Source organism: Lactuca saligna, chromosome 2 (genome assembly GCF_052625555.1).
Source record: "Lactuca saligna cultivar CGN05327 chromosome 2, ASM5262555v1, whole genome shotgun sequence".
NCBI lineage: Eukaryota > Viridiplantae > Streptophyta > Magnoliopsida > Asterales > Asteraceae > Lactuca > Lactuca saligna.
In genome coordinates, this window is record NC_136418.1 from 76726104 (window position 1) to 76798192 (window position 72089).

Below are 72089 nucleotides of genomic sequence, written 5' to 3' on the forward strand. Positions count from 1 at the left end.
AGTATTGGTATGCCTCCCTTTGATTTTTTATATGGGTGGAGGTGTCTGACTCCCATCTTCTGGGGAGAGGTAGGGCAGCGAGTAATGGGAAGCACTGAGATAGTGCTTCAGACGACTGAGCAGATACAGCAGGTCAGGCAGAGTCTGCTGGTAGCTCAGAGTCGCCAGAAGAGTTATACGGATAGGCGACGATCCGAGCTTGATTTTCAGGTTGGAGACTTTGTACTCCTAAAGGTATCTCTTTGGAAAGGAGTCATCCGATTCAGGAAGAGGGGAAAATTGGGTCCCTGGTACATCGGTCCTCTCAAAGTGACCGCGGGGGTGGGCAGGGTAGCATATCATTTAGAGCTACCTGCAGAGTTAAGCCAGATACATGATACCTTCCACGTGTCTCAGTTGAAGAAGTGTATAGCCGACAAGTTGGCAGTAGTGCCACTAGAGGATATTCAGGTGGATGCGACCCTGAATTATTTTGAGAAGCCGATCACAATCCTAGATCAGAGGATCAAGGTTCTAAAGAACAAGGAGGTGTCCCTGGATCAGGTCCAGTGGCAACATCGGAGAGGGTCCAAGTTGACTTGGGAGCCGGAGTTAGAGATATGGGCAGCATCCAGAGTTGTTTGCAGAGCGAGACTTCGAGGACGAAGTCTGATTCTAGTGGGGGAGAATTGTAACATCCGGAATTCCAGGTATCCCATTTTAATTAATTATTTTACGTCAAGAAGAGGAACTCGATGAGTTGGCGCTTAAACTCGTCGAGTAGGATCGCGATTGCTAACTAGATTTAATGAATGGACTCGACGAGTCAACTAGTAGACTCGACGAGTCCGCGCTGTGGATAGAAACCCTAAATCTGCGGGGTTGTGCCCAATTTAAAGGACCTTATGGCCCTCATTTGCAGCCACCTTCACCCTTGAGAGCACCAGAGCATTTGAGAGCGTTGTGTGTGTGTGTGTGAGAGAGAGAGAGAGAGAATAAGCCATTTTCATCATTTTATGTGTGATTTTGCAAGAAAGAAGGAAGGAGGGCAAGCTAGGAGGGTTAAGGGGCTCAGATCGACTACCACTTGATCAGAAGAGGTTGTTAGAGGTATAAATTTGTGCTCAATCTCATGTATTTGGTGATCTACTTGAATCTAGGGTTTTCCTATGCCTTCTTTAGCTTGGATTTGAAGTTTATGAGGTCCTAAGGTGGAGTTCTTCTTAGATCTGGACCTTAAGAGGTCCATAGAGTCCTATCTACCCTGCTTAATGCTATTCCATTAGAGATATGAACCTAGGTTGCCATTTTAGAGGCTATTTCACCAAAAGAAGCATTATGGACGTTGCATGAGTGTAAAGGTCGAACCTTTACATGATTTTTGAGGATTGGGAAGTCAAATCTATAGATTAGAGAAACAGATCTGACCTCAGAAGGTCATTTGAGTGTTTCCATGGAAGGAACTCGCCGATTCTATAAGGGGACTCGAGTCGGGGTTGCCCCGCGATTCATGACTAGTGGTAACTTGTCGAGTGGAAGGTTCACTCGACGAGTTGAGTGAGGCTTTAGGAGGATCCAGAGGACACGCTTGGACTCGCCGAGTCACCCATGTGCACTCGACGAGTCTGGTCAAAGTTTGACCGTTGACTAGAGTTGACTTCCATTGACCTTGGGGTTTTGGTCAAGCAGATTCAAGAGAGGTCGGAAAGGGGTAGAATAGTCTTCGACCCATTATTATAGATGAGAACATGAGAGGATTTTTATTAGAAATGTTATCCTATTGATAGGAGGAGGCTAGGTCGGGATATTCGAGCACGAGAGTTTATCCGACTTCATACGAGGTGAGTCTTCTCAATATACCTTACCTAAAATGGTAATTACGTGTGGCCAGAAGGTCTTATGTGCTATGTGTAGAATGCGATGTATATTGTTATATGATATCTATGTGCTATGTTATGTTATGAGTAGTATGGTATGGACCGGAAGGTCAACAGTGTATGGACCGAAAGGTCAAGACGATGAGGACTGGAAGGTCATTATGGGTAGGACTGGAAGGTCTACCAGGGTTGGGACAGAAGACCCCTGAGACACATGGATCGGAAGGTCCCATAGAGCTATGGCCTTGAGTGGCGTATGTGTTGTATGTGGTATTTTAGGGAACTCACTAAGCATTTATGCTTACCGTGTTGTGTGATATGTGTTTTAGGTACCAGTGATGATCATGGGAAGGCGCCGGCATGATTCGTCCACACTGATAGAGAATTGTATTTTTGATATTAGGATATGTTTTTATTATGATGATATTTGACGAACATGAGATTTGAAAATATTGTATAAGTTTTATGTTGTTTGAAAAATGAAAAATTGTTTTGAAAATTTACCTTGTTACACGGTAGGTCACACGAGGGAGTATGCCGCACTGGGTCGGGATCAAGCTGTTATAAGTGCGGCAAGACTGGGCACTTTGGCAAGGATTGTACTGCCCCTGCCCCCACTATTCAGATGTCAGACTTGATTTGCTTCCATTGTAATCAGAGGGGCCATAAAAAGGCAAACTGCCCCAGGTTGACAGCAGGAGTAGCGCCAGTGGTGGCGCCAACTCCAGTGGTGACACGGGTTACGTATGGCCGGAAGGTCAAGCCAGAGGCTCCAGTGGTGAGTGGTGACGAGTATGATTTCTTCTCTTTAACCTTTTACGTTATGTCGCTATGATTTTGATATGCTATATATATATATATATATATATATATATATATATATATATATATATATATATATATATATATGCTATGTTTAGGATCGTTCCATGTGAACGGTATCCTAGTACAGGTGTTGTTTGACTCGGGTGCTACCCGATCGTTTGTCTCCCTTGCGCTTAGCAAGAAGTTTCCTAAGTCCTCGGGCATGTTGGATTGCCCTCTAGAGGTCGAGATTGCAGACAAACGGTCGGTACGAGCATCACAGGTCTACCGAGATTGTGTTTTGAGGTTGTTCGAGGAGCGTTACCTGATAGACTTGGTTCCCATAACCTTGCGGGGAAACAAGGTTATTATTGGTATGGATTGGCTAAGCCCCAATAGGGTGGTGATTGACTACGCGCAGCAGTTGGTGCCGATAAGGACTCCGAGTGGGGGAGAACTGGTGGTTCAGGGCGAGAGGCCACAGCGAGGGCTAGCTTTATGTTCAGCAGTGTTGCGTGGGATATGTCGCCTATGTTGTGGATACCCGGGAGGCGGGTAAGGCGACGGTAGGTGATGTGCCAGTAGTACGAGAGTTTGCAGATGTATTCCCCGAGGAGTTGCCTGAGTACCTCCGAAGAGGCAGGTGGAGTTCAGGATCGACCTAGTCCCGAGTGCGGATCCGATAGCAAAGGCACTGTATCGGTTGGCTCCTCCTGAATGCAGGAGTTGTCTATACAGCTGCAGGAGCTATTAGACAAAGGGTTCATTAGACCGAGTAGTTCACCCTGGGGAGCCCCAATTTTATTTGTGAAGAAGAATGATGGGTCGCACCGAATGAGTATAGATTACTGAGAGCTGAATAAGGTAACGGTGAAGAACCGTTACCCACTCCCGAGGATTGATGACCTCTTTGACCAGCTACATAGAGCATCTTGGTTCTCCAAGATAGACTTGCATTTAGGATATCATCAGATGAGGGTTAGAGAGGAGGATGTGCAGAAGACTGCTTTTCGAATGCATTATGGTCACTATGAGTTTGTGGTGATGCCTTTCGGGCTAACCAACGCTCCTTCCATGTTCATGGATCTCACGAATTGCGTGTGCAGGCCGATGTTGGATCGGTCTGTGATAGTTTTCATTGACGACATCTTGGCTTATTCCAAGACGCGAGAGAAGCATAAGGAGCACTTGCGGGAGGTTCTGGATACTTTGAGGGAGGAGAGCTCGTATGCTAAGTTCTCTAAGTGAGAATTCTGGTTGCGCGAGGTGCAGTTTCTTGGGCACCTTGTCAACCAGAATGGGATTTCGGTTGACCCGGCCAAGGTGCAAGCCGTGATGAGATGGGAGGTTCCGAGGTCTCCATCCGAGATTCAGAGCTTCCTGGGACTGGTTGGTTACTATTGTAGATTCATTCAGGACTTCTCCAAGATAGTCGTGCCCCTGACCAGGTTGACGAAGAAAGTTGTGGTCTTTCATTGGGGGCATGAGCAGCAGACCACATTCGAGACATTGAGGTAGAGATTGTACGAGGCACCAATCTTAGCCCTGCCGAAGAGCATGGAGGATTTTGTAGTATATTACGATGTGCCCATCTCGGGTTTGGGCATTGTATTGATGCAGAGAGGGCATGTTATTGATTATTCCTTGAGGTAGTTGAAGCCTCACGAGGCGAATTATCCGACACACGACTTGGAGCTGGGGGCTGTTGTTTTCGCCCTCAAGGTTTGGCGTCATTACCTCTATGGGGTTCGTGGTACTATTTACACAGACCACAAGAGCCTGAGGTATCTCATAGACCAGCCAAATCTGAATATGAGGCAGCATCGATGGCTTGATATGGTAAAGCATTATGATTGTGAGATCCTCTACCACCCCGGGAAGGCCAATGTTGTGGTCGACACGCTTAGCCACAAGGTAGTGTCGATCTAGGACGTCTATATGAGGATGACAGTTGTGACTCCATTGTTGGAGCAGATTCAAGAGTCCCAGCAGGAGGCCATAAAGGAGGAACATCGGAAGAGCGAGCGTATTGTGGGTCAAGTTTCCTCCTTTGACTATGACAGTCGTGGATTGTTGACTCTTCACCGTAGGGTGTGGGTCCCATATCATGCGGGTGTACGCCAAATATTGATGGAGGAAGCGCACAAATCTAGGTTTTCTATCCATCCTGGGGCGACGAAGATGTACAAGGATCTTCGTCTTGATTATTGGTGGCCCTGTATGAAGAGGGATGTAGCTTGGTTTGTGGAGAGATGCCTGGCCTGCAGGAAGGTCAAGGCTGAGCACCAGAGACCTCACGGCAAGGTCCAACCATTGGATATCCTACTGTGGAAATGGGAGGATATTACTATGGATTTCATCACAATTCTTCCTAGGATCGTGCTGGGAGTGGATTCGATTTAGGACCAGTCAAACCCCAAAACCAACTCTCCCTGTATCTACTTTAAAACCGCATAATTTATAGCTATTTTTACGAATTTAACTTGTAATTGTAAACCGCATATTTAAGATGTTTTGCAAGAATATTTAAGGTGTTGGCTGATGTGACAACCCAAAAATTTCTAGCTTACATTCTTCATTTCTTATCAAAGTTAAACTCGATTTTACTATTTTCTAGCACTATTTGGAGTCAAATAGAATATTTAAAGCCTAGTATAAACAGGGTAGGAGTCGTGGGATAGGTATTATGGCTGTATCGCCTTGTATTTGAGCCAATCACACCAACACAAGGTGTGTGCGGCCACACACCCATCCCAACCGCACACTCTCCCTATATATAGAACACTTAGCCATTTGGAACACTTTCTACACTTCTTCAAAGCTAGGACCCGAAATCCTCTCAAGTATCATCGAAATCTCCTTAAGGATCTTCATAAAAGGTAGCATCTTTAGTCAAGAACATCAAGAACACTATGTGTACGGCCGCACACACACACTAGCCGCACACACTATCCGCACACACCTCCTGGATGCACACCCTGGCCGCACACACACTTATAGTGTGTGTATTGACCATACACTCCCTTGTGTAGCCAAATACCCCTTATATACAATCACATATGGTTGTAACACTTCAGTATAAGTGTTTACTAGTCTCTAAGGTGGTCCCAATTCAATAATTAGTTGTTTTAAACACTAATTATATTCATATATGTATCATTATATGTTAAATAGGATTCGTGTGTATGTTCAAGTCTTCCCTTGACACTTAGCATTCTATACAATCCGTTCATCCAAACCACTCACTACAGGTGAGTTCATACCCCTTAATTTACCTTTTAAATGTTTTTAAATGCTTTTATGGGGGAATACAAGTAAAGTTACTATAGTTATTATCTCAATCACATGTGATTAATAACTATCAACAATTGAATCTCTTACTTTCAAACTGTTTTACTTCAAACTGTCTTAAAAACTCTTTTACATCTCAAATGCTTTTACGAAACTTATTTTATACTTTAAATATTGTCAAATGCGTGCCTATGTATGTATAGTTATATAAGTAGTGTTTAAATGACCAAGGAAGGCTAGCTCGCTTTATCTCCTTTTCCTCGTTGGGATGAGGCTTTAGGGAATAAGTTATCCGTCCGAAGGTCGTCTAAATATTAGTTATATATTATGTATACATATATAGACATAAAAGTTCTATCAGTCAAATCAATACCCTTGGGTAGCAAGGGCATACGTTCATATTCATAAGTACAAGTCATATTACTAGTAAGTTACAGTAGGCGTAGTTTAGGAAGTTACTAATACTATTACTAGAACAATAAATCATACAATGAGTCAGTTCATACATGAGTCAGTACATTACTATACACGTTAGACAGAGAAAGAACACACAATACAGTTAGCACATACATTACATATACATTAATACAGTTATGCGAGCCACTAAGCGGGGCATGGCACTACCTGCCATGACCGTTTTTGTATCCAGAATCTCCTTAATTGGGGAGCGTATGAGTTTGCATATAGATCCATACTGGATTGACTATCCTATACTTTGTTGCTCGCTACAGTGGGACTTGCAAATCTATGGGTGCCAAATGTCATTTCTTATAACGTCTTACATCGTCGTTTTACTATTGAGTCGGTAGTTGTAACAACCCGAAATTTCCGCATCATTTCTTGTAACTCTTTCGTAGTACAATTCACGCAACCAATCGTCGTTTCCAAATTCGATTTCCGATCTTCCGTTTAATTAAGTCATTAACTGGTACGTATTTAAAATGACTTAATGGGTGTCTTAATACATTTAGAAATCATTTTAACACCCAACTTTAGTGATCGGAATAATTCTAAAAATTACCATATCGGGTTACGGCAACTCAATCGGGAACGACCAAAAGCCTCGTCTAACGCCGGTATCGGGTAGAATTCCACCGTGTCCAAAACTTAAACACTATATAAACGTGTTTAATCCTCCATTTGAAGCCTTTGGTCAATTTCTCATTTAACTCTCACAACCTCTCTCCTCATCCCAAAATCAAGGTCCAAAACAAAGATTTAAGGCTTGAAATCTAAGAGGTAACACCCCTAACTTGTTATTCAACCTCTTTAGCCTTCAAATTTATGTTTAATTTGTGTTTTGGGACCAAGAACATGAGTTTACAGCCAAGCAACAAGCTTGGGCCGTAAACTCCTAAAGATGGGGTTTTTAAGCCCTAAAACCCTTCCTAAGCAATGCTGGACATTAGATATGGCTTAATGACTTAATGGAAAGGACTTATAACATTTAAAACATTGATTTTGAGGGAAAAAAGTGAGTTTACGGCCAAGACACATTCTTGGGCAGTAAACTCATGTTCATGGGGGTTTTGAGCCAAATAACCCTTCCAAATCATAGTTGGGACTTAGATATGACCTTAAGGCTTGCTAATCTAGACTTGGAACACTTTAAACATGATTTTTGGGAGACAAAAGTGAGTTTACGGCCAAGACATATTCTTGGGCTGTAAACTCCTCTTAAATGGGGATTTAGAGCCTTAAAACATGTCCAAATGCCTTGAAACTCAACCAATGGCCTTGTGGTAAAATCTAGATGCATCAAAAAATAGTTTAAGGGTTTGAAACATATCAAAAATGTCATTTATAGGAGTTTACGGCCTAGGAACATACCCTTGGCCGTAAACTCATAAAACCATGTTAATGATGCATCAAATACACTCAAATGGCTTGCATAAATTTCTAGAATCACATGTGATTGTTTTAAGCATCAAAAACTATCTTTTTCATGGGTATAAGAGAGTTTACGGCCTTAGAACATACCTCTAGGCCGTAAACTCCAAAAAGTGTGTTAAATGATGTTCTAAATTCATAACAAGGCTTGGAAAATTAACTAGAATCACATGTGATTGTCCTTTGAAGCTCAAATCAATTTTCCTTGGCCATAGGTGAGTTTACGGCCGTAAACTCTTATGGGGTGGCCGTAAACTCCCATTTAAGTGTTAAAATTTCATTCAAAGAATTCCAGGGCATTTTAGAAATCCATTCCAACAATCCCCATGTCCATTTAAGCCATTAAACACCCAAAATCACACCCACATGAGTTTACGGTCGTAAACTCATGTATGTGTGTGTTCTATGGATGTAAACTCTTTAAAATGTTTACTCTTGGGGAGTAAACTCAAGTCCCAAGTCCCTAGTGCCATTACACGTCCGAAGATGTCACCCGGGTCACTCCAAACGCTCGTTTTGAGGTGTTTAACCTCGTTGGAGTGTAATGTTCTATATGATTAGTGAGTGTATCCCTAATTGCATATATATGGACATTATTTCATTTTAAATAGGGACATCACGAGTAATCAAACCCCGAACCAACATCTAGTATCCAAAACCGACGTATTTCCGAGTCCGGTGAGTTCATACCCCTACCCTTTTTCACTGTTTTCACGGTTTTCAGGGGGAACACAAGCAAAGTACAAGGGAATTCTTGTACTCAAAACATGTTTTAAAATGTGTGTTTCATATTTCATATGCTTTTATAACTGATTACCACAACTGATAATCATTTGAACATGCAGATCACATAACATATATTTGTGAAATAGGTCTTTAAACTGTTATGTTTTACATATATTTCACAAATGGTTTTCCATAATTTATCAGTAAAAGCATGACATTAGACATTTGAACATAATACCTGAACACTGTTTTGTCCTCAGTAACACTCCACACATATATGCGAGTGGAGGACTATCATATTATTACTAGTAAATTTGTTAATCATGTATGATTGGAGACACGTCCTTGGAGAACACTCCACCGAGATACGCGAGTGGAGGACTACACCCATAACCAGAATCTCTGGTATTTAGAGAGCATGACTTGAGTGTATAGATCAATACGGGGCTGACTACCCCACACCTGGCTGCTAGCTACAGCCGAACCGAAATGGTTCAAGGGTGACGAAAGTCATAAGTATGTGGACGACTTATTGCCACATGTGGACTACTTATTGCCACAGGTTTTAGTCTATTGTATGGTTATGGAACTCGCAATTAGGATAACAGAGATTTACTTATAGTAATAATGAACCACTTTATACATCTTTTACATCTTTTACATCTTTCACATACTGTAACTAACATTCAGGAAAGTACGGGACTTTCCTGGGGAAAACATGGAACCTAATCACGATTACACCTTTTACATATTTAACATCATTTACATTAGAAACCAACATGCAGGAAAGCATGGGGCTTTTCTGGGTAACACTTACATAACTAGAAAGAGTGACAAACTGAATAACATTACATCCTTTACAATTGGTAACATACTATAAGGAAAGTATGGGACTTTCCTGGTAACACATGATAAGTAAACAGAACAGTTTAACAAGTCAGATAGCCAACTATACATTTTCACATGAGTAGACATGTTTTCAGTGTACAAACTTACTATACTTTACATTTGTGAGACAATAACCAACTTTTAAGAAAATACGGGATTTTTCTTGGTGTACATAACATTTCAAAAACAGAAAGGAAACTCGAAACATTTTTTTACAAACAAAAACCGCTTATGAACTCACCAGCTTTATGCTGATTTTCAAACCGCTTGTGTTCTCAGGTCAGCGTTAGAACAGGTACCCGAAGATCCTTTTTGCTAGAAGACGGTGTACATGAAGATCCGTTTCATTTTGTTTATATATACTATGTATCAAAACTGTACAAACTTTACCTTTGAAACAACTGTAAAACTTTTATTATGTAATGTAATGGTTGTTTTACTTTACTTACTATGTGCATTGGATTTGATACTCAACTTGGAGTCAACCCCGGAAATGTTTCCGCCTTCGGTTTTCGGGGTGTGACAGATTGGTATCAGAGCCCTTGTTTATAGTGAATGAAGTATACCAAACCTTACATGGTATAAAACTATAAACACTAAAGGGCCTAAGTGCTCTGAATTAAAAGTATCTTCAAACTACAAGTATTTTCAAAAGTATACAAGTATACCGAACCGTCGTCATCCGTAACCACAAGTAGAACAGAACATAAATAATTGGGTGTTGTGTGCTATGGTTAAACCTGGGCAGTTATGTAGTCGTGTCTAGGGTCAATATAGCCTGGCCAACTATATTCATTCGAGACACGGCCAACATGTGCTTGGGAGTGACTGTGATATACGGCATGCCTAAAACTTACCCTAATATCCCAAACATCGAACAATTGTCATAATCAATTAATGAAATAGTATGGGAGTATTTCTCGATCCCAATCCACTGTAGTAATCCTTATTCGAGTGGCTTTCTGTGATTATTCTTAGCGATAAATTATCTGTTCGATAACTCTTTCCTGCTTTATCGCTTATTCGAATCATATAACTGCCATCTCTATCGATTCAATATAGAGGACTTACCATCCTCTCTTTCTTTATCTTATCAGATCAAGATGCCTCCCCGAAAGAGACCTAGCTCAAAGAACAACAACAATCCTTCTTTGCCGCCACCTCCTCCCCAGTTTGACCTAGCATCGCTCCAGACGATGATGACAGCTGCAATGGTAGCAGCTATGTCACAAATGAACCCTAGTGGTTCAGGAGGTGGTCCTCAATCTCAAAACCCTGAGGTTAACCAGGGACACCAAAGAGGGGGTTCCTACAAGGATTTCATGAACGCAAAACCAACATCCTTTAATGGCGCTGGAGGTGTTATCTCCTTATCTAGATGGTTCGAGAAAATAGAGTCCATCTTTGAAATCTGTGCTTGTGCGGAGTCCGATAAAGTCAAGTTCGCAGCTTGTACTTTCGTTGATAAAGCCTTGACTTGGTGGAATGGCCGAGTCAAATCTCTAACCTTACCCGTAGCCAATGCCATGGGCTGGGAGGCCATGAAAGAACTTCTTATTGCTGAATACTGCCCCCATGGTGAAATGCAGAAATTAGAGCACGAGCTCTGGAACCTGAAGATGAAAGGTTCCGACATCGCTGCATACACTTCCCAATTTGATGATCTCGCACTTCTCTTCCCGGGATTAGTCACTCCTGAAAACAAGAAGATTGAAAGGTTCGTTTGGGGGTTATCCCAACCAACAAAGAGTCATGTTTTGGCTGCTCGTCCGGATACCTATGATAGTGCTAAGACGTTAGCTCAAATTTTGATTGATCACAGCGACGATGTTAAGGAAATCACTACCACTTCTGAGCCAACTCAAAGGAGTGGCGAAAAGAGAAAATTCTGGAAGAAGAAGAAGGGTCAATCTTCTCAAGGATCTTCCAAGAAACAGCAGACGGTAGCAGTCCATGCTGCTACTACTACCCCTGTTGCTGCTGCTTCTGTCATGGGATCCACAGCTCCAACTCCTACCAGTAAATATGCTGGTAATCTTCCTCTCTGTGACAAGTGCAAATACCATCGTCATCTTGGTCCCTGCCAAGAACTATCCTGCACCAACTGTGGTAAGAAAGGGCACACAGTTCGATTCTGTAAAACTCCTACCCAATCAGCCAACCAATCATCGGGAGCAGGTGTTAGTCAAGCCTGCTACAACTGTGGAGAAGTTGGGCACTTTAAAAGGAACTGTCCCAAGAAGTCAACTGCTGATAACACTGGAAGGATTCTAACCATGGGACAGGAGGAAGCAGTTGTTGATCCCACTGTTGTTTCGGGTACGTTCCTTCTCGACAACTCATATGCTAGTATTCTTTTTTATTCGGGTGCTGAAAGGACTTTTGTTAGTCATGCATTCAAACATAATCTAAAACCAAATCCTCAACCACTAACTGAAACGTTTACCGTCGAGATGGCTAACGGTCAGAAAGAAAGCTCTAACGATGTATTCATAGGTTGTACGCTTACCCTAAATGATCACTCATTTCCTATAGATCTCATGCCCGTTTCGATTAAGAGTTTTGATGTTATTATTGGCATGGATTGGTTGAGTCCCAATCATGCTGATATTCTTTGTTACGAAAAATCCATTCGTCTCAATCTTCCTTCGGATCAAACTCTCGTAATCTATGGCGATAAACCCAGTTCCAACCTTCATATCATTTCCTACATCAAAGCTCGAAAGCTCCTACGAAAGGAGTGCATTGCATTCTTAGCCCATGTGATCAACGAGAAACAAGAAGTTAGAGACCTCGCGAGCATCCCCGAAGTCTATAACTTTCCAGATGTGTTTCCCGAAGAACTTCCAGGAATTCCTCCCGAACGTCAGGTCGAGTTCCGTATTGACCTAATTCCTGGAGCTACCCCTGTAGCAAAGTCTCCGTATCGCTTAGCTCCGGCAGAAATGCAGGAGTTATCCAGTCAACTCAATGAGTTGCTCAATAAAGGATTCATTAGACCGAGTTCCTCACCCTGGGGAGCTCCGGTTCTGTTTGTCAAGAAGAAAGATGGATCCTTTCGGATGTGTATCGACTATCGTGAACTGAACAAGTTAACCGTTAAGAACCGATATCCCCTTCCACGAATAGACGACCTCTTCGATCAACTCCAGGGAGCCAGCTACTTTTCAAAAATAGACCTTCGGTCAGGGTACCATCAGTTACGAGTCCAGGAAAATGATGTTTCCAAAACAGCTTTTAGGACTCGGTATGGACACTACGAGTTCGTAGTGATGCCCTTTGGTCTAACCAATGCACCGGCCGTGTTCATGGACCTGATGAACTGGGTGTGCTGCCCTTTCTTAGACAAATTCGTCATCGTGTTCATTGACGACATCCTCATCTACTCCCGAAGCGAAGAAGACCACAAGCAACACTTGAGACTAGTGTTGGAGACCCTTAGATCCGAAAAGCTATACGCGAAATTTTCCAAATGTGAATTCTAGATACGGAAGGTAACTTTCCTCGGTCACGTGGTAAGTGAGGAGGGTATTCATGTAGATCCTTCCAAGATTAAAGCGATAGAGAATTGGTCGGCACCGAAAACACCCACAGAAATTCGTCAATTCTTGGGTCTCGCCGGCTACTATTGGCGATTCATTCAGAACTTTTCCGAAATCGCCAAACCTTTAACCACTCTAACACAGAAAGGTGTACCCTTTTGTTGGAGTGATAAACAAGAAACTGCATTCCAAATGTTGAAGAGAGCCTTATGCAGCGCGCCTGTTCTGTCTCTGCCTGAAGGGACAGAGGACTTCGTTGTCTACTGCGATGCGTCTAATCAAGGTTTAGGCTGTGTGCTTATGCAAAGAGGAAAGGTGATTGCCTACGCCTCTAGACAGCTGAAAGCACACGAGGTCAACTATACTACACATGAATTGGAACAAGGAGCGGTAGTCTTTGCATTGAAGATTTGGAGACATTATCTCTACGGAACCAAGTGCACGATCTTCACTGATCACAAGAGCCTACAGCACATCTTTAATCAGAAAGACTTAAACATGAGGCAACGGCAATGGGTAGAATTACTCAGTGATTATGAGTGTGAAATCCATTACCACCCCGGCAAGGCCAATGTGGTAGCAGATGCCCTTGGCCGAAAGAATAGTGCAGGCCATAAAGTGAAGAACCAGACGATGACCATCCATTCCAACTTACCCATACAAATCTGAGAAGCCCAGTTAACAGCCCTCAAACCCAAGAACATGTCAAATGAAGCTTTGAGAGGAATGGAAAAGAAACTTGAGATCAGAGGTGACGGAGTTTACTATTTCATGGATCGAATCTGGATTCCCCAGTCCGGTGGATTTAAGGAAATAGTCATGGAGGAAGCACACAGAACCAAATACTCTGTTCACCCGGGTTCGGACAAGATGTACCTAGATCTCAAGAAACAATACTGGTGGCCAAACATGAAAGCTGAGATAGCTACATTCGTGGGCAAGTGTCTGACTTGTGCCAAAGTCAAAGTCAAACATCAGAAACCTTCAGGTCTGCTCCAACAACCCGAGATCCCTAAGTGGAAATGGGAGATGATTACCATGGACTTCATCACCAAACTGCCCAAGTGTTCTAGTGGGTACGATACCATTTGGGTAATTGTCGACCGTTTGACAAAGTCCGCTCACTTCATTCCGATCAAAGAGTCATATAAGATGGAAAGACTCGCGCGAATCTACATCCAGGAGGTAGTACGTCTACACGGTGTACCTGTATCCATTATCTCTGATCGAGATAGCAGGTTTACCTCCAGATTCTGGCAATCCCTCCAGAAAGCACTTGGAACCAAACTAGATATGAGCACGGCGTATCATCCTCAGACCGATGGACAGAGTGAGAGAACAATCCAAACCTTGGAGGACATGCTTAGGGCATGTGTCATTGACTTTGGAAAGTCGTGGGACACACATCTATCCTTGATCGAATTCTCATACAATAACAGTTACCACACCAGCATTAGGGCTGCTCCGTTCGAAGCCTTATACGGTCGTAAGTGCAGATCCCCTCTGTGTTGGGCCGAGGTGAGGGATACACAGTTAGCCAGGAGTCGAGTCCCGACAGTGCTCTCACTGGTCCTGAAATCATAAGTGAAACCACCGAAAAGATCATTCAAATCCGTAACCGATTGAAAGCTTCACGTGATCGTCAAAAGAGTTACGCTGATAATCGTTGGAAACCACCAGAATTCCAGGTTGGAGACCGTGTACTGTTAAAAGTCTCGCCCTGGAAAGGCACTGTACGCTTTGGTAAGCGTAGGAAACTTAATCCAAGGCACATTGGACCCTTTGAGATCCTCTCCAGGATCGGTCCAGTTGCCTATAAACTTCATTTACCTAACGAACTCAGTAACATTCATCCTGTCTTCCATGTTTCAAATCTCAAAAAGTGCCTATCCGATGAAACCCTAACAATTCCCATAGACGAGATTGAGATCAATGAAAACCTCAAATTTGTGGAGGAACCGATCGAAATCATGGATCGAGAAGTCAAACGTACAAAACAAAGTCGCATCCCGTTAGTGAAGGTTCGCTGGAATACCAAGCGAGGACCAGAATTCACTTGGGAACGGGAAGATTCAATGAAACAGAAGTATCCACAACTCTTTTCTTGATCCATGATTTGTATCTTGTCTTGTGTTTTAAACTTTGAATTTCATGACGAAATTCCCTTTAACGGGGGGATAATGTAACAACCCGAAATTTCCGCATCATTTCTTGTAACTCTTTCGTAGTACAATTCACGCAACCAATCGTCGTTTCCAAATTCGATTTCCGATCTTCCGTTTAATTAAGTCATTAACTGGTACGTATTTAAAATGACTTAATAGGTGTCTTAATACATTTAGAAATCATTTTAACACCCAACTTTAGTGCTCGGAATAATTCTAGAAAATTACCATATCGGGTTACGGCAACTCAATCGGGTACGACCAAAAGCCTCGTCTAACGCCGGTATCGGGTAGAATTCCACCGTGTCCAAAACTTAAACACTATATAAATGTGTTTAAGCCTCCATTTGAATCCTTTGGTCAATTTCTCATTTAACTCTCACAACCTCTCTCCTCATCCCAAAATCAAGGTCCAAAACAAAGATTTAAGGCTTGAAATCAAAGAGGTAACACCCCTAACTTGTTATTCAACCTCTTTAGCCTTCAAATTTATGTTTAATTTGTGTTTTGGGACCAAGAACATGAGTTTACGGCCAAGGAACAAGTTTGGGCCGTAAACTCCTAAAGATGGGGTTTTTAAGCCCTAAAACCCTTCCTAAGCAATGTTGGACATTAGATATGGCTTAATGACTTAATGGAAAGGACTTATAACATTTAAAACATTGATTTTGAGGGACAAAAGTGAGTTTACGGCCAAGACACATTCTTGGGCCGTAAACTCATGTTCATGGGGTTTTTGAGCCAAATAACACTTCCAAATCATAGTTGGGACTTAGATATGACCTTAAGGCTTGCTAATCTAGACTTGGAACACTTTAAACATGATTTTTGGGAGACAAAAGTGAGTTTACGGCCAAGACATATTCTTGGGCCGTAAACTCCTCTTAAATGGGGATTTAGAGCCTTAAAACATGTCCAAATGCCTTGAAACTCAACCAATGGCCTTGTGGTAAAATCTAGATGCATCAAAAAATAGTTTAAGGGTTTGAAACATATCAAAAATGTCATTTATAGGAGTTTACGGCCTAGGAACATACCCTTGGCCGTAAACTCATAAAACCATGTTAATGATGCATCAAATACACTCAAATGGCTTGCATAAATTTCTAGAATCACATGTGATTGTTCTAAGCATCAAAAACTATCTTTTTCATGGGTATAAGAGAGTTTACGGCCTTAGAACATACCTCTAGGCTGTAAACTCCAAAAAGTGTGTTAAATGATGTTCTAAATTCATAACAAGGCTTGGAAAATTAACTAGAATCACATGTGATTGTCCTTTGAAGCTCAAATCAATTTTCCTTGGCCATAGGTGAGTTTACGGCTGTAAACTCTTATGGGGTGGCCGTAAACTCCCATTTAAGTGTTAAAATTTCATTCAAACAATTCCAGGGCATTTTAGAAATCCATTCCAACAATCCCCATGTCCATTTAAGCCATTAAACACCCAAAATCACACCCACATGAGTTTACGGCCGTAAACTCATGTATGTGTGTGTTCTATGGCTGTAAACTCTTTAAAATGTTTACTCTTGGGGAGTAAACTCAAGTCCCAAGTTCCTAGTGCCATTACACGTCCGAAGATGTCACCCGGGTCACTCCAAACGCTCGTTTTGAGGTGTTTAACCTCGTTGGAGTGTAATGTTCTATATGATTAGTGAATGTATCCCTAATTGCATATATATGGACATTATTTCATTTTACATAGGTACATCGCGAGTAATCAAACCCCGAACCAATATCTAGTATCCAAAACCGACGTATTTCCGAGTCCGGTGAGTTCATACCCCTACCCTTTTTCACTGTTTTCACTGTTTTCAGGGGAAACACAAGCAAAGTACAAGGTAATTCTTGTACTCAAAACATGTTTTCAAATGTGTGTTTCATATTTCATATGCTTTTATAACTGATTACCACAACTGATAATCATTTGAACATGCAGATCACATAACATATATTTGTGAAATAGGTCTTTAAACTGTTATGTTTTACATATATTTCACAAATGGTTTTCCACAATTTATCAGTAAAAGCATGACATTAGACATTTGAACATAATACCTGAACACTATTTTGTCCTCGGTAACACTCCACACATATATGCGAGTGGAGGACTATCATATTATTTCTAGTAAATTTGTTAATCATGTATGATTGGAGACACGTCCTCGGAGAACACTCCACTGAGATACGCGAGTGGAGGACTACACCCATAACCAGAATCTCTGGTATTTAGAGAGCATGACTTGAGTGTATAGATCAATACGGGGCTGACTACCCCACACCTGGCTGCTAGCTACAGCCGAACCGAAATGGTTCAAGGGTGACGAAAGTCATAAGTATGTGGACGACTTATTGCCACATGTGGACTACTTATTGCCACAGGTTTTAGCCTATTGTATGGTTATGGAACTCGCAATTAGGATAACAGAGATTTACTTATAGTAATAATGAACCACTTTATACATCTTTTACATCTTTTACTACTTTTACATCTTTCACATACTATAACTAACATTCAGGAAAGTACGGGACTTTCCTGGGGAAAACATGGAACCTAATCACGATTACACCTTTTACATATTTAACATCATTTACATTAGAAACCAACATGCAGGAAAGCATGGGGCTTTTCTGGGTAACACTTACATAACTAGAAAGAGTGACAAACTGAATAACATTACATCTTTTACAATTAGTAACATACTATAAGGAAAGTATGGGACTTTCCTGGTAACACATGATAAGTAAACAGAACAGTTTAACAAGTCAGATAGCCAACTATACATTTTCACATGAGTAGACATGTTTTCAGTGTACAAACTTACTATACTTTACATTTGTGAGACAATAACCAACTTTTAAGAAAATACGGGATTTTTCTTGGTGTACATAGCATTTCAGAAACAGAAAGGAAACTCGAAACATTTTTTTACAAACAAAAACCGCTTATGAACTCACCAGCTTTATGCTGATTTTCAAATCGCTTGTGTTCTCAGGTCAGCGTTAGAATAGGTACCCGAAGATCCTTTTTGCTAGAAGACGGTGTACATGAATATCCGTTTCATTTTGTTTATATATATACTATGTATCACAACTGTACAAACTTTACCTTTGAAACAACTGTAAAACTTTTATTATGTAATGTAATGGTTGTTTTACTTTACTTATTATGTGCATTGGATTTGATACTCAACTTGGAGTCAACCCCGGAAATGTTTCCGCCTTCGGTTTTCGGGGTGTGACAGTAGCAGGGTACAGGCCGATCACACGGTACTTTTAATAACAATTAATTTAAGGTAGTTAGTACAGCAGTAATTACTTAATACAATAGTACACTACTAAAATATTTCTCCTATTACATTCACTTTGTGAACATTCACACGATGCACGGTAATGTAAAAACTATATTTTTGGTTAATGATAGTTGGATTTGGGAAAATACACACTCTTTCAAGAGACACACACAAAGTTCCTAGATGTCTTTGTAGAAGGCTACTTTTAGTAGGAAACATAGGGTCTTCTAGGATTGTTCAAACAAATTCGAACTTTACAAAACTTATACATTACAAACATCTTACAAATGCTTTCATACAAACTCAGACACTAATATACTTATGATCTCACCATCTTTAAAGCTGATACTCGCTTTCAAAATAACTTGTATTCTCAGGTCACCAGTAGACAGGTACTGGTGCCAAATGTTTGAGAAGATGGAACTTGTTCAAGACTCCTCTTTTATTTTGATGTACTTTTTGGTGTCTATATAACTTGACAGAACACACTTGTATGAAATTATACTATTAATGCAATGGATGATGTTGTTGCTTGTTTACTACTTTGCATTGTTGTGATACTACATGACGTCCTCCACCCCCAAACGTTTCCGCCGTTCAGGTTTTTGGGTGTGACAGGTGAATAGAAGACTCCAAAAAGGTTGTAGTTAAGCATAAATGAATCTACAAATCATTTAGACCACAAGAGACTTGAAACATTGGTATAAATTTAGTGGAATAAGTGGCTTATAGACACAATAAGAAGGTAACTTTTCAATATGCATTAAAGAAATTCACCTGGTTTTTAATAAACTATGAAATTAAGAAGCAAAATAATGGAGTTTGGAGGTTGTGACCAAGCTCATTAGTACTTTCTTCAACAAATAATAAAAGAAACATAAATAATTTAAAAGATGAAGAATGGTAGCATGATATACCTCAATAACTTTTTGGCTTAGTTTTATTCATATCTAGGAAGCACCAATAACGGCATATGACTTGGAACATATTCCTTGGAACATCTCAAAATGTGAGCTCTACCACAATAAACTTTAGGGTCGAACTATTTTTTTGGAATTTTCATAGAAATTCAAAATAAAATCATTCTTAACTCCATTTAAAAAGTTATCTTAGCAATAATCCAAGAAACAAAAAGATGCAACTTAGTAGTTAAATCTTTTAAATAATAAGCTTTATGATTAAATGATAAATGTGCAAAAAACTTTAAGCTCTGATTAATCAATCACACATCTAATACCCTTTTTTATTCATAATAAACATAATCATATACCTTTTTCTTATAAAAAAAATCAAATACCTTAAGCACCTAAGGATAAAGAAAGGCATAATAATCTAACATGTGTTTGCACATCTCAGGGGGCATTGAACCAAATCCATCACCTAAGAGTCCAACATGTTTTACATGATTAAGGGTTGCTTCCTACCAAACCAGCAGAAGGGTAGTGTAGTAAATTTACACACATGCCAAAGAGATACAGTCACTTTCAGATAACATGTTGAAAAAAGGCCCCAAAAACACAAACATACAATTTATTCTAAAATCTTTATTCTTAATTCATGAAGCATAATGAAGAAGATCATATGGAAAATAGATTGCCAAGGGGATAACCCTGAAAACAGAATTAAATATGCTATAATTTTCAAATGGGTTTTTGGGTGGTGCTACAATTGAATGTTTTGGAATTTTGTGTAGTTGCAATGTAACTTCTATTATCACAACATATGTGCCTTCAATTCAAACCATCAACCGCGCAAGATCATAATTGCATAGAGATAATTTGAATAACATGAAGAAAACAAACAAGAAATGCATGATGAGTAAGAACACAACGATTTGATGGTATCACAAGGCCTTCGATGGGGAAACAAATCTAGTCGAAAACGATAGGAGGAATCTTGAACTCAATTTGGATAATCATTTGTATCTTCGTTTCTTCCTTCACTTTATAACTTAAGGTTCAAACATAATGACTTATTAAGGATTCTTTATTAAGTAATTCAATTTGACACTTCAACCATTCCAAACGAATTAAAAACCCCAAGTTACCTTTTGTTTGTTGCCCAAAAACCGGATAAGTTGAGTCCATCAAAACGAACACCCCACCGTAGTGGAATCTTGATGATTTTACTTGCCCAAACCCCATAACATGTCAAGCCTCATTTTGATGTCTTCATGACTCATATGTGATCAGAAACTAAGAATTTAAAGATGAAAAGCATGGAACGAAAATGATTTAATACCCAAAACCAATCGTATTACATGTGCAATCGAAAGAAATATAGTGCATATTAGATTACGAGTCTTCACAATTTGATATTGAACAACTAAAAATTAATAAAAATATAAATCATATCACAAAACCTTAAATTAGGGCTTTTGAAGAAAGACAACGTTGATGTAGAGAGGAAGAAAGAGAAACACCTAAAGATTTCAATTGAGAGTTAGTAAGATTACGGTTAAAGATCTTTAAATCAAATCGTTGCTGATTTTATGGGATTGAATGAATTAAATTAAATTCTAATTTCCGATTCAATTCAAATCAAAATGGGAATAAGAGAGATGGGATAAGATTTTAGCAAATAAGCGGGAAAACATTTTTAGATTGCTGTGAAAGTGACATATGTCAAACTAAAGGTTTAGAAAGAGAACATGTGGCACTTTAAAGAGGTTTTTATTAGGAAGAAAGATTATATATCTTCGTAAAATGTGAAACTAAACATTTCTTTTGGGTGAATAAATAATATATTTTCCAATGTATTTTATATAATAAGAGGTCAAACACAATTATCATAAATTATAGTCACAATAGTTGGTTGGACATACAAATAATACAAAAAAATTGTGTTAATAGTGTTAAAAGTATAAAACTTGTTCTAACTAATACAAGCTTAACATCATGTGATATTGTCTTTGACTTCTTTGATGCATGTGTGAACCCCACAATCATAATCTTTAGTAACCACCTATAATATATATATATATATATATATATATATATATATATATATATATATATATATATATATATATATATATATAGAGATGTATGTATGTATATATATAAACAAATGAAACATGAAATGCTTTTGTATAGAAAAATGGTGAGAATGCAATACAAAGATTTGCAAACAAAGAGAACACAAGCTTCAAGAAGAAGAGAGACAATTGAGATTTGATGCTAATGTATTTTTTTCAGCTTTTGCAGGTGGAACAATACATGACTACAAGGTTGTTTGATAGTTACTGACTGAATAAGATCTGACTGAGTCAAAGCCTGACTAGGTTGGAAGTCTGACTGAATCTACATCTGAATGGAACTATATTGTTTGATTATACGTCTGACTGGCTGTTCTGACTGGTAAAAATAACCATTTTACCCTTCTATTTTATTTTTTGTTTTATTTACTGTGAGATAACTTTTTTTTGTTAAGTAACATTTCATTTTCTATTGTAATACAAATTCTAAAAAAAGAAAAAAAACAAAACATAAAGTACAATGCTATTTATTTGTTTAAAAAAGAACAAAAAAACCCAAAAAAAAATACATTGCCATCTAATGTAGGTTTTAAAAAGAAACTAACCAAAAAACTAAAGTACATTGCTATGTAGTGCATATATGAAAAAAAATACATTGCATCTTTAAGAGCATTTTTCACCAATGTCTTTGCAAAAAACTAAAATACATCGTAATTCCATTTAACTTCTTTTTTTTGTCATATTTCATACTTGCATCACAATTCCATCTTTAACAGTCGTTTCCACCCTTCTCTTGCACCATCAAAACCTCTTATGATAAAAAAAAAAATGTTATGTGATAGGTTTTATAATTAAAAATACATACAATTTATGATTACATCAAAGTATAGCCATGAGATATACTCACAGGGCCACAAAACAATTCAGTACATTGTATGAAAAGGTCCTAAAAGTTTGATCAACTTGGATGCCTTATATAGAACTATATGACACCAAAATGCGATGAATCTAATGTTATGTTAAATTAAATGAAGCAATTGTGACTTCACATATCTTGATATTGAAACTTTATAAGCGAACTATGCAAATAATCATTCATTTTCATCAAATTCTTGTTTTGGCTTCATACTTGAATCTAGTTGAAATTATCAATTTTTCTGATTTGTGCTCACCAACCCCAAAACCCCAAGAGTTTCATCAATAACAAACGATAATATGAAAAATATCCAACTGAAATCATAAAACAACAAACTAATAATCGAGCACAAAAAAAAAACTCAATCAAAACTAAAAGCAGCAAAAAATACTATTTACCTGAATCGAGAGGGGAAGTATCAGATAAGAGAGAGCGAGAAAGGGTATGAAGCTTGATCGGCGCTGAAGACAGGCGGATGTCAGCGTTGGCGAGAGGCGGAGGCCGACGGATCTGCTTCAGATGGTGGCTTCGGAGTGGTGATAGGGAGGAACTGCGTCAAGAAGCTTGTGTGGAAGAACGAAGGGAGAACAATAGACGAAGAGATGCGTTCTTTTTTATCAGGGCACATCGGTCTTTTTTTTGGGTCGGCTACTTTTAAAACATGGACTGGGTAAGTAGATGGGTCAGTAAATGTTGACCAAATCAGCCCATTTTCGTCTTTTATCAAACAGGCTGACTGGATCAAATCAGTCAAAAAGTGTTGACCGGACCCGGTCAGCTCAATATCAAACAAAGCCTACGTTTGTTTAAAGAAAAATTGGATCAGAGATTTAAGCACTTGTACCAAAAAAAACAAAAAAAAAACATTCCAAGTTACCCATTGACATTAATAAATAGTTACTAATTATTTGGAAAAAAAAGGTCTTTAACATTTTATTTGGTTGGACCTAACAATTTTCATCATAAATTATAATGAAAACTAGATAACTTCGTTTTAAATTTTTCGAATCGACCATCTGTTGATCCTGGTCTATTCCACCAAATTGCTCGACCTTGGATGATTTTTGCTAAATTTGTATGATTTTCCAAATTTATTGGAACGTACACTACGACTATGGTAAAGGGAAATCTTTTTAAATTTCCCCAGGGCATTGAAAACATACGGACTGACCCTGATCATATACATGCGGTATTGCCGGTACTGCATCCCACTTTTGTGACTCCGTCCTCCCTAAAATCACTCTATTTTCCTGCCAGGCAGAAGCTTCAAATTTGGTGACTGCTGTCATCATGCCGAACCTTTCCAGTGCATCCAAAACCCCCATTTCTTCATCGAACTATAATAAATCAGTAGGTTTACGCTACGCATCTATTTGTTAACAAATTCATATGAAAATCTTTGGTTTCTAATGAACTTTTAATGATCTTTGCAGGTTCTTTTGCACAAATGGTGGCTAATAAAGGTTGAAAGTGAGTCAAAATTGGGCGTCGGAGGCTACGTTAACAGAGAGTAATGATTTATTTCATACTAAACTCTTATAAATTTCAAAATTTTCAGTTTACCTCTAATGATCAAGTAGAAAACAAAACCCCTATTCAAGTTTAGGGTTTATACTTGTACAGGAACTTTAAATTCTTTACTTTCCTCTTATACTGCAATTCTACAGTTTGATCCGACTTTGAGGTTAAAGGGTCAGATTAAAGGAAAACAAGGGTAAATCTAGAACACAAAAAGGATGACCTAAGTTCTTTTATTGATCTCAAATTAGGGTTAGATTTTCAAAATTACAAGTGGATTCTAACGGAATTGGAATTGAAAATTCAAATTAGGACATTAGGATCACGTGGAATGCGACTTTTGGGGTCAGCATCAGGTGGCAAAAGGTGCAACAACAGCAACAACAACCTCAACACGGAATCCAAAGTTTTTTATTCTGCAGCAATTAGCAAGAGGCTTGATAACAACACTCTTGAAACAGTAGATGGATTCACAATCACCATTATTGGTTCCATACATAGCTCACGCACCCTATCTTATGGATTCTCACCTCAGGTATCAATGAAAGTACTAATATATCGTGCATTTAACCAAATTTTAAATTGTACTCAAATTACATTCTTATATTTGTGTAACATAGCATCATGCTTACAAATTTTCACCTTCTGTTACGACTTTGTGCTGTCATTTATAATATTATTAACGCATTGTACTTTGAAACAGGTTTGTGATCATTTCCTTTCAGGATTTCCATTTAACTGGGAAGGGTACTTTGGTAATTTTTCCCATGAAAAATGTGAAAGATCGTTGCCCTTATCGTTCGATGATCTCCCGGTAACTCGGGCACGCGATATATTAATGTCAACTGCCCGAGAATCCGAAGCTTGTGCTTTTACAAGTATGATTCTTAAAGACATCCTGAAACAAACAGAACTTGATCATAAACAAGATTGTAGTTCTTTGAAGATAATGGAAGAAGATTGTGGAAATTCTAGAGAAACAGAAGCTGCCCGTGTTTCATCTCGGGCAGAAACTTTGCCCGGGTCTTCTTGTGATACTTTTTGTAGCCTTTCAGATATTAAAGGTGAGAAATGTAACAAAACTAGAGTGATGGGAAGTAAATGGATGCCATTGAGAACACATGATGGATATCCTCTAAGATCCAAGAGATTAAAGAAAAGCAACGAGACTGATTGATCTTTGATCAAATGGTTGTGTATTAGTTTATATGTTGAAGAACAAGAACCGATAAGTAGATTTTTTTTTTTTATGTTTTTTTAAATGTGTTGATCATGTAGTGGCCTATTGGGTATGAATATGATTATGAATGATTGAATTATTCAACTTGAATATACTTATTACAATTTACAACAATCTCTAATGTTATTATGGTACTTACTATTTTTCTTTTTAGGAGTTTGTATCGACTAGTGGTAGCGTTGATAAAAAGAAACTTGAGAAATAGACTCTATTTGAAAGAAAAAAATATATATATTCGGAAAAAGATAAATAGAAAATTTAAGAAATGAAGCTACTTAAAACAACACTTTTACGTCATATTGCGGGCTTCTAAACAAGAGAAAATGTCATGTATATAAGAAAATAATAACAAAAAAATAGAAGTAGATTATTGTAATCGAAAGAAATGAAAGTAGAAAGCTATAATATACAAATAAATAAATAATTTTACTCATTGTGTGGCCAATTCGGCAATTCCTTTACTATTTTTTTAACACGCCAATTCATTTACTATTGCATGTGAAGTTTAGTAATTCGAGGGCTTTTTTTTTGAGCTTTGAGCTTAAAATATGTTTGGAAGAACCCAAAAAATGTACATTCATATGTTTGTGCATTATAGCATCATGGTTTTATTTCTTTTTATTACATCATTATACTTTCATTTTTTAATAGTTAATTGAACATTGTACTTTTATTTTATTTTTCTTACTATAGAACTTAAAGTTGCTTTGTATTTGGATTACAATGACATTGTCACATTGCCTTAGAAGGTAGATTCTTTGAAGTACATCTGGTCACGATGTACCGATATCAACTATATATATATATATATATATATATATATATATATATATATATATATATATATATATATATATATATATATATATATATATATATATATATATATATATGTAAAGGTTCAAATGAGAACCAAAAAAGGGTTAAGAACCTCTAATTTTAGATGTTTATAAAGGGTTTAGGGTTTAGGGTGTTTATAAAGGGTTTAGGGTTTAGGGTTACCCTAAACCCTTTATAAACATCTAAAGTTAGAGGTTCTTACGGTTCTTAACCTTTTTTGGTTTTCATTTGAACCACTTCCTATATATATATATATATATATATATATATATATATATATATATATATATATATATAGAGAGAGAGAGAGAGAGAGAGAGAGAGAGAGAGAGAAAGAGAGAGAGAGAGAGAGAGAGAGAGAGAGGGGTTCATTTGAGACAACCTAATTTTGTGAGACCGTGAGACGCAATCATAATCACTCATTTGGTAGATAAAAAAAACAAACATTTTTAAAATGCAAAATAATTGACACAATATGTACATTGTCCTCCAAAGAAAGGATTACATTGTCCTCACAAATTCGATAAAGACACTTTGGAGGACAATGTAATCCTGTCTTATTCGAATTTGTGAGGTTTAAGTTAGAAGTAGGTAATGAATGCGGATGATGAAACAGTAAATACAGTCTGATGATAACACATCTAGTGAAAGAAACATCAACAACAAAGAAGACGCAAGTACAAAATGGAAGAAAATTAGACCACATTTTGGTGAAAGGTATTCTTCAGCTAAGGAGTTCGAAGTTTTGTTTAACAATTTTTTAAGTTACTAATAGATTCCTTCTAATGTTTGTTAAATCTGATGCAAATAGGATTCTAGTTAGTAGGTATATTATGTGGTTTATTCGTTATACAATCTGCAGACTTTAAAAAACAATTTTTTTTTTTTGCATACTTTTGGTCAATATTAATCACTCATTTGGTAGATAAAAAAACAAACATTTTTAAAATGCAAAATAATTGATACAATATGTACATTGTCCTCCAAAGAAAGGATTACATTGTCCTCACAAATTCGATAAAGACACTTTGGAGGACAATGTAATCCTATCTTATTCGAATTTGTGAGGTTTAAGTTAGAAGTAGGTAATGAATGCGGATGATGAAACAGTAAATATGATAACACATCAAGTGAAAGAAACATCAACAACAAAGAAGACGCAAGTACAAAATGGAAGAAAATTAGACCACATTTTGGTGAAAGGTATTTTTCAGCTAAGGAGTTCGAAGTTTTGTTTAACAATTTTTTAAATTACCAATAGATTTCTTATAAGGTTTGTTAAATCTGATGCAAATAGGATTCTAGTTAGTAGGTATATTATGTGGTTTATTCGTTATACAATCTGCAGACTTTAAAAAACAATTTTTTTTTTTTCATACTTTTGGTCAATATTAAAACAAACACCTTAATCATTATCATACGACGACAGAAAAATCAACGCACAAAAATCAAAGAAATAAAACCATTACAGAAAACAGTAACAAGAAACAAACTTAAGTATTAAATTGTTGCACGAAAACAATAAAAGTGAAAAGCGTAGAAAAAGACAATTTTATCATATAAAGTTACGGAAATAGAAAAAGATGATCGCTTTTATTATATAAAATAACCGGGACCCTCAAAAAAATTAGTAGACAACAATTACTAAGCAAATAAAAATTTATTGAGCAACAAACATCATGTGAAATTGTAGTAGTTTGTTCAAAATCCAACAAAAACAAAAGCAAAAACATACCTCTCTCATGTATCAATAAAAAACAAAAACCAAAAAAAAAACAAGATTATTTCTAACATACAGAGAAGCATCAGGGCGAATGGCAGAAGTTGAATATAACAAACATTTATATGTATGATTTATTATAATATGCTTCCATTGTGATGTTCCACCATTTTGATTTTCATCTCCAGAGATAAGCCAAAGCCACAAGTGACATTTATACAGATTTTAGGCAGATACGGATATGGATATGCTGACATGGACCACATCCCTCCCCAACCCAAATAACCACAAATGTAGAACTCAACAGTACCAGGTTGTTTCCGACTCCACTGGGAAAGCCACTCACAGACAGTCTCTGTAAATAAGATAAAACCTTAAAAACATATTAATAATAACAACCCAAATGACCCTATTAACAATTTAAGTGATAGAATTAGTAAGAAGAGTTGATGCTCACTTTTTTGGCTGCAAGCATGCCGAGATTGCCAGCACCACCACACTCCAAAAGTAAAATTTAAGAAAATTGATTTGGTTTAAGTTGGAGTGTGTAACTTCATGTCATGATCAAATGCCACATCAGAACAATCACGAATGACCTTCACACAACACATTACAGAAGAACAAACTTCATACAAAAATACAAGGGTAAAGAACGTAAAAACTTCAAAGTACAAGGGTCAAAAAATATATATATATATACCATGCACTGCCTCAGAGAAATCACACAAACTGATTGCCTTTCCATATAGACTGCCCCCCTTGTTGGTCCAATCGGGGAAGGGGAACATACTGCTGTTGAAGAAGTGTTTCGCGGTGGTCCGTGGTGGTTTCCGGCCAGTTTTGCTGCCTTGCACCTTCAAACTGAACTTGAACTTGTTTCCCGGGAAATGGAAAACTAGAAGTAGAAGTAGTAGCAACGGATTCATTCATATTCATATAGTGGGGTTGTACCCCTGCCTTCATTGATGATTGCAACTGATACCCATCCAACCAGCTATAATCATCATTCACAGGATTTTGATTCTGATTCTGTCCCACTCCCACTTGCTTATTACTATTAGGTCTCACAGAGCTAAATCCAGGTGGGGGTCCAAGATGTCTAACGGGTCGACCCGTAGAAACTTTCAAAGAGCTAGTCGGCATATTTGGGAATGTGTTTCGACCCACAATGTAAGGATCTGGTCCAGAAGGAGGGATGATATCGTAATTTACACTGTTTTCACGTATACCCATAACCTGCTGGATTGGAAGGGCAGGATTTGAAGTCTGCATTCCGGGTTGACCCACATGCCCGTTTTCCATTAAGCTTAAACCTTTAAACCCGCCCGAAAGGGCAGCTTGTCGGCTGCCCGGCCACATCGGGGACTGATGATATGGCTGCCCGACTGCATTGTACACCGAAACCGGAACCGCAAACTGAGAAGTAGTAGTAATAGTAGTACCCGAATCTTTACTTTGCACGTTCTCAACCTCCTCTCGAGTGGTTCCTTTTACCAGGGGTATTTCCGTCCGATTATCAACCAAATTTGGCCGAAAAACAATCACTTCATCCTCCTCATCACTTTCCACAGGTGCAGGTGCCTCCTCTTTAATCACCCCGTTTGATTTGCTTTCATGTTTCTGTGTTTCAATGCCAATAACAAACTTTTTCATGTTGGGGTCAAACCTGACCTTTTTCCGGTCAACTGTAATCCGGTCAGCAATAACTTTCCCAGCAGCTAGAAGCCTCTTGACACGAGCCGCTTTATCACCCGAAACAGAATGCTTCCTTGAAAAATCCAAAAAAGTTTGGGCAGATTGAAGGGGCAAAAATCCTCTGGTTTCAAAATCCTCCCACAATGCAGGCTGATAATCATTTTCCCTCTCTTCATACCTTGTCATCATATCATTATTGATTTCAGCAGAGAGAAGTTTATTGAAGAAAGATATGCAGTGGGTCCAAAAGTCATCAGTTTCAGTAATAACATCGGGTCGAGAAGCGAGATATTCCATGGAAATTAGGATTCCGGGAAGTAAGAAGCTTGAGGAAGGATTGGTCAACTGTAGGCATCTTTTCAGGAGTTGACCGATTAGATTGTGAAATGTGATGAGGGCGTTTTTGAGGAGAAGTGTGTTTTGGACAATGTCTGCGTATGTTTGACCTTCGGGTCCTCCTTTTACGTTGTTGACTGTGAATATAAGTATGGTGACAAGTATTACGATGAAAAGGGCGTTTTCGGAATTATCTGTGCCAAAATTTGGCTCGTCTTCTGCTCCGGAAGAAAGAAGGGTTTGTAAAGTGTTGGTGACTAGAGAGAGGATTTCTTCAAATGTCTCCAAGCTGAAATAATATTTCATGTGATTAGTGAATGGAATGAAATCACAGAGTAATGGAATTGGAAAGGTGATGGAATCAGTCATTACATTCCATTATCATGTTTTGTAAGCATATAGGATAAGAATTGTTTTTTATATTATATCTAAATACAATGTATATAGCAAAAAATCTTAACAAAGTATTTGTTTCACCACAAATTAGATGAATAAAATGAGTTCTACTGCAATTATTCATTCAATTCCATGATAGAGTAATATATATATATATATATATATATATATATATATATATATATATATATATATATATATAAACCTAAAGTAAGGAGTAAAAATTTAGAAATGGAAGGAATCACATTCCTCCAAAACTGGTTCATTCCATTCCATTCCATTAGACAAAACAAACAGGTTTTTCCAATGCCGATGGAATGAATTTCTTTCCCTGATTTAATCATACCAAACACTACTTAATAGAATAAAAAAAAAAAAAAAAAAAAGGAAATGGAATGAGTGATTACATTCTATTATCAGATCTGGCTATCTTGTAGGAATGGAATTAATTTCATATAGATTTTAATGCCATTTGTATAGTTTTAACCCCTACTCTATACATTATTTAACTTTAGTTAATGTTGTTTATTTACCAAATGAAAAATTAAACAGAGAAAAAGCTCATTAAAACCCAAATAAAAAATGAATAAAATAGCGATTTTTTGAAAAAAAATTGTAGGTTAATTAAAACCATTAAACAAAAACTAAATAATAAACATGGATTATATATTGCATTTTTTTTATGATGTAAAGAAAAAAAAAATTCATTCGGTCAAACAACAGAAAGTTCTTTTTATTCCAAATTTCCAATGGAATGAATGATTCCATTCCATTCTGAATTCCATCATACCAAACATTACACCACTGTCTAAGAACATACATACCTTGTGCGTGTGAAAAGAATGCCATTCAATCGAACAAAGCGAACACGAAAAGCTTTAAACACTTGGCGAATTTCAGTTGCTTTTTCCACATCAGGGGTAGTATCGGTAATTGGCTCCTTTGATCGGACACCTGGCTCCCCTTTCCCTCTTCCTCTGCCTCTTGTCCTAACAGATGATTCCTTCACAGAAGAAGCTTTTGAATCAACATGCAACTGACTATAACTTTGCCGATTCTGCATGTAAAATAATTGTAAACATAACAAACAACACAAGACATAATGTTGCGAATATGAACAAGTTTTTTATTTTGTTTATTTCCTCTGAAGCCATTTTTGAACAAAATCAAAATCTTTATTTATTTTTGAGAATGCATAATACCTTCTCAAAGGCTACTATCAAGTTATCCCTTGCAGTGGAGAAGGGATTTTCAGCTGCCAGACTTCGGAAATAACGGTATACAGCCATCAATTCATCTCCTGAATAAGTAGCCAATATAGCAAGCTGCAAAACATAAAAAATATATATATATAATTATATAAATAAACGTACAACTTAATTAAATTAAATATTTAATGATTAACCTGATGATGTGGATTCCCACTAGATGGCCAAAGAGAAGCTGCTTGCAAATAGTAACTTGAAGCAGCTGCATAATCACGACTTTTTGATTCACCTTCCCCATAAAGCCCTTTATAGCGTGCAAGATCACCAAGGTATATCAAACAACGATGGCAGGATATCAAACCCTTTTTAACTTCATTAAATTTCTTTCCATCTTTCTCCTTCACATTATGGTTCTCGGGTTCAGGGTAGAATTGTCCAATTGGGAGTCCATATTTGGCCCGAATCTTTAAAATTAGATCATGGTAAAAACCAGTAGCTTCTGAGAGGAAAGTTTTGAATTGCAGACGTATTTTTGAAGCTCGGTCAGGTCGGGCAGCCCCCCCTGCCCTAGATGTGGTTGAATCTGTAGCAGATGCAGCATTGTAATGAGCCCTGAATTCCTCAATCCTTCTGTAATGTAACTGCCATAGAGCAAATTCAATACTGTGCTTCTCAGAAAAGCTATGGTCTTCAAGTATTATTGTTTCAAAATTTTCACGCATTTGTTGCCAAGCATTTGGATCTGATGGCACTCTTGCTTGAGCTGACTTTCGGCGCTTATTTTCCAACTCAATGTTCTAAGATGCAAAGAAAGCAAGTGAGCATTTGAATACATGAATTACATGTTGAATAGAAACAAAAAAAAAGTAATTGTAACAATCAAAGATCATAGTAATGCTTACTTTGTCAAAAAGACGTTGGGCAAGGTCATGTGATGAAGAAGCAACTGCTTTATCCATCTTCACAATCATAACCTATCAGAACATGCTTGAGGTGGAAGAAATTGTGTTCAACCTGTCAAGACAGATGTATTCATTTCATCATAACAGCCATGAAAGAAAATATCATATGCATAGAGATAAGTAGCCAATATCATCACTTTTCTACCTATAAAAGTTCAACCCCTTAAAGGAAAAAAGTACTAAACTAGTAACCATTAACATAGAATAAGGTCAACACAATTTATCACCTACTCCACAAAGCAGAACATGAGAACAAGCATCAAACTTGCCTCCTCAAAGTCATCCGAAAAGAGCATAAGAGCAAGATAAAAATAGCCCAACAACCCTGTGTCTTAAGAACAAACTGACAGATTCCATTAAGAGAAATAAACCCCTCATTACAAAAGTTTTTGCTAAGTCAACCATTGATTATCCACCCCTATTAGTTTACAACTTCTTTTCAATCAAAAAGGCCATGAATATCAATTTGATAGTCGAGACTTCTAATAGTCTAACAAAGACTTCAATATATAAACAAGATCGATGGAAAACTTGTAGCTCTAAAGTACTCGTTGACTCCAATCAAAAGTGCAACTCTTTCGGAAAGATGATAGGAACAGAAAAAGAATTTCTCGCCTATGTGTGGTTTTCCATGATGAAAAAGAAATTGCTAAATAGAAAATCATAATCGATGAACATTAAACAACCCCTTCTATGCTCACCGTCATAATAACCATCGTTCCTTTGCCTAATATACATAAAAGTAGTCGCACCTTATCGTTAAATACACCTCAAAACAACTGAAGTTGATATTTAAAGTCATAATAGAGAGAATCGATACCTTAATTAGCTAGAAATAAAAAACAAATATGATTTTACTAAAAATTATACAAGAAAACAAACATTAAACTTACCGATACAATCAACCAGATCTGATAGAGATTTTTCGTGACTGCGAATCAATGTAACATGCAAATTCTTCGTCTCGAATTCACCGACAGAAACACAGAGAAAGTGGGAATAAATCTAGGGTTTGGGTCAATGAGAATTGGATTGCACATTTTGACGATGTTGTGTGAATCGCGATAACAAATTCAATCGGTCGTCTGGGGCTGGGCTAGGTTAGACTGCGCGTTTACCCAACACCATAATAATATCCTAACGCCCCCCTCTTTCTTTATTATTTTATATTACTAGGTTATAACCCGTGTACGGGAAAGAAATTTAAAAATAATTCAATAAAATTAATGTTTAGTTATTGAGCAATGTTTTGTCTGTAATTTCATAGTGATATAATGATTGATTGAAATTATGAAATGATAATGGCTTGAATATGAAATCAGCAATTTGTATTTGTATATATGTTAGAAAGTTATCATTTTGTATAATGCAATATAAATTTAAATAAAACATAAACATAAATTCATATAAATAATAAAGTTGTACAAAGTTTTTATAAATTTCTAAAAACTTCTTTATACACGATATTGGATGTTTTATTTGATAGTCTACCATGGTTATCTAAAATTAACAATTTTAATCCCTCTCTACTTTGAACTCTAGATAAAGCAACATACAATTGACCGTGTGTAAAAACAAGATCCTTGAGAAACAATCCAACCTTCGAAAAAGACTGACCTTGGCTCTTGTTAATTGTCATTGCAAAACATACAGCCAATGGAAATTGCCTTCTTTGGAATTTGAACGGGATCTTGTTTTCAGTAGGAGTTAAAGACATTCTTGGAATAAAAGTCCGGTTTCCAATATTACTTCCAGATATGATAACTGCCTCGATAACTTGTTTGCCCAAAGATATGACTTGTAGTCTAGTGCCATTGCATAAGCCATTTTTCTGATCAATGTTTCTCAATAACATAACTGGAACACCGACTTTTAAAATGAGATTATGGTTTGGCATACCTGAGATTTTAAGACCATTTAAAACATTAGGTGGGTATAAATTTGAATCAAACTGATCATTGACAAACTCAGATTGGCAGAGGCTATCTGAACTTAAATATTCTTTTTGCTCTCCTGGAATCAGTTTTAGCAACTGGTCATTTATTTCTTGGACAACTTCATTCTTGGGAGCAAGTATTGCTCTTTCTTGAAAATAACCCGCAATGTTGAAGTTTTGAAGAATGGAAGGATATACAAAATTGATTAATGAACCAATAGGATCACCTGGATCATTAATGAGAATGTCTTATGGAATATCAACAATTGCTTCACCATCATTCGGACCACCAAGATTACCTTCTCCTATGTCCAAAAGCCAGTTTGAAAAACCCGTTATTCGATGAACAGTAGATGAATCACTTCCAACAGTTAACCTCATGTTTTTGTTAATTTATGGACTTTGCACTGTTGCCATAAATACGAAGAGCTTAAAGAAGCATTGACAATGTTTTGTCTACTGCCACCCGGAACAACAGGTAGAATTTGTCTGAAATCACCTCCAAAAACAACCACTTTCCCTCCGAATGGAATATTTGAGTTTGTAGGATCGACAAATCTTAATATATCCTTCAAAGTTCGATCTAAAGCTTCAAATGCATGCTTGTGTACCATGGGTGCTTCATCCCAAATGATCAATGAGGTTTTTCTTACTAAACTCGTAAGATCACTCTTTGGATTTATTCTACAAAAAGAATCCTCGGTAAGATTTATGGGAATACTAAACCGAGAGTGTGTTGTCCTACCTCCAATCAATAATAATGAAGCAATCCCACTTGAAGCAACATTTAAAACAATCTTTCCTTGGGATCTAATTGCTGCAGAAATTGTCTTCCATAGAAATGTCTTACCCGTTCCACCATAACCATAAATAAAGAATACACCTCCCTTATTAGTTTTAACCTTATCCATTATATCAAGAAAAATGTTGCGTTGCTCGTCGATTAATGAAACAAAGAGGCGATCAAACTCATTCTTCAAATTTGGTATGTCATAATCTAGCTCCTCGGCTATCAAACGATCGTTTGAAGATGAAACCAAATCAGCATCTGGGTAAGGCATCCTTCTATAGTTCTTGAGACTGGATTTGTTTCGGAGTAAAATTTGTTCTATCTCAAACAAAGTCAAGTTTTTAAGTTGATCTTCGTTTAGTGATAAACCTGTACGAACAATACTATATTAATTACAACGTACTAAAAAAGAGATTAAGTTGGACGTAAAATGTAATTGAGTGCATATTGGAAATTTATATGATACAGTTTTAATAATAATGGAATAAAAATATAATACCTGGAGACTTTAATCTGTTTTGTTGAGTATAAAGAATTCCATCTGACAGGTATTCCCATGTGTTTTCCCACACAATCTCTGGTTTACACAAACTGCCGGACAATAACATTGTAGCAAATAAGAAACGTAGATAAAAACCAGATCCAGAAACACTTGCTTCCTTAATTGCTTCGATGTATTCTTTGTCATCATCCAAAAGGCCCAGATTAGAGCATGCATCTTTAAAAGAAGAACATATTTCCCTATTGACTGTGCGAATTTCTTCGAAGGATTTTGGACCTTTCACTTTATTTAAAAGAATTCTTAAAAAAATATGCTTCGCCAAGCTTAGGTGAAACTGAGTGAATTCTACCAATAGAATATCCAACTTTCCTTGGCTTCCAAATTTGAAGTTTAGGTTTCCAAACAAACTTTGTAGGAAATTCAACATATGTAAGTTTTCGTGCGTCTTTATTGATTTAATTACACTTCATCCAAGATGTGAACATTGAAGAAGCAACTGAAGGTCGGTCAAGAACATCTTCAATATCATCGTCTGCCTCATATACAACTTGTTGTTGACCAGGAAGATGAAAAAGGTAGTCTAATCACAGCAGGATACCTATAATGAACATCATATTTAAAAATTCGCCATGATGCTTCACATGCAGATATATATCTACAATCATAGTACTCTTTTATTTCATCCACTGCATCATTGTTATCAAAATCATTATTGCTTGGCTCCATAGCAACAGTCGCTCTATCAAGACCCTTGTTTATATATTTAAATAAATACTTTATAGAAGATCCATGATTGCACCATTCAACATTAATGTGTGCCTGATATCTTTTCAACAGATATTTGTTGTATGGAACAACATTTCTGTTATCTAACCGAACACCAGATTTTTCAACAAAATTCCCATCATTTCTTCTCCTATATAAGGGAAAACCATCTGAATCAACTGAAGTATGATTACAGAATTGCTTTGGAAATTTTTTAGAACACTTTCTGTCCACCATGCATGGGCAATTCAAATTTTCAGCTCCACATGGACCGTAAATCATGAACTCCCTGACATGTGAATATAATTATGGATCTTCTTCGATATTTGGAATCTCAGCATAAATAATGGGATCGATATATTCAACTGTAGGAAGCTTGTAGTCAGAATGCATAAACAAACATATATGACTATGAGGCAGACCTCGTTTTTGAAATTCAATTATATAAACCACTGCATGTGAAAAATATACACATAAGATACAAGTTACAAAGTAAAGAAGGTATATATATATATATATATATATATATATATATATATATATATATATATTAAAGTATAATTTTGAAATACCTGCTTGAATCTTGCCAAAAATTTCATTTTCACTTAAATCTTTAATAAATGCATCCAACTTTATCTTAAATAACCTACATAATATATCCGGTCTATCTTCTGGATGAAGGGAAGTGTCCTTAAGAAACCTTTGAACTTCTGGCCATTTTGGATTACACGTAAAGGTTATGAAAAAATCCGGATATCCAAACCATTTACATAGCGACATGGCATCCAAATAGTTTTGCATCATATAACGTGCACCACCGGTAAATGAAGAAGGTAAGATCACATGCTACCCAATGTTCGAAATATCTGTATTCCCACTTGCTTGGTGATTACGCAGATTCTCATAAGACTCACATCTAAGAATTTTTTGTTGCTTACGTATGAAAAATAATCGCTCACTTTCAATCATGGTGTAACCATCAACCAAAAATTGTTGGAACAACCTTTTTGCATTGAGAAGAAGTGAGAACGAATGATCTCTATCTAGAATTCTGTAAGCGAAAAATTCTCTCATTGTACAGGTCGGGCGCTTGCTGTTACTTGAAGATGTAATTCCTCTATGAAGGATGTCAACTCTGTAACCATCATCGCCATATGGAAATAGTAATGGATACTGAAGATCAAGGTAAGAAGGATGTAATTCACTGATACGCTTTAGTAATCCTGATGAGGTTTCAACAATGAGGTCTCTTTTTTCAATTGAATCATAAATGTCACCGACAATTAAAGCGGCTACCTCAGAAGAAGTTGGTAAGTTATACGTCCTTCCATCGTGTTCTCTTTTTCCGATTAATCTTAACTTCAAATTAGCACCGGGGTTTTCATGAAGACTGTCTCTTACCATCCTATAAGACTTGACCAACGCATTGTTTGAATCTAACATAACTTTCAAAAATTCTATAATCTGGAGATCATATGATCTTGAAGTTGATGTAGAAGCGCTTGTTGGTCCACTGAAAATATTATAATAAATTATTTAATGTTAATAAAAAAAATTAAATTAACTGAAATGATTTTTTAGAAGAAGATTATAAAAATATACCCAATACTTGTCGATCTATTTGAAATCTCGTTCTCCGTATCATATATGTATAACTGACAGAATTTTGGTCTTGATCCACTTGTAGGTAAAAGACTTCTCATACTATGATAATTTTGACCGCTAACTCTGAATACATATGGTGTGTTGCCTGTGTTGATGGATGAATCAACTTTGCCTCCCATCGATGTAAATGAAACATTGAATTGTAACGTCGAATGTTCTTCATGAAGTGTTTGCTTTTAGAATCGATGGAACGATAAAGATTTTTGTAAGATGATTGTGCTTCTTTTAAGGGTGGTAGCTCAACTTTTCCGTAGCCACAACATAAGGAATAAGACATATTTCCTTTTTTTTGCCCTCTAAGCGATTCATCTACCCATAATTTTGCATGACAAATCTGACATATAACAATCTCGTCTCCATGATCTAAGTAATCTATTGAATGAAAAAAAAAATTAAAAAAAAAATTATTAAAAATAGATTATTAAATAAATTTAAATAACATTAAAAGTATTAGAATTATGATCACCTTTTGATATACCGTGAAATTTATCTTCGACAATATGATCATCATTACGTTCTTCATCTAATGTCAAGTCAAACACAGGTATAGATGATATATCTAGAGTATTCCTTTTTAATTGATGCTTTCCTCTTGGTAACTTAATTGATGAAGAATTCTGGACAATTGTGGAACGACTACCAGATGTCGTGGGATTAACAAACATTGAATTATGTTTGTTGATAGATATTGGTGTTTGAAGGTTATTATTGAATATGTAATTGCCTGATAAAATAAAAATACAAATTACAACGTTAGCAATTGTTATGATTTATATAAATGTAAAGCATATATTTTTAAATTTATGTATTTACAAATGTGTACCGTTTGAAATGTTAGAAAATGGAGTTCTAACATTTATATTGGGTGAAGAAGAATTATGAATTGTTGTGGAACGATTGGTGGATGTCGAGCCAATGCCAAACACAGAGTTATGTTTATTAATATATAGTGGTGTTTGAACTTCATTGTTAAAAATATAGTTGCCTGATAATATTAAAATACAAATTAAAACGTTAGAAATTGATATTAGTTATATAAATCGAAACATATATTTTTGAATTTGTGTATATAGAAATCCGTACCATTTGAAGTTTGTTGATGTACATATGATTTGGCAGAGTTTATATTTTCTTTATCTAAGCTAACGTGTGTATAGTTATTTGTAGATATTAATCTATCACGATGATTGTAGACATCTATTATATAATTAGAAAAATGGTTAGTAATAATAAAAAAATATTAATTATTATAAACAGTAAATAAATTATAAAATAAACGAATATAAATACCGTTATTTGACATGTAAGAAGCGTGTGTAATATACGAATTTTGATGGCTTGATGTGTTTGGTAGTATTTTGGATTTTCTATTATCCAAATATAATTTTCTAATTTTTCTCCTCTCTTTAGCGTTTGTAGATTCTGTAGTATTATTTGAACCTGTAAAATAGTATAAAACAACTTAAAGACATTTTTTATATTAAGTTTAAATATAAATAAAAACATATTATAATTATAAATGCAAAATAAAGCAAGAAGATTACCGTATTGGCTAAAATTAATAGCATATCTGACAGGTGTATGGTGAGATGATGATATAGTAAAACATTTTTTGGATTTTCTGTTATCCAAATATAATTTTCTCTTTTTTCTTCTCTCTCTAGCGTCCGTTGCATTCATGTTCTTGTTTGATATAGAATAAAAATAAAAAAGTACAGTGAAAAACAAAATTAATAATTTGATAGATGATGTTACAAGGATTGGTAGGTTATATAATTTGCATAAACTTCATTTGACGAATTGAATACTAACCAAATAGAAAATAAATGATATTTCTAAATCATAAAATTATATAATAAAATTTACTTATTTTTTGTTGAGCATAATACATAAAATGACAATTTAAATAGTTTATGCCAATTTAAATTATAATTTAATAAATACCACATATCAATATAATTTTTTAGTTGATTATTAAAATTATAGTTGTTTTAATAATAAATTGAGATACATAGCAATACAAATTATTTAAATATTATTGATATAAAAAATTATAAAAAAAATATTATTTGAAGGATTAACATAAGTAATAACCCCCATTTCTCCCACGTACAAGAAAATCAATTAGTAATAACCCCCCTTTGTCACTTTTGTTGTAATAGAAAAGAAGACCTAGAAAAATCGGCACTTGAAATTGATATCTTCGCAATCAAGATTAACGTCTCCAACACGTTCATTTTAGAAAGATATCAAACTTTGTCCATTGCTATCGATGAAGGCAGATAGGAATATATAATCATTGAATCAAATTGAACGGGGTAGTTATACCGATGTTACAATTGAAGATACGAAGTGAATAGGGTTTGAAGATGTGAAAACTGAAGGTAAGATATAAAATTTTCTTAATGATATTTGTTTTAACATAACATAGATTGGTTGGAAGATATTATACCTGATTATGATTTGCAGAAAATTGATTTTTCTGAAGAAGTTATCGAAAAATGAAATGGTATGAGGAGTAATTCGAAATACTTCAAGGGTGGAGACATAATCAGGTAACTTTCAATTTTGCTGAAATTATGGTTTTCATACTTTGTACGTAATAGTTTGAAATTTTGAATTTTGAATTTGCTATATATTAGGGTTAAATTTGTGCATGTGATTAATATTAGCAAATAATTTATTAATTGAATTTTATATACCTTCCGAGATTAGATCGGGAGTTTTATAATGATTAGCTAGATTAGCTAGATATCAGGGTTAAATATGTGTAAAATGAAGCGATCAATTTCATATTAGTTCCTAGTGAGTAGTTTGAAATTACAGCCCTAAAGCAATTATAAAAAAAAAAAACATTGTTTTTCACTCTAAAAATTTGACTGATTTTAAACAACCGGTTAAATCTTCAACCGAGGGTATTTTGAAGACAATCAGATATAAAGGGTAAAATTGTCCAATCTCAGAGATAAAGGGTAAATAATGTTGTAAAGCTTAATCTTATATAACATTCGACTTATTTAACTTTTATATCCACAATACATTCAAATTACTTTTATATCTAATTTAAATCGTAATGTTGAAAAGAAGTAATGGCAGATTTGTAAAACTTTTAAGATTTTGCTGGAAAGTAAAACATATCACATTTGCAGAAACGCACACACATTTACACTTGCAGAAACAATATTTTATAGTAAAATTCAGGTTTACATATAGAAAGTATATTGTATAATCACCAAAACAGTATTTTATACTAAAAGTCACACACACACACACACATTCACACTTGCAGAAACGCATACAACCAGATACATATAAGATTAACATGTATATATTTTTTGGGCTGTTGACATTTTTGCTCCTAGTTCCCTTAATGAGTGTTGGTCTCCGGTTGTTTTTGTTTTGGTTGGTCTGATTTGGTCTAATTTACTCGAGTTTTTTTAATGATAGTTATAATTACATTAATACCCCATCGTCTTAATTAAGGAATTGCAGTATAGGAATATTAACACAAACACACAAATTATAACAATGTGCTTTGAAAATACATTGCTATAACTGGTAAAAATCGTTTTTTTTTTCTTCCAAAAATTAGAAAAAAAAACTTGTTTTTCTTATTAAGCCATTATTGTAAAGTACGTTAACCAAAACACATAAATTATAGTCCCTGATCTATATAGTATATGTTGATATCATTTAGTAAAAATAACCAAATATATCCAAAAGTTAAGCAAATAGAATTAATTTTTCATTTTTAATATTAAAACGATAAATATATTAGTATGCAGTAAGACATTTTCTACCAAGAATGAAAAAGCATAAATTATTTAACCTTTATATCCACAATACATTCAAATTACTTTTATATCTAATTTAAATCGTAATGTTGAAAAGAAGTAAGGGCAGAATTGTAAATTTTTTAAGATTTTGCTGGAAAATAAAACATATCACATTTGCAGTAACGTACACACACATTCACACTTGTAGAAACAGTATTTTATACTAAAAGTCAGATTTACATATAAAAAGTATGTTGTATAATCACCAAAACAGTATTTTATACTAAAAGTCTCTCACACACACACACACTCACATTCACACTTGCAAAAATGCATACAACCCTTAATGAGTGTTGGTCTCTGGTTGTTTTTGTTTTGGTTGGTCTGATTTGGTCTAATTTACTCGAGTTTTTTTAATGATAATTATAATTACATTAATACCCCTCCTCTTAATTAAGGAATTGTAGTATAGGAATATTAACACAAACACACAAATTATAACAATGTGCTTTGAAAATACATTGCTATAACTGGTAAAAATCAATTTTTTCCCCAAAAATTAGAAAAAAAACTTGTTTTTCTTATTAAGGCATTATAGTAAAGTACGTTAACCAAAACACACAAATTGTAGCAATGATTGTTGAAAGTACATTAAAACAAACACATAAATTATAGTCTCTGAACTATATAGTATATGTTGATATCATTTTGTAAAAATAACCAAATATATGCAAAAGTTAAGCAAATAGAATTAATTTTTCATTTTTAATATTAAAATGATAAATATATTAGTATGCAGTAAGACATTTTCTACCAAGAATGGAAAAGCATAAATAAAACCACAAATATATGAAAAAATTAATTCATAACATGCTATAACAATATAGCATAACAAACCATTTAAAAAGAAAATAATGGAAAAGTTTTAACCTTAAAAAACAGAATGATTGAAACATCAAACCAAGAGAGTTAAAAAAAGAAGCATGGCAAAAAAAAAACCCTTAAAATTGTTCATGAAAATTCAAAATGGACATTGTCTTCAAAATCAACACCAAATCAAATTCAGCCACTTTTTTCCAACTTTATCTCCAACAACTTTTTCCTTGGACCATCTAGGGACACTTTTGGAGTTTTTGAAGATGATAAGTTTTCATTAATGTCCAAATCAAAGACTTCTTCAAGATTTCGTTTCAAAACCGGTGTTGTGTTCAAAAAATTCATTGGGCTTGTTACTGAGTTCTTGTCAACAGTGGAAGGAGTTATGTTGTCATCTGTCCCAGAAATTGCATCCTAAAGAAATTAATTTTACAACATTGTTATTTACACCCAACAATTATTTTACAACATATTTATGTAAGCTAACATGTATGTAACCTTTAAATGCCTGTTATCTTGAGATTCGAATTCGCCGGAACAAACGTCCAAAGAGTCTGTTCGGTCTGCATAAGACATAAAATAACAAAAAGATTGATTTAGAAATACTATAAGTATGTATAGTTAACAACAAAAAACAATAATTAGTAATTTAATTCAGTAAACTTTTTTCAAGTTGTTCAATTAAATCAACATTATCACTGATTCTAGAAATACCATATTGATTGGTTTTTTTCAACACATTGAAATCCGTAATAGAAATCTTGAATGTCAATTTCAAACCTTTCAATGCATTAATCTCCCCCGGATAGAAATCAATATTGTCCCCGATCTTCATTGAATAATAATGTAAATATAAGTTTTGGTTAAACTGAACATATATACAATATGAAACGATCATATAATAATTTTCAAACGACCTCTGTTGCTTTTTTAAACAACTCTTTGGCTGATGTCTTCAATAAATACCTTCCTTCTTTTTCAAACATTGTCAATGTAATAGTCTCGGTATTATTTTGCACACGTATAAGGATCATAAATCTAAAAAAAAAGGTACAAAATATAAAAAATATTATTAATATATATGGATTAAGAAACGTTTTTGTATGAATATAGTTTATAGGTAAGAACCTCGGTACAACGAAAGTTGTTTTTTTTTTTGTGCAATTTTGGTTACGACATTCATAAGAAGTTGGTTTTGCATTTGATTGATGAAAATCAATACCGTCATCTGCCCCATTATCCAGAAAGGCCCTGTAACTGCAGTTTGTACACGCGGGATAGCACCATTTCTCATTCTGCAAGATTCCCTTTATAGAGCCAACTATAACGAAGTGGGTTTTCTGCATAAATGATGATTAATTATAACATTTATTATTTTTAAAACATACAAAAAAATATATATATAAATATACAAGTTACAAAAAGTTCAAATAAATACCGAAAGGGGTTCAAAAATCTCAGCAATAGTCTTCAGCTTAGTTTTAACTATGAAATCATCTAATTCAGAAAGTTGTTTAGATTCAATGACTGAAATCGTATTCGAAAACGAATCAGGATGATCATCCCCGTCTAAACTGTAAGTTACAAAAAGAAATAACTTTTAGTTTTCTTGTAATGAACTTTTGTATAATTAAAACGTACATGGAAATGTGTTACCTTTTTTTGAAAAGATTAATGTCATCGATACCAGAGTTAATGAATAGCTTTGAAGATGTAAAGTAGGTGTTAACACTCGGACGATCTATAACAAAGATAATAATATTGAGTTTAATAATAAAAAATGATAAAGTGTGCTAATAATAAAAAAAATATACCTCTCCAAACAGTAATCTTTGCAAACTGAATTATAACAACGACACGTTGATTTGGTGGATTGTTATCTATGTAATCTTGCATCTTGTACGCATAATCACCCCACAAATTTACATGGACTTGCAAACCACTGAAAATTCAATTTTTTTTTTAAAAGTAATGTTTTAACTTAATATATAATACAAATGTAAAGATATCAACAACAAACCTTTCATCTTGGATGTGAATGGTTAGTCTGTGTCTCGACCTATCAGGATTATCCTTCATCATCTCAGTAATAGCAACGACCAATCCAATAACATCTGTAAAAGTCAAAAAAATAAAGATGTGAAGAGTTGTTTGAAATTTAAAGATATAATATATAATATATAGCAGATAAACATAACTAAGAGTACTTAAATTTATTGTTTATGATTAAAATAACAAATATTAACTAACCAACGGATAAATCTTCAGGATGTTGCAACGACAGTACAGTTTGATAGTCAACAAATGAAAATCCAAATATAGATCCAGAAAATTCTGCACATTCTTTGACAACAATTTGTTGGACAAATGTTAGTTTCTGATCTTGAGGAGTTATTTTGAAACTGTCGGGCTTTTGTGATGCAAAACTTGGACTTGTGATATAAAAAGCTGACCCATCCTTAAATATATTTTTGAATCGATAAAGAAATTTTTTCCAAACAGTAGCTTGAATCTTGGTCCCCTATAAAAAAAAGTAATATATGATGAACTATATAAGTAATTGTAATTAGATGTGTCTTTGTAAAAAATCATTAATATGTAGAGTGTAAGATACCTGTTCATCAAGTAAAATTAATTCAATGGACCAAATGTCATCCTTGTTATTGAATGACATATGTTTCCACAAGTTGATGACACAAACTTTTAGAGTCAAATCGTCCCTTAGCACATCCACATCAGCAATCAAAGTGATATTGGGAGTAGCCATTTAACTGAAAAAACACAAAATTATATAAATTAGATGAAAAATATATGTAAATTCAAAGACCTGACTAAATAATTATGTAGAAGTTGGAAACAATTTCCTTTTGTAGAGAAATCAGCCCATCATATAATAAACAGATTGCAAACCAAGGGCAAAATGGTCCGATATTATGTAGAAGCTGCATATTGAGCCCCCCCCCCCTTTTTTTTGGGGGGGGGGGGGGTGGGGGGGACTTGGGACATATTTCTGGTTGTAACTTTGCATTGCAGATCAATCCAAATTAGTTAACGGAAATAAATTGTTTTTCTGCACTTATATGTTCTGTAGACAATAAATACAAGTAAGATATTGTAAAATTGAAAAGCTTATTCTTAATTAAGAAAAGTTAAAAGATATAATTTCCAAATAAGATATAAAGGGTAAAATTGTCCAATCTCAGATATAAAGGGTAAATAATGTTGTAAAGCTTATTCTGTGACAATCGTCAATCTTGAGTCAAGTCAAGTCATCAAGTCAAGACCGGTCAACTCGATTAAACCTTGTGTATTAGGGTTTGTGTTATGTTCATACTGTATAACTTGCTATATTAATGGGAAAACATCACTTGAGAAAAGTCTTGTGTTAAAAATTTCCTAAACCCTAGTTCTGATCAATGAACTAGACCAATAAAACAATGTTGCATACTCATCGGGAGTGTGTAAGATCCTTAAACAAGGCTTAATAGGGTTCACGAACCATGCATTTCGATGCCGGACACTCACAACTATCCCACATGGAACCTCTCTCAATCGTTTCCACACTATCTCTCTCGATGTCAAATCTCTCCCAAATCACTCTAAGTATGTGAAAACTCTCGCAAATACCTCTTTGTATGAGAAATCTCTCCAAGAATGTCAAATCTCTCCCAAATCTCTCCAAGTATACGAAATCTCTCTTAAATATCTCTTTGTATTAGAAATCTCTCCAAGAATGTCAAATCTCTCCCAAACCCCTCTAAGTATGTGAAAACTCTCGCAAATACCTCTTTGTATGAGAAATCTCTCCAAGAATATCAAATCTCTCCCAAATCTCTCCAAGTATGCGAAATCTCTCTCAAATACCTCTCTGTATTAGAAATCTCTCCAAGAATGTCAAATCTCTCCCAAATCCCTCTAAGTATGTGAAAACTCTCGCAAATATCTCTTTGTATGAGAAATCTCTCAAAGAATGTCAAATCTCTCCCAAATCTCTCCAAGTGTGAGAAACCTCTCCCGAATCTCTCTCAAATAATTCCCGTAACTTTTTAGAATCATTCGGGTCATTCCGACGCTTAACCGTGTCAAAAACAGCTTAAAACGGGGTAAAAACGAGAAAAATAGACATTAGGAACCGAAACCAAGAGAGAAGCTTCTTAGGACCCGAAGGTCCTCTTAGGGACTGAGAGCAAGAGGAGCCGAACCGAACCCTCCTGAGCCGAACCGAACCTTCCTGAGCCGAACCCGAAGGTACTGTTCACCACTAACCGAAACCGAACCCTGCTCAAGAGGAACCGAACCGAAGGTACTGTTCACTACAGTCCGTTCGGTTCTGACATTCTCGCCTCTTATTCCTGAACCGAACCCCACCCTCGCTACTGACCCTTCGGACCGAACCCTCGCCCATCGCTTCTCGCGTCTGACTCGCCCCTTTCGTTTCCCTCTGTTCGTTTCCGGCTACAATCCTCAGCGTGGACCGAGTCTCGGCCTAGGGACCGAACCTCGGCCTAGGACCGAGAGGTCTCGCTGGGAACTCATTTTCTCCTGGTTTTCGCGTAGTTTTGCGTTTAAGGCCCGTTTTTAATTATTTTAACGTGGGAATTTCACCCAAAATCATATTTTAACATAATAAACCCTAAATATTCACAATTTAATCATATTTTCATAAAAATCTTTATTTAAATAATGAAAGCAAGTGGGTAAAGTACAAAGAGGTGGAGTGCTGACTTTGCTTTACCTTATAACACAAGCAACCACTCCCACACCCACTCTATGACCAGCCACACCTCCCCACCTTACCTAGGTCACATCAATGTCTTTTCCACTTAATTATCCCTCTTTCCCACGTTTTTGAGTGCTGAATATTCATCCTCTCTCCTCACTTCTCTCATTTGCTCTCATTTCACAAGAAGATCAAACTCTTTCCTCTCTCACTTTCTCTCTCTAGAAATTCGAGATTCAAGGGTTGATCTTTGGATTTTCCTCCACATTTGGTAAGAATGATCCATTCTCTTTATGATTATCTCAATTATTTCCACTCAAATCATGGATATCTTAGACAAACTCTCTCATAATTGTGTTAGATCTTCGAATCTTCAAGTGATTCTTCAAGTGTTCTTGGGTTGAACACTTATCTTCTTCAACAATTACCTACTGAAATCACTTAAGGTGAGTTCATACCCCTACATTTTCATGTTTTCTCAAGTTTTCAGGGGGGGAATACAAGTTAAAACACTAAGAACATAATTAAATTTTTCTAACAGCCTTCATCAGAAAAGTTCAACTCCATTCACGGACTGTTTTGGGCATCTTAAACATTTTTGTTTTCAAAACTGTACAAGGTGCAAATAGTTCAAGTTTTTAGCTTTAAAATGACTACTTGAACATCTCCATACGATTTTTCTACAATTTATGGTGATTTTTACAAAACTGCCTATCATTTCAAACAACAATCCGGACCAGTCTGTGATTATGGACATTTTCACCCAAGTTGGAGGTCATTAAAAATCGTGATAAAAATTATGAGTAAACTAGACACATTTTGTGAACTCTCAGAATTTACGGATCTAGTTTTCGAATTCGTATGATTTTTCTATGATTTTTAGAAAACTGGGCAGAATTGCTAAAGTTAGCCAACAGCATGTAAATATCATAACACTTTGTAATATGTTGAGCAAAGTGTATAATCATAAGTTCTAATATTTGAATGTGTTTCCTTGTTAGTTTATCATTGTGAACTGAAACTAAGTTATTCATATTAAATATTATTCATTCATTTAGAACACGTATTATGTAACTATAAAAAGTATAGTTGGATAAATTCACAACACTAATACATTTCCATAAAAAGAATTCATACATATTATATACATTTTAGATAAACTATAATAGGTATAGTTTATGATACATCACTCAACACACTCGTACAAAAAGGGTACATTCATTCAAGAAATATTTATATCCACACACATTTCACGTAAACTTGTTAACCTATGTTGTGAGACTCTCTCTCCCCGTACGTCCGAGTGCGGGATATAATTCCTGGTAGTTATAATCAAAATCTCCTTGAGGGAGAACGTGATGTTTGAATATAGATCTATATTGGGTTTGACACCCTACACCTTGCTGCTAGCTACAGTGGGACCTGCAGGTCTACGGGTGACAAATGTCATTTCATGTTCGCGACGCCTGAGAAACGTTGTGGCAGGTTCACATAGTCACAGTATGATTATAGCGACTCACCTAGGGAGATAACAATTCATAAAGTTTACGGGGTTTCATAAAAACGAAGTAGGTTTTAGATTGATAAAGAAATTTACTTTCCATATCATTTTAAACTCACGACGTTTCTACTAAGAAATGATGATTTCTTATACATTTTAGTCTTTGGTTATAAGGCTACATTTTTCGGATTTCAAGGAAAATATCGGATTTTTCTGACACAAACGCGACATTTTCATGTGATAGACTTCTACTAAGTTTATTAATAAAAGCTTATGAACTCACCAACCTTTGTGTTGACTCTTTTCAAACAACTCGTATTCTCAGGAAAACACTAAACAGGTAATCAAGTGCTTTTGAGGATGGGACGTTAAGACATCAAACTTTTCATAATTTGTCAACATATTGTAATTGATTTTGAAACATGTAATTCATACAAGTGATGTAACTTTTTCAATTATATATATGTTGGTTGTGTTTGCTTAAATTACTATTGAAATTGTGGTTATGATACTATACATGAAGTCCTCCACCCCCGGACGTTTCCGCCATCCTTGGTTTGGGGGTGTGACATATTCTTATATAACATTCGACTTATTTAACCTTTATATCCACAACACATTCGAATTACTTTTATATCTAATTTAAATCATAATGTTGAAAAGAATTTAGGGGTTGAAAATAACCTTTTTAATATTTATGCTTCGTCAATGCTACATTAGACAAGTAGTAAGGGCAAATTTGTAAAAAATTTAAGATTTTGCTGGAAAGTAAAACATATTAATGCTCTTTTTGTATCCATTACTTAGATTTACATATTGAAAGTATATTGTTATAATCACCAAAACAGTATTTTATACTAAAAGTCACACACACACATTCACACTTGCAGAAATGCATATGGCCAGATACATATAAGATTAACATGTATATTTTTTTTGTTTCCATTATAATATAACATATACAGAAAAGACCAGAAGGAGAAGAATATAGATATAACGAAAATTATAATAAGAATACGAATAAATGATAAGAATTTAGGGGGTGCTTTACCAGAACTGCAGTGTTTTACGGTTCAGCTACAAAGCAAATGACAAAAGGCAAATGATTTAAAAGAATCTAGGGGTTCTGTATTTATAGGTGAAATAAAACAACGTAAGTTAATATTGTAATTTGTAACTGCATATTGTAATTTATTTAATTGATTTAATTACTATAATCATCATGCAGATATATTTGGAAAAAGATACAGTTTTTGAAAAACAATTCCTGATTTTATGCGATATGATGATGATGTTGTATGATATATTCAAAATGAAATTTAATGCAGAAACAGAAATAGCCGATTTATATGGAAACATAATTATTTTTTAAAAACAGTTGCCAAATTTATCGAATGTGATTATGTATTAGTTTGAATTTTTCGTTTTATATGGAAGCATATATATGGAAACTGAATTCTTTTTAAAAAACCATTGACTATTGACTATCGGTATTTTCTTTAATTTTCAGGAAATGTTTGGGCGGGAAAATATTTATGAGGAAAATGGAGAAAATGACACGTGTAAATTGGGTGTTTAGAAGAATGCCATATGGCACCCTAGAGAGGTTTTTATTAGAAGAGAGATTGGTTTTGTGCACATTTTGTTCTTTTCTCCGCATTTTACCCGTGAACTTGTTGTTGTGTATAAATTAAGTCATTATTACCGGTTGCTTCCATGTTTGCTAGCATGACTGCCTATGTGGACACTCATTAAAAGAAAACACTCCTACGTGGATCATCTCTTAGTTCCGTTGATTATAATACCATACCTACCATAATTTCAGTCAAAAAACATTCGAACCCATACCCAAAATCGAAGAAGAAGATGTCGACTCCCAGTTCATCTGGTTCCATCGCAAAGAAAGAGGAGTTATGTGATTGTCAACTCCCAGTTCGAATATGCACATCGAAGACTAAAGACCACCCTAACAAAAAGTTCAAAGTTTGCCCTAATTCTCTGGTATGTCGATCTTGATTTCCCTCTGTACTTTTGATTTTGTTTCTAATAAATAAAGATTTTGATGTTCTTACAATTTTTATATTTGATTTCAAAGAAACCAGGTAAAAAGTGTAAGTATTGGGAATGGATTGATGAACCTGTGACTGGGAATCCGGATTTAAAACAAGAACTTGAAGCAGTTAAAGTGGATGTTGCATGTTTGAAGAAAGAAGTTCAAGAGCTAGAGAATAATGCACATAGTTATAGGGTTGAAATCAGTTGTAATATTATATGAAAACAGTTTGAATAAAGTTTTGTATGATGTATTGAATTGTGGTATTTTGAATGTAGGGATTGAATGGTTTATATGGAATGTACTGAATAGTTTATATTAAATGTATTGAATGGAGTTTGTGAATGAAGTGTTACATGGTGAACATTTGATTGTAATTTACATTAAATTTGGCTGCAATTTCAATAGCCAAAAGACAAGGACAATGATAATTGAATTTGTCTGCAACTTCAACAACCAAAAGACAACGGACATTGATAGAAACAAATAGGGAATATGATTCTCAGTAGACAATTGACATATGATTCCTATTATGACCTTCTTAATAAACTAATGCATTAATACCAATAAAGATTGAAAAAGACAAAACACAATTGACATAGAATACCATATCCGATTTCATTACTTAAAAGACCATAAAAAGTTGCTAGGATACAAGCAAGGGTAGTATTGTCAATTACGTCCAGGCACATTATCAACCAAATTCCAAACTTGGTTATCATACATGGATTGGATCTCGCTATCCATTGCCTCTTTCCACTTTGCAGACTCCGGGCCTGCCATGGCTTCCTTATAGCTATTAGGTTCATTAAGGTTTATTAGTGTACTATCACTAATATATGTGTCCCCTTCGGTAGTAATATGAAAACCATACAACTGGGGTTGAACTCTAACTCTTTCGGAACGTCTAAGAGGTAATGATACGTCAATCGGTTCAACCGGAGTTTCCTCCTCGGGTTGAGTGCCAGCGGTAGAGGTTCCTTCATCTATCGACTCTTGAATCTCTTCAAGATCGATTAGCCTCCCACTCTCACTCTCGGAAAACTCCTCTCCTCGCGACAAAAACAACATTGTCCTTCGGTCTATAGAAGAGATATCCAAAGGATTTCTGTGGGTAGCCGATGAAAATACATCGCTCACTTCAAGGTTCGAGCTTGTCGTGAGTATCTCGTCTTACGAAAGCCTCGCAACCCCAACCCTTGATATGTGCTAACGAAGGAGCTTTCCACGTCCACATCTCGTGAGGTGTTTTGGCAACCTTCTTAGTAGGGGCTCGGTTAAGGATATGGGCGGCAATCTCTAAGGCATACCCCCCAAAAAGAGATAGATAGCGAAGCACGACTCATCATAGAGCGAACCATGTCCAACAAGGTTCGATTACGCCTTTCTGCCACACCATTCAATTGTGGTTTCCTAGGTGGCGTCAATTGTGAAACTATTCCACACTCCTTGAGATAATCGTGGAATTCAAGACTTAGGTACTCTCCTCCTCGATCGGATCGAAGCATCTTGATCTTCCTGCCCAATTGATTCTCCACTTCATTTTTGAACTCTTTGAACTTTTCAAAAGTTTCTGACTTTTGCTTGATTAAGTAGATATACCCATATCTACTATAGTCATCGGTAAAAGTCACGTAGAAGCGGTTTCCATCCTTCGTGGTAGATCTAAACGGTCCACACACATTGGTATGTATGAGGTCCAATAGACCCTCACCCCTTTCGCACTTACCAGCGAAGGGTGACTTAGTCATCTTTCCAAGTAAACAAGACTCGCATATGTCATCTTCCCTAAGGTCGAATGACTCCAACACTCCATCCTTTTGGAGTTGGGCTATGCGTTTCTTGTTGACATGTCCAAGATGACAATGCCATAAGGATGCCTTATCCATATTATTGGAAGAATCCATGCATAAAACATCATTTCCTAAGTTATCAACAATCATAACAGTTTCATAAATTCCATTACATGGTATAGCTTCAAAGTAAAAGACACCATTCAGATAAGCTAAAATAGAACCATTCTCATTATTAAAAGAAAATATAAAACCTTGTCTAAACAAACCATGAAATGAAATGATGTTTCTAGCCATTTCTGGCGAATAGCAACAATTGTTCAAATCTAAAGACAAACCATTCCTAAGCATTAAAGAATATACTCCAATCTTGGTCACAGGCGACGATCTTCTGTTCCCCATGATTAGATTTATTCTTCGATGCTCCAGGTCTCTATTTATTCTTAGTCCCTGCACATTATAACAAATGTGGTAACCACAACCGGTATCTAGAACCCAAGAAATATCATGAGATGAGTTGTTAGATTTAATTGTGTATATACCTACGAAAGATGGCTTGATCTTTCCTTCCTTGATGGCTTGCAGGTACTCCGAGTAGCTTCTCTTCCAATGTCCTATCTTGTGGCAGTGGTGGCACTCTGCCTCCTTCGGGTTAGGGCAGGGCTTAGCGGGATCAACTTTGGTTCCACTAGAAGAGGCACCATCCCGGGCTTTAACCTTGCGATAGTTCTTAGACGAAGCCTTCTTCTTCTTTCCCTTTCCTTGTCCAATTGCCAAGACAGGAGCGGCAGGCGGATTGGGAGTTGGTGCAACAAACTTGTCCTTGAAGCTGCTCTCAGCGACCCTCAAGAGACCTTGGAGTTTGCTTAGGGTGACCTCTTCTTTGTTCATTTGATAGGTCATCCTAAATTGATTGTAACTTGGAGGCAAAGAGTGAAGCACCATGTCGATCGTCAAGTCTTCCCCAAAGTCAACATTTAACTTCGAAGGCGGTCGACATATCTTTGCATCTTTTGCAGGTGCACGGTAAGAGACTCTCCATGACCCATCTTAGCGAAAATCATGTTAGTGAAAATCTCATAACGCTCTTGTCTCGCGTTTTGATGGTATCTCTCCAATAAGTCTTGGTGCATTTCGTACGGATACATGTCCTCATAGGACTTTTGGAATTCGGAGTTCATAGTTGCGATCATGATGCAATGTACCTTCGTTGCATCACCCTAGTGAGTTTCGAAAGAGGTCATTTCGGCGGGAGTAGCGATTTTGGGGTTGATTTTCTCGAGCTTCTCATCGAGGAGATACTGCTTATCCTCATAGCGAGCAATCGTGCGAATGTATCTTATCCATTCGCTAAAGTTCGTTCCATCAAAGGTGACCTTTTGACAAAGGCTCATCAAAGTGAATGAACTAGCAGCAGCATTGTTAGCGTTCAACATCTACAATAGAAAGGACAAAGATTGATTAGAATGTGAATCCCTAATTATCACCCAATAAGAAAAATTAGGGCTAGGATCCAACAACAATATTTACACATTAGAAAAGGGATGTCGTAATCTAATATGCAAACAATTTTGAAGGTAAGTGAATGACGATTCACTAATTCTCCACCATGAAAAACATAACTTTAAGTCCTAAATGTATTGAGAATTCCTAGGTTCGGATGAGATTCATTGAAACCTTTCAATGGCATGTTTAAATCTCGATATGCTCCTCTTGTATGTGACTGGGATACCGAGGATCACAAAGCGGGTGTGAATTACCATGCAAATTCACATGGTGCCTTCATTGTAACGATCACCTATTCGATGTGCCGGTAAATCACACACGCTCCATCGAACTATGATAAACAATGAATCACCCTTTTCCACCTTCGCTTAGAACCAATTAGTATGCCGGTAAACCACACATGCTCCACTAACTTCTTAGCAAGGTGCAAAGTGTAATTTCATGGGATTGCATCAATTCACTTTTCCTAAAGTAACTAAGATTGGGAAATTTTAAGAAAACATGTAGTTACTTTGTATTTCATATTATACTTTTAATGAGAGGATGAGGTTGCCCTATCCTACCCGTTCGGCTAACGATCCTCCACCGATCAAGCAAGCGGTGGGTGTGAGTGTACACCCATTAAGCGCCATTTTATAGGCCGCAACCTTATACCCACCTTATAGACCGAATTCGTGAATGAGGCCTACTAACGGTAAGACTAGCATTTAAGTTATACATATATAGATATTAATCTTGTAATATTATATTAGTATAGGGTTGGATTTTAAACTTGTAAAAATTCTAGGGTTTGAAATTTAAATTGTCTAAATTAAACTTTTAATCACAAAACATAAATTTCAAAACTTGAGGGCAAGTTTTAAACATTTAAAACATAAATGATCAAATAACAAATAATTCAAATTAACAATTAATCACATAATCATCCATATTTGATTTATTTATGATTTCTTGAAAAACAATTTACCAATTTAATTAAAATAATTAATAATTATCATATAAGGAATTTAAATATTTTATTAATTGCTAAATATCTTCAATTAGATCAAAAATATAGTCATATATATCATAAAATCGGTTTTGGGTTGATCTAATATGATAAAGGCAAGTTTCCATAAGATAAATATGAAAAAATCCTGATTTTGGCTCTTCCTGACGCTCGGACTCGCCGAGTACCCAAACTGGACTCGCCGAGTCAGGCCAACTCGCCGAGTCCACTATAGGACTCGCCGAGTCCATGAACCGGAAACACAAAAATCGAATTTTGCAGTTAACATTCAAACAATTAAGCATCAATTTAATAGAAACCAATCTAGGCTCTGATACCACTGATGGGTTTTGTACATAAGAACATTCCTATGTGCGCATACAAATCCTAATGTTTGGATATAAGTTTCTCTAATTAAACATGCATTGAATCCAAGACTCCTAATGGCTAATTAGGTATAAGAACAATACAAAACCAGAGTTAGAAGCATACCTTGAATCACTTGTTTGATCTTCTTGTTCTTGGAGCTTCAAAGTCACAATTGTCACTCCTCTAATGGCTTACAAACACCAACTAGCAAAGAGAATGATTTGAGAGAGAGGAGAGAGGAGGAAATCGGGTAGGGTATCCTTGCTATAGAGGAGGTGCCGATTTCCCTATCCCAAGGGGTCTATTTATACTTGTAAGTCTCCTAGGGTTTCACCCTTAAACCCTAATTGGATAACTTAGACTCTAAGTAATCCTAATCTTTACCAAAGATAAGCCATGGACATTTTAGGCTTATCCTAGCCCTAGAAATCGTCCACCCTCTTACCAATAAGGATTTACAGCATAAAGTGTAACTATCAAACAATTGACAGTTTATACCCTCTTATTTAATTAATCTCTTTAAGTCACCAGATTAATACTAATTAATCTATGACTTATATTAATCAAATAACAATATTATTATTCATTATATTATTCTCATAATATATTAATAATATCTATTCTCTCATAATAAATCATCCTACCAAGTTGCTATGGTGAAGGCAACCCAAAAGGACCATGCACAATCGGGTTAAATACTTGCCTAATATAGTTGCAGCCTTAGACACTATTCCAACACAAAGAACTTGCTTGAAAAGTTTGGAATGACCAACAACACAAAGTTGCGAGTACCAATAGCAGTGGGAATAATACTAACTCCTTCATTAGATACTCCTGCTGTGGATTTAACTATTTATCGAAGCATAATAGGGTCCTTATTGTACTTAACTGCAAGTAGACCTGATATTATGTTTTCGGTATGTAATTGTGCTAGATATTAAGCTAATCCCAGAGAACCTCATTTGACTGTAGTGAAAAATATTTTTCGCTATCATAAGGGAACAGTTTCATTAGGACTTTGGTATCCTTCGAAAACGGGATTTTTCATTCAAGCTTTTTTAGATTCTAATATAGGAGGATGTACTTTGGATAGGAAAAGTACGAGTGGTGGATGTCAACTATTGGATGGGAAGTTGGGAAGTTGGCAATCGAAAAAGCAAACTTGTGTGGCTATATCAACTGCTGAGGCTAAATACATTGCTGCTGCAGCTTGTACTTCGCAAATTATTTGGATTCAAATTCAACTTCGTGACTATGCAATAAACATGAAAAAGATTCCCTTGTATTGTGATTCACAAAGTGCAATTCGCATTTGTCATAATCCAGTATAACATTCAAAGACAAAACACATTGCTCTTCGATATCATTTTATCAAAGATCATGTGGAAGATGGGAATATTGAAATTCATTTTGTTAAAACAACTAAACAACTTGCTGATATTTTTACTAAACCTCTTGATGAAAAATCATTTTTAAGAATTTTAGCAGGTTTAAGGATGATTGATGCGAATTCAAATCCAAAATATCAAGCATGAAAGTGTCATTCAACAGTTATGAGTCAGAATTCTTCAGATGTTACTGTTCATACAGAGGCTTCGCATCCACATTTCTTTGCATTTGCGATCATAACAACTAAGGTTAGGTTTACGATTCATTTTGTAGTTTTTGTTTTTGAAAAATTAAAAATCCAAAAAGATTTCATGTTTATTCATTTTTGTTTTTGAAAAATCAAAAAAATCCAAAAAGATTTTATTTTGTTATGTTTTTAATTTTGAAAAATTCAAAAATCACAAAAATATTTTTTTTTGTTTTTGTTAACCTTGTTCTTTAAGGATTGTGTGTTTTAGTTAGTCCAGTACTTAATGCGAAGAGGTCATGCTTGTATGTTTCTATGGGAAGGTACTATTTCTTTCAACTTTGTATTAGTTAGGATGTCCCTAGAGCATGTTGCAGTATGTTGTCTCAAGCCTCATATGACTTTATGTGTACGAAAGGAAAGCCTTTATGAAATTATCACATGAAAATTTCTTCCCGATAAGGCTTATATTCACATTAGTCAAAAGAGCTACCTTACTCTTCTCAAATGAGTTAAGAGTATTCTGTTTGGTCCACATATAACAAAGGTACATTCGATCTAATAACCAATCTTTTTCATCTCAAAATTTATTCACACAAATCACACACAAAGACGTATGTCCTAGAGGTCTTTGATCCAACCCATCGAGACTTAGATATACAAAAATTATGTGTTTATGATCTGACATCATGAGTCCGTGATGGAAGTGAAACCCAAACATCATAAACCCTGAGGAATTGACAGGGAACATAGTTCCAGATTTTAACGAAACTTTTGTTTCAGTATCAAAATTTCGAAACTCCAAATCATATTCAATTCGCATGTGTGGTCTTGATCAAACATTTGCAACCCACGATGTTTTTTACCCAACAAGATCCAGTACAATTTTTTTGTTGAATATGATTTCTGTGTGAGTTTTATTCGCAAATCCTAGTCATGATAAATATTTTCAAAAGCCAACTTGTCACTGACTACACTGGTCATACAAGTAATTTCATTTACAATTTCTCACCTTATGTTAAGGTTGATATGTAATGAAATTTGAAACCAACCCAAAAATATCTTTTAAAAGAAGCCCTTTGATACTTATCAAAAAGTATTCAATTGTAATTCACGGGAAACTGCACAAGCTGTTGATCATCTCTCTTGATGATTAACGAAGCAACCTATGCCTGGGGTTCAACTGCATTCGTGTCAAATTGAATATTTGACTTCACAGAATTCTAAAAAAAAATTATTGTTTCTCATCTTATTTTTTTTTGGAACAATGCACACACGAAATCCTTGAGGTTCTGAGAAATACCAACTCAGGCTGATGATTTCGCAAGTCTGGCATATGACTTCACTTTACATCCTAAAAGTGAAAGAGCCTTGCCTCCATGCGAAGGGTTCTAACGGTTACAATTCAACAAAGGAATATTGACAGGATGTGTATACATGACGACTGGTATTCGGTCTGGTTTTCAAGGAGATGTGACAGTTGCTTTTTCACACATGGCTAACTTTTGCAGTAATGCTTCGATTTTCAAGGTGCCACATCGGATAACATTAAATGTATCCCGCTTTAATTTCCAATCGATTTGGGTAACCTATAAATGGGGGATCAAGATCATTGTATATAGTTACGTGAACAAAACTCTCATAATCCTAAAAAGCATCAAACCTTTTCAACTTCATCTCTTTCAAACCCTAACAATGGCTGGTACTCAATCAAACACTGATGAAGTTCTTTCACAATCACTCATGAAGATCCAAAGCACCAACTATCAAGTTGATCCAAATGTCTCTTCTTATCCCGAAGGACTGAAGATGCTTATAGTTGTCTTGAAACGATCATCCCTGTCCACCGCCATGTTTAGTTCTTTCTTAGTTCCGATGACATGGTTGTCATTGGCAGCTTCATCGGCTTCACACAACTACACCACTGATGTGATAACCTTCAACATGATGAACAACAAACGGGTTAAACTTACCAAGAAGATGTTCGTTGAGTTCTTGAAAATCCCTAACAACCCTCCATTTTTCAAACCCATTAATTCTCAAATTATCCACATGTTCAACGAAATGGGCCATCAACCAACACTTGAGAAGATCGGTGAATTCAGAAAGTCAGGATTACCATGTATGTGGAATTTTCTGTTTGGTATTTTTCTCAGATGCTTAACAGGACGAACAGTTGGTCTTGATAGGGAGTGTATGGAAGTTTATGCCATGGTAATGGGCTTATACTATGATATTAGTGTGGACTATGCAACTCAGTTATGGAAGGAGTTTGTTAAGAGTTTGGAAAAGACGAATTCGGAAAAAGGAATTTCATGTGCAAGGTATTGGAACCTTATTCTGGAAAAGGTATATGAAAAAGAGGGAATTCAAGTTCCAGAGGGTGCTGATGTGGCTGAATTTTCATTATATCAATTTCCTAAGGAAGTGAAGGATGATGAAAATATTTTTACTCATGTTGCTCGCATTCTGGATGCGATGCTTCACAAAGTATCATCCACTCACAAGGTGTTGATACGTTACATGAAGACTTTCGATCTAGCTATGGAGACTGGAATTTTGTTAGAAGTTGCTGCCAAAATCCCAAAGAAGAAGAAGGCTACCAAGAATGATGCAACTGCTCAATCTTCAAAACAGGGTCAAGAAGAGGAGGTTCAGACAGAGGAAACTTCGCCAAAATCGAAGAAGGAAACAATACCCTCAAAATCAGGGGTATTGAAAAAGATTCGCAAGACTGAAGTGAGCAGTAAGGGGGTGACAGTTCGCGATATTCCAACTCCTGTCTCTCCAGGATCTAAGAGGCAACGTGCTCAAGATGTTGCGAAACAAATGCAAGAAACATTGTTGAAAAAGCGAAAGCTGATAATTCGCAATGAGTCTTCAGATGAAGAGGTGGTTCCAGACACTCCACTAATTTCTTCACCGGTAATCATTTCTGTTCCACCTGTGTCAAATATTCAAGTTTCGCAAATTTCTTCAAAACCACTTGAAATAGTCACTACCAAATCAGTTTATGAGGAGATACATATTTTCGATACGGTTGTTAACGTATTTGATACGGGGGCACATATCACAAGTGTTGAAACCACTTTGCCAATTATCCTACCAGTCACCTTACCCAGTTCTTTACTACTTGTATCATTTTCAACTACTACACTATCCACAACCTCATCCATTTTTTATCATCCTATACAAAACCCATTTACAACCCTATTTCCTTCACAATCACCTGAAACTCCTCAACCTTCGCAGCCCATGTCTGATAATGAAACCGAAGGAGGAACTTTTAGAGGAGTATTTGAAGATATTCACTTTGATTCAGAGGAGGAGGATATACCTGATCATATGCTTATGACAGAAAAGCAGTTCAAAATCCTGAATCATAAGTTGAATGCCATTATTCAGTCACAAGCTGATTTTGGCATAATATCATCTATCTCAGCAATGGAGGTTGATGTTATGCTTAAGGCTGCTGAGAAGCGAATATTGGATAAAGTTGATCAGACAGATAAAAATAATGAGCTTCGCATTACAGCTAAAGGAAGTTCATTCAATGGAGTCGTAAAAGATTTACAATCTGTTGCAAAAGAATGCCATGTTCTGTTTGTGCAGGATGTAAAGAAAGTTCGGGAGGATGTAAACTTCAAGCTTGAAGAGTTAAAGATAGAACTTGCGAAGGAGCTTCAAGATATTCATTCTCAACAGATTGAAGTTCAGAAGAGGGTTGATGTAGTTGTCTAAGACATCAACAAAATTATTGCTGCTCCTATCATTGATGCGAATCATAAAGAAGATATGGCGAAGTTTGATAAGTTGATTCAAATGGTGACTGAGTTAAAGGCCTTGATTTCGCAATCTTCATCTTTATCTATACTTACTCCTGAATTCTTGACTCTCAAAGTAAATACTTTGGAACAAGCAATTTAGAAGGCACTGGCTCCGATTGCGAACTTCTCCACTTTACTACCAACGAGTGCCCCACTTGCTTTCACAGGGGTGCAAGGGGGAGAGAAAAATTTAAGTAAAGAGGATGATGCGAAGACCGTGGGAAAAGTAATATCCACTTAGCTCAAATCTACTCTTCCAATACTTACGATGCCAATTTCCTCAACAACAATAACCACAAGACCAATTGCCAAAGGAATATCGATTGGGGCAAAAGAAGGAAGTTCAAGTACGAAACCTCAATCTGATATTGTGGGAAGAGGAAAAGGAATTTTGTACGAAAAAACAAAGGAGGAGAAGAAAGCTGAAGTAGAGGCTGGGTTGGAAAGAATGAGACAAGTCCAAAGTATTATGAGGCAAAGGGCAAGTGATCCTCCTACAATGAACAAAGGAGATCCTGCGAAGCTGTACTCTTATGAAACTATAGAGTCAAAAATTGTGGGAAGGGAAATGTATGAATTCAAGAAGAAGCCATAGAGAAGTTATGATATTGCGAATTCAGACAATTATCAGTTAGATTTTCCGATTAACGAAATGCTATTCATTACAACTCAATTCAAGATTAGTGAGAAGTTTGATAATCCTGTTGACTACATACACATGAAAATCAGATTTCATGCTGTATTGGGGAAGAATCCAGATGAAGTATGGTCTTCAATGAAGATCAAAAAGGTGTTAACGATCCATAAAGATACGAAGTTTGAAGACATGCTTCAGAATTTTTGTTACTTTGTTATTCGAGCTGATAACAATCAGTATGACTTCACAATAGCTGACTTCCCACTGATGACTTGCAATGATTTGATTCAAGTGGCTCACATTTTGAAACATATGGAAGAGAATAAGCTTAAAGGATCTGAGACTGAAGTGTTTAAGATCGGGTTCGCACATGTCAAGATGTATATCATCAATTACTTCGATTGTTTGGCTCTAACTGATGTAGAATTGGCAACTACTTTGGGAAGGAAAGTGAACGTCCCTTGGGAAGAAACCTTAACACAGTCAGCATTATCAAATTATGTTGTTGGGGAAATATGCCTGAAACCTTTCGCTATGATGTTTTCGGGAAGAGATACGAAGGGAAAGCCCAATAAATTTTTGTTTAAGGTCTCAGAGGTTGAAAGATATACTTCTTCGCAATATACGCACTTTATTGTTCATATGAACAACTGCAAGAATAATAATGAAGGAGACAAGAAGTAGCTCAAGAAGGTGATTTCCTAGGTATGGAGAAGTGCGAAAGACAATTCACTCAGCTATTCAAAGGCTTATGGACTGAATAGCTTCGACTGTTTACAAAGGGGGAGATTGTAGAGGTTAAATTGTAAAAGTCAAATTGTGTGTTTGTTTAGTTTCACATTTTTAGTTATTTTACTAAGTCAGTTTTATGCGAAGCATATTGTAATAGACTTAGTATACTTTTTGTACACTCAGGTTCCCTATAAATAGGGACTGAGGATAGAAGTAGAGGATAACTTTGGAACTCAAATATCCTTTCTGCTTAAGTCTTGTAATCAGTCTTTATCAATATAAGATCTGATTAATATTTACTCTTCGTTTTCTTACTTTTCGATCACTTAAATCATAATTTCTTTCATAATCTTGATAACATTTCTCTTCAATGCCTTGTGTTCCCACTGAGTTCATTTTCTGCTTGGTCTCTTTTTCTTTTCACACATGGCCTACCAGGTAACCTCCTCCTAATAAGAGGTAGTATCTGGTGAAAATCAGGCATGTGGGGCCACAAGGTACTATCATTCAGGGGATTTATGGTGTACTCATAGGCCCTAAGAAATGCAGATTTAGTAAACCACTCTGCAACAAATTCCTCTGGATCAAGATTCAAGGAAGATATGGCACATATGGCATGTACACAAGGAATTCCTGTCAATTGCCAACCTCTGCATCCACATTCTCTCTTCTCCAAGTCAACACCATACCTTTCATTACATTGCACAACTTCCAACTGCTTGTATCCACTAACATATGATGCCCAAAATCTGTCAATTCAAAAAGTTGGTTAGCACTAGCATGTACAAAAAGTAAGTAAAAGTGTTTGTAACAACTAACATTCTCAACTTCTTTAGTTTACCAAGTTTCCTTCTGATAGTTGGACAAATTGCCAAATCCCAGCCCAATCCTTTCCCTTTCTGCATGTACAATCTCTCCATCACAAATACCCTTATGTCCTCCAACATAGTGATCAATGGCTTCTTTCTAGCTTCTTCAATAGCAACATTGAAGCTCTCAGACACACCATTTTCCATTGCATCACATCCCATTCCAACCTTAAAAAAAAGCCCTTGACCAACATAGTGATCATATGCCCCTACATCAAAACTCTTGATTTCTTCCATTGCAAGTTCAAATCTTGGAATTGTAGTTGCCTTTACAGCCCTCCAATAAGGTTTAATGTAGCACTCACCCTTAAACTTTTTATGGAAGTTAGCAAGGATGTGCCTAGCACACAACCTATGCTTAATTTTTGGACATCTTTCTTTCACAACCTCCATTATACCCTGCATTGATTTGGAATGTTAGTTTATGTAAAAGGTAATTTCTGTAAAATAAAAGTAGTGTATATATATACCTTGTGTCCATCTGACATTAATGTGATTCCATTACCATTTCCCCCTTCATGTATGTCTTCCGTTATATTGTCCAAGAACCACTTCCAAGTATTCTTGTTCTCAACATTTACTACTTCCCAGGATATTGGGTAAATGTTATTGTTTCCATCCCTACCTACTGCTGAGAGGAGCTCTCCTTTACAGATGCCCTTCAGAAAACATCCATCTATCCCAATAATCTTCCTACACCCATCTAACCATCGATCAACAACTCCTTTAAAACTCACATAAAACCTTTCAAACACCACAATAGAATTATTTTGGGGATGCACATACACTTCTACATGAGATCTTGGGTTAGCCCTTTTACTTTCAGCTCCATAATCCCACAGCTTGGAATAATGATCCTTCAAATCACCCTCGATTTCACACTGCAAATCTTTTTGCATTCCTACATTGTCCAACACTAACATTTATGTTGAATAACTTGGATACCATAGCTTTCATCTTCCTCAGACTCATTTTAGGTGACTCCAAAATATCATTGACAAATTGTTTCCTTATCCACTTGTAGGTAGCAATTGAACCAAGTTTGAATGCCCTTGAACAACCATGGTCTTCTCTAAGAGACTTTATTTGAAATGTTTGTTCATCTTTCATCTAGGAAGGCTATAGTCTAAAAGGGCATTGTGGTCGTTTTCCTTTACAACACTTTACAAGCAACCTATCCTTGTCATTCTTCTCATAATACAAGTCATATCCATGTGCAACTGCATAGTTACTGAGAGATGACTTAAGTTCAGCAGGAGAAGAGAATCTCATACCTAGTTCAAGCTTCATCTTCCTCCATTCCTGAGTAGCATCATGCCTAGGGTAGACAACTGAAAGTTGATTGCCTTTTTCATCTTCATCTTCAATAACTACTGGACATAACTTGTTCAAAAACTTATCATTATAGGTTCTTTTGAAGATTATTTTGCTTGATGTAACATATTCATCCTCTTCATGTTTACAGTTCTCATCATATGCCAAAATAGAGTCGACATCTTCTTCTGAATACACAAGGTCTTCATCGTCTGGTTCTTCTTTCTGAATCCACTCAAATAACGGTTCATTATCATGGTCAATATACACATCCACATGTCTGTTAGCATTTGAAACCTCAAGAAACTTAGAGTAGTCACATTCATTTTGTAGTGTTTGGAGCCCCTCACTCAATCTCACTTCAGGTATACAATAATACACATGCTTGCATTGAAAATCGATAAGCTTCTCAACATATTTGATGAAATCGGAGAAACCTAACTCGTTTGCATCTTCATTGAGACGTAGTACTTGTGGAGCAAAATACACTAACAAATTAGGCACAAAAGTACCATTATAGTGTACATTGACTTTTGGAAAAAGCTTGATTTTCCTCCATTGAATCAGAATGGTGTTTTGAGAGAAGAGAAGTGTGAGTAATGTGGAACCGTGTGACAATCGTCAATCTTGAGTCAAGTCAAGTCATCAAGTCAAGCCGTTCAACTCTATTAAACCTTGTGTATTAGGGTTAGTGTTATGTTCGTATTGTATAACTTGCTATGTTAATGGGAAAACATCACAGGAGAAAAGTTTGTGTTAAAAATTTCCTAAGCCTTCGTACTAATCAATGAATTAAACTGATGAAAACCATGTTGCATACTCATCGGGAATGTATAATATGCGTTTTTTTCCTGGTGAGTATTCATATAAAATATTTATTTCCTTAATTAAAACAACAAAAGATATATTTTTATTTATTTTTCCAATTTGCATAACTTTTTTTATTGATTTAATAAAGTTGCATACCAAATTGTTAGGCTGTTACGATTTCACCACCTAAAATATGTATATTTGTATTATAATATATTATCTTGTTAGTATTTCATGAATGCAATCAATAACACTGCTTTGAATGCGAAGTTGGATTTAGCTTTGCTATAAGTTTCAATCGATTTTGAAGTTGAGTATTGTTCGCATTTGTATGAGTGTAGTCGATGAATCGATAAAGCAAGAACATATGAGTTTTGATTCGCAATTGGATTGATGATTGAGGGATGATTCGTGAAGAAAAACGCGAAGTCAAGGACTATGAAATTGTTGTTTGCAAGAATTTAAAAACTCGATTGTGGAGTTGTTGATGCTCATTTTGCGAAAGTAAAACAATCGAGTGTTCGCATCTATGAATCAATTTGAAGTCAATTGGGTTAATATTCGCATATGGGTTCAACATATGAATTTTTGATTTCGCAAGTTTAGAGTTCAAGAACTAAACTGTGTTCGCATCTGGAATGAAAATTTTGTGAATCGCATTTGATTAATTAGGTTAAAATGCGAAGGTGATTAATGCGAAGGGATGCGAAGGGTGTAAGAATGAAGATGCGAAGTGTTTCACAGTAGAATGCGAATTGGGGAAGAAAACAGAAGATTTCAAATATTGTCCCTGGAGTTTCGCATTTTTGGAAATAAATACTCAACTTCGCAAATGGGGGTCATAAAATGATGAAATTGCAGAATTTTTAAAGAGATACACACACATAGACAACCACACATATATTTAGAAAATTAAACTAAAAGATGATAAATTACAGATTATAGCATTGTTCTTTGAGAATAAATTACTAAAAATGGGATATAGACAATTATAAGACATTGTTCTTGACTTTTGAGTCCAAAGACGTATGATCCGAACTTTAATTGTGAAATCGTCCTTGATTGAGTCAATTTCCTTTATAGGAGTAATATATTCCATTGTACCTTGCAAGTTAAAAAAAAAAAATCAAAGTCACAAGCAACCACCCCACACCCACTCTATGACCAGCCATACCTCCCCACCTTACCTATGTCACTTCAATGTTCCCTTACACTCAAATTTCACTCACTCCCACGTTTTTAGAGCTGGAACAAACATCCTCTCTCCTCATTTCTCTCAATTGCCCTCATTTCACTAAGTATCAAACACCACTTTTCTCTCAAACTTTTCCCACTCAAATTTCGAGATTCAAGGCTGGTTTTCAAGTGTTCTTCCACTCTTAGTAAGTAAAATTCATCCTCCTTATGATTATTTCACTTCATTCTACTCAAATCATGAATATCTTACACAAACTCCCTAACTATGATGTTAGATTCTCGAAAACCTTCAAGGCATCTCCAAGTGTTCTTGAATTAAACACTTCCATTCTTCAACAATCATCTACTGAAATCACTCAAGGTGAGTTCATACCCCTACATTTTCATGATTTCTCAAGTTTTCAGGGGGTGAATACAAGTTAAAACACTAAGAACCTATCAAAAGTTTTCTAACAGCCTTCATCAGAAAAGTTCAACTCCATTCACGGACTGTTTTGGGCATCTTAAACATTTTTGTTTTCAAAACTGTACAAGGTACAAATAGTTCAAGTTTTTAGCTTTAAAATGGCTACTTGCACATCTCCATACGATTTTTCTACAATTTATGGTGATTTTTACAAAACTGCCTATCATTTCAAACAACAATCCGGACCAGTCTGTGATTTTGGACTTTTTCACCCAAGTTAGAGGTCATTATAAATTGAGATAAAATTTATGAGCAAACTAGACACATTTTGTGAACTCTCAGAATTTACGGATCTAGTTTTCGACTTCGTATGATTTTTCTATGATTTTTCCAAATACAGGGCAGAATGGCTAAAGTTAGCCAACAGCATGTAAATATCATAACACTTTGTATTATGTTGAGCAAAGTGTATAATCATAAGTTCTAATATTTGAATGTGTTTCCATGTTAGTTTATCATTATGAACTGGAATTAAGACATTCATATTAAATATTAAATATTATTCATTCATTTTGGAACACGTATTATTAGACTATAAAAGGTATAGTTTGATAAATTCACAATACTAATACATTTTCATAAAAGAATTCATACATATTACAAACATTTTAGATAAACTATAATAGGTATAGTTTATGATACATCACTCAACGCACTCGTACAAAAAGGGTACATTCATACAAGAAAGATTTATATTCACACACATTTCAAGTAAACTTGTTAACCTATGTTGTGAGACTCTCTCTCTCTCTCCCCGTACGTCCGAGTGCGGGATATAATTCCTGGTAGTTATAATCAGAATCTCCTTGAGGGAGAACGTGATACTTGTATATAGATCTATATTGGGTTTGACACCCCACACCTTGCTGCTAGCTACAGTGGGACCTGCAGGTCTACGGGTGACAAATGTCATTTCATTTTCGCGACGCCTGAGAAACGTTGTGGCAGGTTCACATAGTCACAGTATGATTATAGCGACTCACTTAGGGAGACAACAATTCATAAAGTTTACGGGGTTGCATAAAAACCAAAGTAGGTTTTAGGTTGATAAAATAAATTTACTTTCCATTTCATTTTAAACTCACAACATTCCTACTAAGAAACGATGACTTTTCATACATTCTAGTCTTTGGTTGTAAGGCTACATTTTTCGGATTTCAAGGAAAATATCGGATTTTTCTGAAACAACGCGACATTTACATGTGAAAGACTTCTAATAAGATTATTAATAAAAGCTTATGAACTCACCAACCCTTGTGTTGACACTTTTCAAACAACTTGTATTCACAGGAAAACATTAATCGGGTTACCAAGTGCTTTTGAGGATGGGACGTTGAGGCGTCAAACTTTTCATATTTTGACAACATATTGTAATTGATTTTGAAACATGTAATTCATACAAGTGATGTAACTTTTCAATTATATATATGTTGGTTGTGTTTGCTTGAATTACTATTGAAATTGTGGTTATGATGCTATACATGAAGTCCTCCACCCCCGGACGTTTCCGCCATCCTTGGTTTGGGGGTGTGACAGATTGGTATCAGAGCATGGTTTATAGTGAATTCAGTATATCAACCACATAAGATATACAAACTATAAACACATTTGGGACTAAAAGTCTCTGATTCTTAAAGTGATTTAAAGAGTTGTACTTTTAGAAAACAAATAATTTCTTGTTTTAAAGTATACTTGCATGCATTCTATACTAGCATGGTGTCATAACTTAGGAGAACATAAATTGAAAGAGGAGGAGTCGAACATTATTAATACGCCTTAGCATGTGTAATCAGTTCTGGGAAGGATATAGCCTGATCAACTATATCCGTCCAAGAAGTGACTTACGCACATTAAGGAATAGTCGTAATGAGCGACAAATCTGAAAACCTAATAACACTCCATAAAGAACACGCTAAGAACCAAATATAAACATTTAAAAATACTATAGGAGTATTTGTACGTTTCTATAGCGCCAAATTATTATTTTCCGATACATACTTCTTAACCCCGTTTCTCGTACAGACGACATGGCAGGATTTCACATACCCGGGGACCCCTACTTTCCCAATCAGGGAAACGCGGGATGGATTGAAGATGAGCCCGAGGAGAATCCCGAAGAGGAACCCGAGGAAGATCCCGAAGAGGATCCCGAGGAGGAGCCCGAGGAGGAAGACGAACAAGAAGAAGAAGAGGAAGAAGAGGAAGACAACCAAGAAGAAGAGGAAGAAGAGGAAGAAGAGGAAGAAGAGGAAGGTGATGAGGTAGTCATGGTTGGGAACGAAGCGGAGGAACCACCAGAAGTATTCAACCCTCCCTACATCGCGAGGGTACCCGCGCACCGTTTTGGTTACAATGGACCTGAACCCCCTTGGGTAACAATGATCGAAAGATGGAGCCGACAACAACGCCAACGGTCACCATATGGCTACCAACGAGGTTACTATGATCTCACTCATGGTGGACCGGCTGATAGGGCTCTCCCCGTCACGATACAACGAATGACAAGAATGGATGATCGTGGTAGGACAACGACAGATCAGGTCCGGGAGTTAAGTGCCATTGTACAGTCTACTACGGATCGCACCAGAAACCTGGAACGAGACTCCCACCATCGAGACCAAATCATTAGAGACCTTCTCGCGGCTCAAGCAGAAACAAGAGAGTATCGGGAAAGATACATGGCACTCGAAGAGAGAATGGTTGCAGCCGAACGCAAATTGGCGGAACTACAGGGCGCATCGACATCATCGCAGCCTCCGTCAAAGAAGGGTCGTAGTGATTAGAACGTGTTGCTATTCTCCCGTCTTGGTAGTAGGATTTTATGAGTACGCGTTGGTGCTACTCCTTGTATGTAGGTCGACCCTGCGACTATGTGATTACACTATTCAAAGGGCTTTTGTAATGCCAAAAACTACCTTTTGTAACGAGGTAATGTAGACCCTTATGAGGTCAAAATTTTCCCTCTAAGCGTTATGTACTAAAAGTTATCAATGAAATTTGGCATGTATTTTAATTATTGAATGTTGGACACTATACATCATAACCCGATCACACAAACAATTACAAATAATAAAGTTATGATAAAATACAAGAGGGATGAAACCAGTATCACTCGACTCGTTATCACTATTGAAGTCTTACCGACTAGTCATTTTTTTTTATGACAGAACCATGCCACCAAGGAAAAGACCAAGGCCTTCCAACAACCCAGTGCCGCCTCCACCACCACCTCCGCAGTTTGATCCTGCAATGTTCCAGGCTGCAGTGACGGCAGCCGTGGCGGCAGCAATGTCGTAAATGGGAACCCATGGTTCCGGCGATTCTGGATCCGGAGCTACCAATTCCATTCATGGGGACAGCGCGGGGCGTACGAGGGAGTGCACTTACAAAGACTTCACGAATGGCAAACCCGATCCTTTCAATGGAAGCGGGGGCGTCATCACACTGGTGCAATGGTTCGAAAGGACCGAGGCAGTTTTTGAAATCTGCGCTTGTCCCGAAGCGAGCAAGGTCAAGTATGCGGCATTCACTTTCACTGGAAAAGCACTTACTTGGTGGAATGGCCGAGTTAAGTCACTTACTCCTACAGTAGCTAACGCAATCAGCTGGGAGGATTTGAAAGCCCTAATGTTAAAGGAATACTGCCCGAGGGGCGAAATACAAAAACTTGAAGAAGAACTTTGGAACCTCAGGATGACAGGCACTGATCTTGAAACTTATACTGCCCGCTTCAACGACCTAGCACTCCTCTGTCCAACAATGGTCACTCCAGAAGAGAAGAAGGTGGAACGATATCTCTGGGGCCTATCATCCCAGATTCAAGATAGTGTCTTGGCCTCGAAACCCACTACCTTTGAGAGTGCCAAGGAATTGGCACAACAACTCATAGATCACAGGGCTAGCCGTGGTACCGTGATAACCACCACCGACCGAACAAAAGGAGGGAACAACAAGAGGAAGTTCTGGGGAAATAAAAGGAAACAACCAATTCAGGACCCCGCCAAAAAGCAACCAATTGTTGCTGTTCGCGCCGCCACTACTGCTGCCGCTCCAGCGCCACCGAAACAGTATACAGGAACTCTTCCCAAGTGCAACAAGTGTAACTACCACCATAACGGTGCTTGTCGTGAGTTACACTGCAATAACTGTAACAAAAAGGGGCACACTGCACGATTCTGTAGAACGACTACCCAACCCGCCACACAAGTCACTACGACCGCCAACACTGGAGCAAGCCAAGCCTGCTATGGGTGTGGTGAAACGGGACACTTCAGGAGGAACTGCCCCAAGGCACGAGCCCCTAATGCTGGGGGTGTAGGGAGAGTCCTAACTTTAGGGCAGGGAGAAGCAGTCAAGGATCCCTCTGTGGTTACTGGTACGTTCCTCCTCAATAACTCTTATGCATGCGTACTTTTCGATAGTGGGGCAGAAAGAAGTTTCATAAGTCACCAATTCAAACATATACTTAAGCAAAATTCTCAACCACTAGAAGATTCTTACATCGTAGAAATGGCAAATGGAAAGGTTGAGCGCGCTAATGATATTTACATAGGGTGTACTCTCACTCTAGACAACCATTTGTTCAAAATCGACCTTATGCCGGTCACCATAAAAAGCTTCGATATAATCATTGGTATGGATTGGCTAAGCCTTCATCGTGCCGACATTCTATGTTACGAAAGGGCCGTCCGCCTCAATCTGCCGAATGGCAACGTTCTCACCGTTTATGGCAATAAACCTAGTGCGAACCTACAAATCATCTCTTGTGTTAAAACCCAAAAGTACCTCCGAAAGCAATACCATGTTTTCTTAGCCCACATCGTAGATAAGAAACAGGAGGTGAAGGACATCAAAGAAATTCCAGAAGTATGCAACTTCCCTGATGTTTTCCCAGACGATCTGCCTGGTGTACCACTCGCAAGACAAGTCGAATTTCGGATCGACTTAATCCCAGGAGCTACCCCCGTCGCCAGGGCTCCCTATCGCTTAGCACCGGCAGAAATGCAAGAACTATCCAGCCAGTTGAGTGAACTATTGAGCAAAGGATTCATCAGGCCAAGCTTCTCGCCCTGGGGAGCACCAGTCTTATTTGTAAAGAAGAAGGATGGGTCTTTTCGCATGTGCATAGACTATCGAGAACTAAACAAACTCACTA

The 72089-nt window shown here is 36.3% G+C and overlaps 6 protein-coding genes across 8 annotated transcripts; 1 reads left to right on the forward strand and 5 right to left on the reverse strand.

The window, feature by feature from the left end:
* Positions 1-23361: 23361 nt before the first annotated feature.
* LOC145031086 (uncharacterized) lies at positions 23362-25210 on the forward strand. Its single transcript, XM_078979565.1, has 5 exons — positions 23362-23468; positions 23609-23701; positions 23785-23861; positions 24182-24404; positions 24573-25210. The coding sequence occupies exons 1-5, from the start codon at positions 23466-23468 to the stop codon at positions 25044-25046; spliced, it is 870 nt and encodes a 289-aa protein (XP_078835691.1). The 5' UTR covers positions 23362-23465; the 3' UTR covers positions 25047-25210.
* A 2380-nt stretch (positions 25211-27590) lies between these two features.
* SMG7 (Telomerase activating protein Est1) lies at positions 27591-33394 on the reverse strand. Of its 3 annotated transcripts, none has more exons than XM_078979566.1 (8): positions 33160-33394; positions 32207-32318; positions 31502-32101; positions 31299-31421; positions 30921-31153; positions 28370-29989; positions 28127-28265; positions 27591-28024 (listed from the first exon to the last, which is right to left on the reverse strand). In XM_078979566.1, the coding sequence occupies exons 2-6, from the start codon at positions 32273-32275 to the stop codon at positions 28390-28392; spliced, it is 2625 nt and encodes an 874-aa protein (XP_078835692.1). In that variant the 5' UTR covers positions 32276-32318; positions 33160-33394; the 3' UTR covers positions 27591-28024; positions 28127-28265; positions 28370-28389. The 3 variants fall into 3 exon arrangements, with proteins under 3 accessions (XP_078835692.1, XP_078835693.1, XP_078835694.1); XM_078979567.1 differs by having other exon boundaries at positions 27591-28042; XM_078979568.1 differs by lacking the exon at positions 33160-33394 and adding an exon at positions 32968-32986.
* On the reverse strand, positions 32314-34583 carry LOC145029820 (uncharacterized). Its single transcript, XM_078978275.1, has 3 exons — positions 34502-34583; positions 33884-34429; positions 32314-32411 (listed from the first exon to the last, which is right to left on the reverse strand). The coding sequence occupies exons 1-3, from the start codon at positions 34581-34583 to the stop codon at positions 32314-32316; spliced, it is 726 nt and encodes a 241-aa protein (XP_078834401.1).
* Positions 34580-36496, reverse strand: LOC145029821 (uncharacterized). Its single transcript, XM_078978277.1, has 4 exons — positions 36154-36496; positions 35958-36074; positions 35492-35770; positions 34580-35361 (listed from the first exon to the last, which is right to left on the reverse strand). The coding sequence occupies exons 1-4, from the start codon at positions 36494-36496 to the stop codon at positions 34580-34582; spliced, it is 1521 nt and encodes a 506-aa protein (XP_078834403.1).
* A 6266-nt stretch (positions 36497-42762) lies between these two features.
* On the reverse strand, positions 42763-45343 carry LOC145029822 (replication protein A 70 kDa DNA-binding subunit B-like). Its single transcript, XM_078978278.1, has 11 exons — positions 45191-45343; positions 44827-45097; positions 44597-44690; positions 44391-44518; positions 44233-44317; positions 44015-44150; positions 43705-43916; positions 43494-43614; positions 43240-43405; positions 43075-43139; positions 42763-42990 (listed from the first exon to the last, which is right to left on the reverse strand). The coding sequence occupies exons 1-11, from the start codon at positions 45341-45343 to the stop codon at positions 42763-42765; spliced, it is 1659 nt and encodes a 552-aa protein (XP_078834404.1).
* A 17302-nt stretch (positions 45344-62645) lies between these two features.
* On the reverse strand, positions 62646-64070 carry LOC145029823 (uncharacterized). Its single transcript, XM_078978279.1, has 3 exons — positions 63618-64070; positions 63098-63546; positions 62646-63027 (listed from the first exon to the last, which is right to left on the reverse strand). Exons 1-3 carry the CDS (start codon positions 64068-64070, stop codon positions 62646-62648), a joined length of 1284 nt encoding a protein of 427 aa, XP_078834405.1.
* Between the last annotated feature and the right edge of the window lie 8019 nt (positions 64071-72089).

Bases quoted from the DNA above. Each gene is read 5' to 3' on its own strand.
- LOC145031086 (XM_078979565.1), top strand. The intron at 23,862-24,181 runs GTAATGATTTAT...AATTCAAATTAG, and splicing joins GGAGGCTACGTTAACAGAGA to GACATTAGGATCACGTGGAA. The intron at 24,405-24,572 runs GTATCAATGAAA...ACTTTGAAACAG, and splicing joins CTTATGGATTCTCACCTCAG to GTTTGTGATCATTTCCTTTC.
- SMG7 (XM_078979566.1), bottom strand. From the start codon at position 32,275: ATGATTGTGAAGATGGATAAAGCAGTTGCTTCTTCATCACATGACCTT. The intron at 32,102-32,206 runs GTAAGCATTACT...TTTGCATCTTAG, and splicing joins CCCAACGTCTTTTTGACAAA to AACATTGAGTTGGAAAATAA. The intron at 31,154-31,298 runs GTATTATGCATT...TTTTACATGCAG, and splicing joins TGATAGTAGCCTTTGAGAAG to AATCGGCAAAGTTATAGTCA.
- LOC145029820 (XM_078978275.1), bottom strand. From the start codon at position 34,583: ATGAGGTTAACTGTTGGAAGTGATTCATCTACTGTTCATCGAATAACG. The intron at 34,430-34,501 runs GTAATCTTGGTG...TTAATGATCCAG, and splicing joins GCTTTTGGACATAGGAGAAG to GTGATCCTATTGGTTCATTA. The intron at 32,412-33,883 runs GTCAGTCTTTTT...GAACTTTTATAG, and splicing joins GACAATTAACAAGAGCCAAG to GTAGAAAAGTGATGATATTG.
- LOC145029821 (XM_078978277.1), bottom strand. From the start codon at position 36,496: ATGGTGGACAGAAAGTGTTCTAAAAAATTTCCAAAGCAATTCTGTAAT. The intron at 36,075-36,153 runs GTAGATATATAT...TGCTGTGATTAG, and splicing joins AATAAAAGAGTACTATGATT to ACTACCTTTTTCATCTTCCT. The intron at 35,362-35,491 runs GTATTATATTTT...TTGTTCGTACAG, and splicing joins AAACAGATTAAAGTCTCCAG to GTTTATCACTAAACGAAGAT.
- LOC145029822 (XM_078978278.1), bottom strand. From the start codon at position 45,343: ATGGCTACTCCCAATATCACTTTGATTGCTGATGTGGATGTGCTAAGG. The intron at 43,917-44,014 runs GTATTTATTTGA...TCATTTATGCAG, and splicing joins AGATTTTTGAACCCCTTTCG to AAAACCCACTTCGTTATAGT. The intron at 43,406-43,493 runs GTCGTTTGAAAA...TATTCAATGAAG, and splicing joins TGTTTAAAAAAGCAACAGAG to ATCGGGGACAATATTGATTT.
- LOC145029823 (XM_078978279.1), bottom strand. From the start codon at position 64,070: ATGTTAGTGTTGGACAATGTAGGAATGCAAAAAGATTTGCAGTGTGAA. The intron at 63,547-63,617 runs GTATATATATAC...AAATCAATGCAG, and splicing joins TAATGTCAGATGGACACAAG to GGTATAATGGAGGTTGTGAA. The intron at 63,028-63,097 runs GTTAGTTGTTAC...TTGAATTGACAG, and splicing joins AAACTAAAGAAGTTGAGAAT to ATTTTGGGCATCATATGTTA.